The sequence below is a fragment of the Peromyscus maniculatus genome, chromosome 22 (genome assembly GCF_049852395.1).
Source record: "Peromyscus maniculatus bairdii isolate BWxNUB_F1_BW_parent chromosome 22, HU_Pman_BW_mat_3.1, whole genome shotgun sequence".
NCBI lineage: Eukaryota > Metazoa > Chordata > Mammalia > Rodentia > Cricetidae > Peromyscus > Peromyscus maniculatus.
In genome coordinates, this window is record NC_134873.1 from 48,345,378 (window position 1) to 48,417,466 (window position 72,089).

At 45.8% G+C, this 72,089-nt stretch overlaps 1 protein-coding gene and 1 long non-coding RNA gene across 3 annotated transcripts; one reads left to right on the forward strand and one right to left on the reverse strand.

Annotated features, from left to right (window-relative positions):
- Positions 1–720: 720 nt before the first annotated feature.
- Cyp1b1 (cytochrome P450 family 1 subfamily B member 1) lies at positions 721–18,629 on the reverse strand. Of its 2 annotated transcripts, none has more exons than XM_076559673.1 (3): positions 18,498–18,629; positions 6,893–7,936; positions 721–4,028 (listed from the first exon to the last, which is right to left on the reverse strand). In XM_076559673.1, the coding sequence occupies exons 2-3, from the start codon at positions 7,933–7,935 to the stop codon at positions 3,440–3,442; spliced, it is 1,632 nt and encodes a 543-aa protein (XP_076415788.1). In that variant the 5' UTR covers position 7,936; positions 18,498–18,629; the 3' UTR covers positions 721–3,439. The 2 variants fall into 2 exon arrangements, with proteins under 2 accessions (XP_076415788.1, XP_006988430.1); XM_006988368.4 differs by lacking the exon at positions 18,498–18,629 and adding an exon at positions 8,307–8,791.
- A 4,756-nt stretch (positions 18,630–23,385) lies between these two features.
- On the forward strand, positions 23,386–29,821 carry LOC143270288 (uncharacterized). The gene is made up of 4 exons (XR_013047436.1): positions 23,386–23,682; positions 25,526–25,636; positions 27,336–27,440; positions 29,589–29,821. It is a non-coding gene; the product is annotated as an uncharacterized LOC143270288 (long non-coding RNA).
- The last annotated feature ends 42,268 nt before the right edge of the window (positions 29,822–72,089 follow it).

Here is a 72,089-nt window from a genome sequence, read left to right on the forward strand (position 1 = left end):
CAAACAGGCTAAGGTATGGAATGATCCAACAAAATGATGCATATTTATTTATTTTTACGTTAGGGAGTAATGGACTGATGTGTAACAAAGTTGAGGGCAGGCACACAGCACACAGTGGGTATGTGAAGGCAGAATTAGTACACATAGGAGCTGTAAGGACCACACGCTTCAGTGTGTCAATGCCAGAGCGCATAATAATAGTAGAAATATATGACCCATGAGACTTTGCTATAACATAAAAAGAAACTTCATAGAATTATGAAAGTGAATTTTATTGTCTAGGTAATGGTGTTTTGTAATAGATAATGACCGATAAAAGTTTTTTAAAAAATTTTTAGTACATCAAAAGGTAAAGGCTACACATTAGTTAATGCTGTGTGCATAGAATCTGTCTTGGTTATGACTGTGCACTGTATCAGCTATATACACACTAAGAACATACATGATAAAGCACAAAAACACAAGAAGAGGCTAAATAGGAAGTTATCCATGGGTTATAGTCACCAGGTAACATGTACTCTTTATCATACAATCGTGTCACAGCTAAAAATATACTAATTAACATACATGGTGATGTATCTACTTGATCTAATACAGCCCTGGTGTGAAAACATTAAGAGTGTGGTAATATTTCACAGGTAAAGGCTAAGTTCTGGGGCATGAACTCTTTTGATTAATCCACAAAACATACCCGAGACATCTTTTTTTTTGTTTTGAAAAAAAAAAAAAAAAAAAAAAAGGATGTTCTGACACAATCCAAGCATTAATACCCAAATGAGGCATTTAGTAAGAAAGCACTTTTGCTGCGCTGAGCTGAACATTCTGCCTTATGTGGTGATGAGCAAATGAAGTCCTTCTGTGGGAGAAATAACATCAGGCTTTCTGATTAAGTCAGTAAATCCATCACGATAGCCTCCAGATCCGGTAATTATTGCTCATTCCTGGTTTACAGCCTCCTTCCTTTCACTGGTTTCTAAATACATTAAAGAACGCACCCCCTGCTTCTTCCTCTGCCACTGAAAGCCTCTGGTGAAAACGGTGCCCACATTCACAAAACGCACATCTGGGGCTGGTTAACTTAATGAGGGGCCCAGATTGGTACATGACGACTTTCACTATGACGGATTTCTCAGAGAAAGAGGCCACAGGAGCGCATGTCTCTGTCCCAGTCCTACTGAGGCGCATGCTTTTAAGAAGACTTAAAAAAAAAAAAAAAAAAAAAAAAAAAAAAAAAAAAAACGAAAAAACTTCAAAAACTTTGGACAGAGTTCATTTCTGTAGTTGAAATTAAGGCCTTTAAAATACTGATACAACCCGTGTTTCACATTCAAGGGGTTCTGTTGTGAAAATCTTTAAATAAAGATTAAATTTTTATAACTCAGTCTCCAACGACAAAATAGATGTAGAGGGGAGAGGTCGAGGAAGGTTCGGGCGATTCTTAAGACACCCTTAAAATTTAAGGGCTGTCACTCCAAACATCTTTTTCTCCCCAGAAATGTTCATGTTTCAAATTTTATAGTTCAATAAATTAATTTGGAGTGAATGGGAACCATTTAAACATCTTTCTTCATACTCATTCTTTGCGTCTTGCAGCTTCTGGCTGCCTCCACACAAAAGGCATCACACACTCCATCCTTTGTAATTCTGATATGAAAATTCCACAAAGCCCAGAGAAACAGAGCAAAACAGTAAGCTCTCTGAGCGCGGTGGGCTTCTTTTGTTCCGTCTAATGGCAAGGAAAACAGAAACGGGAACCCCCCACCAGGCCTGCTCCTACTTCCAGCCCTTCTCCAAGTGTTTTCAGCTTGTTTACATAGTCCAAATGCATCTATTTCCTCTTTCCCGGCTACCAAAAGGTGACTGCTCATAGTGTGCCATCCTAAATAAGAGAGCTGATTTTAGCTTCCCCCACCGTCTCACTAAACAACCTCCCAAAACAATTAAAAAAAAAAAACAACCCACAGACCTTAATACTCAACTTCAAAAACAGTAACAACAACAATAATAATGGTTAAAAAGAAATTGCCCAGTTGTAATGAGTTTCCTATCATATGTCCTAATACAAAGAATATCCAGAAAATCCATGGCCTTTTTTTCAGTATTTGTCCTCAGACAAAGGTTAGGTGTCTCCCCTTTGAAGGGATGGTGATGCTATTTCCTCTAGCTTCAACTGAAACAAAATAATCAAGATGGATTTTAAATTAATTTAAAATCGAAGCACGCCAAGAGTTTGGAACCTTAACATGTTAATGCGGTCAATTCCAAAAGGAGCATCTTTATCATAACAACTACCAGATAAGAACATATTTTGCTGGTTTAGTTTTGAGATTTGTTCCTTGCCTGAACCTTGAATGGGAAAAAAACAAATCTTTGTTACATGGTTCCCTGATGTCAAAACAGATCCATTTAGTCTAGCTCATTGCATGGATCTGGGCAAACTTCAAATGATTATATATACTGTTTGGTTTACTATATGACATAAGAAATATATCATTCAGAGTTTTGCTGATCAAATAATTAATATTCATATGATGTTTATGTATAATTATGTAACAAATTTACATGCGTTGAATACTATTTGGTGACATGAGGTTTTGATTTTTAGTTTGTGAGACTTATTACTGATACCAGTTTATTACAATCCCATATCTGAAAGCTTAAGTTGGACTAGCAAATATTTTTCTCCTCATAACTGGAATAGTTCATGTTAACAGCCAAATGACACACAACTTTAACTTGCAGAAAAAAATTTTGCTGTCTAAACAATTTACCTTTAAATTGATTGATCGCTGAAATCTACTGCAGTTATTAAGTTACCTATTCATTTCTTTTTGAGCAACTGACTTTAGGGTCCATCCTAAAGTGGGAGGCACATCTGCAGGCAGAACGAAAACCTTACCCAGGGCTACCTCAAAGGAGTTAGATTACTTTCCTAAGTAGGTTGTTTCTAGGTGGAGAATTTCTGGTCTTTACAATTTTACACTGAAATTACTTGTCTTCAAATCTTGAGTATATCCTAAACCTTTGCTTAGTGTGGTTTCTGAAGGGGTAAATTTCTGCACATAGAAGTTCCATCTCAAATCGACCTGCAAAGGCAGAATTACTGAAATACTTTGTTGGGTAGTTGTGCACATCTATTGATATGTGTGCATATGTTTAATTGGGGCGGGGGGAGTTCCCTTAGGAAGTTTTTGCTGACAGGATCCAAATTCCTTGGGCCCTTTTACTCTGATTCAAAAATACATCCAGTAACGATGGCATGGGCCCTGGAGGAGCCATGGTAAACATGCTTCACCTTCAGACCACTTGGTTTCTGCTCACTTCAGAGAGATGATGGCCAAAGTGGAACTGGAAAAAACAAACAAACAAAAAAAAACCCTGTGTTTTCCTCCCCAGTTAATGAGGCGGGTGTTGTAACATTTCGGCTACCTCTGGCTTCTCACTGACCAGCCTCCTCAGTTTGCAGCTTTTGAACAGCACTATCAAGGAGCTCCATGGACTCTCTGAGAGACACGTGGATTTTAAACGACTTGGGCTTAATGGTCAGGCCGTAACTGAAACTCATGTTTGAGGGCTCGTTTGGATTAGCCTTGAAATCGCACTGATGAGCGAGGATGGAGATAAAAAGAAACAGGAGCATCTTAGAGAGCTCTTCCCCGATGCACCGCCGTTTGCCCACGGAAAAAATCATCACACTGCTGGCTAGCTCCTTATTGATGAAGCCATCCTTGTCCAGGAATCGGGCTGGCTCAAAGTCCTCTGGGTTAAGCCACTTGGCTGGGTCGTGGTTCACAGACCATTGGTTGACAAAAACCACCGTGTTCTTGGGGATGTAGTAGCCTAGGACCACGGCGTTGGCCGTGGTGGCGTGAGGAATGGTAACAGGCAGAAAGCTGGAAAATCGCATCGATTCATAAAGGAAAGCCATGACGTATGGCAGGTTGGGCTGGTCATCCATGCAGGGCAGACGGTCCCTCCCCACAACCTGGTCCAACTCAGCCTGCACCCGAGCCTGTACATCAGGGTATCTATTTGGATTTCAGCAAGAAAGGGGAAGATTGAGAGAGAGGGCAGAGGAAGGAAGAGGGAGAGGGAGAGAGAGAGAAAAAACAAAATTAGTTCACCCTCCACCTCACAGCACACAGCAATTCTACTTTAATTCCACAAACTATCTAGGTCTGTGACTGAATTACAATTTCTGAAAGAAAAAAAAAAAACAGGTTACCAATTTCTCTCACTCAATATTACAAGTTAGACAATTTTATTTTTCTGTAATAAGCCTCTTATAGCCTAGGATTAATTTCCCATTGTGAGAAAATAAAACTCTTAAGTTTTTAATAGTCTAAAAATGCACATTAGTGGCCAAACCTACTTATGTACCGGGCACAGTGCCTAGGCCCACAAGACATTTTAGACACCCAGGAAAATATTTGTCTATCCTGTAAAGCCTTCAGACCTAAACAAATGGACTTCTAAGTAGAAGTTCTCATAACACGTTTTTAATATTGATTTTATACCAGTGTGGTCATAAAATATACTTTCAATGTGTTCATAAAGCAGTCTACAACGGCCCAAGGACCCCAGGCCCACAAAAGCTCAAACACTGCCCTGAACATGGATTATTTTCCTTTCCTCATATCATTAGACAATTCACTGTTATTATTTTATAAAGTATTACTGGTCTCCTGATAGATAAAGCTACGCATTTCCTAAATTTAAAAGGCAGAGTCCCAGTTTGTCAGATGGGGGTACAAATTTTACTTCTGCGCTCTTGCTGATAGAAACTGGGATAATTCTTTTGGAAGAAAAAAATCTTAGTGCACAGCAAACTTTACAAAGGCAATCATTCCTCAGTCCTTCATTTCTTAAACTTAAATTATTTATCTCTAAAAGCCTATTTTCAGAAAATAGCTTAACAGGTATAATGATACACAATTAGAATAATACTTAAAACTTATGATGCAGTTAAAAACCAACAATTACTGTTAAAGCTGAAAACTGATTTTATATGTGTATAATATTAGGACAAGATATTATGTAGCCATCAAAATTACTAAAAATACAGGTTTAATACAGAAAAATAAAATTGTCTAACTTGTAATATTGAGTGAGAGAGATTGGTAACCTCTGTGGTTAAGGGCATCAGCTGCTCTTGCAGAGCGCCTGGGAACAATTTCCAGCGCCCATAAGGCAGCTGAGTGGAGTTTGTAACTCCAGTCCCAAGGGATCCACCCCCTTCTGACCTCTGCAGGCACTAGGTGTGCACCTGGTACACAGACATCCACTCAGGCAAAACTGCCATATACTCAAAAATAAATGAACAAAAAAAATACTTTTCAAAAGAGAAAAAGCATGCTAACATCAATGTTAAACGTTGAGGAAGTTTAAATAGAAGGCTCAAAAAGGGTGGAGGGTGGAGGAGAATAATTACAGCCTTGAAAATAAGCTAAGCCTTTAAATGGTGAAATCCCGGCTGCTGTTAAAATCACTTAACAGAACTTCCAACGTTTTCCACGAAGGGCCAAATAGCAAGCATTTCTGACCTCCCTGCAACAGTTACTAGTTCGCCCTATGAAGACACTATGTAGCAGTGGACCGACCAGGTGTGCCCCTAAAATTTATGCTCTAAACAGGCATCATAATTTACCCACTCTGACTATACTGTCTCTTTGTGAAAAAGAAAAAATGTCATCTTTGTTTAATTGATAATGACCCCGAAATTATTTTATTTCTTTGGAACACATGGAAAGCCGCTTACACAGCTCAATAATTTTTTTTATTCCAAAGGGTACAAGCTCATCTTCGTATGTGAAAGACCTGGTGATCCCACTCCAAGGCGGCCTTTTTCCTAACCTTGAGTTGAATTCCCTTTATTCTCTGCCTCCGCTGCCCCCCCACCCAATAGTCCCAATATGTTTCCACGCTTTGACTTTAATATTGAAGTTATTTTAAATAGACTTTAAAAATGTGAAAGTAGTTGTGCAAGAAATATGAATTGTGTGAATCCAAATAGAAATCGATTCTGCATGCCAAATTCAAAGGGGGAGCACATATTCAGTATCCCTTACGTGCTAAGAAACGGCATAGGGTTTCCAGATAAAATACAAGCTAAATCTGAATTTCAGGTAAACATTAGGTGACCGTCAAATTCTCATAAAGGATTCATTTGCTTAGACCACCTGACAGCGGGGTGTGGGGGGGATGCTGCTTAATCCTTGCACGCAGCCTTGAAGTTCTGTAGAGGTCTGTGCCCTGGCCTACAGATTAGGATGGCCCTGGCACCTCCTTGATAACTTAGATTCCTCTCTAGATCCTGATCACAGCCACAGAAGTGGCTTTCTTTGCTCCTACTTTCTTTGCCTCGGGGTGAATCTTATTCTCAGGTTGTCCTCTGGGGACCTGCCTCCTCAGGCTTCCTTTGCCTGGTAACAAAGCCCTGCCCTGCAGCTGGATGTTAAGACCCGGGCTGGACAGCCTCCGAGGTGCCAGCTGCGCGCGCCCTGTTTAGTTAACATTCTACTGCACCACCTTGAACCTTGGAGCTGGTCCAATTCTGCTTCTTTTGAGCCACGGAAGGATCAAGGATGATCTCGCATGGCAAAAAATCTTGTTTTTGCGGGGGAGGGCTATTCCCAAATTTGTTCCCAGCCACGAGAGGAGTAGGGAGGGGCAGAGACAACTTCAGAGATGCTGGCAACCGTAGGGGGTGGGGAGCGCGTCTAGGCCTGTCCTAGTGGTCCCAGGGTTATCCTCCCTGAGATCTCAGTTTTAAGGAAAGGAGGTGGGGCCGGGCGAAACCTCAAACCCTGAGCCTAGCTAGTGACCTTTTAGCCACACGCCCTTTTTCAAAGGAGGAAAGAAAGGATCGACCCATCCCTCCTGGAGACTTTACCTGGTAAAGAGGATGAGCAGCCACAGCAGCGCGGTGGAAAGGGTGTCCTGGCTGGCTCCGAAGATGTCCGTAATAGTGCCGGGGACGTTCTCCAAATCCAGCCCGAAGGGACCATCGCGAGAGCCACCGGCCGCCTTCTTTTCGGCGGAGAGGATGAAGGCGTCCATCATGTCTCGGGGAGCAGCCCCGGGCACCAGGCTTTCGCGGTGCTTGAAAAACTTGTCCAGGACGAAGTTGGTGAAGCTGCGGTTGACCTGCTCGAACTCGCGGAAGGCGGTGCGCACCGGGTTAGGGAAGAGCTGCAGCCAGGGCAGCACGTCCACCAGGCTGCCTGCGCCCACCGTGCGCCCGAACTCTTCGTTGTGGCTGAGCAGCTCTAGGAACTCGGCATCGTCGTGGTTGTACCGGCAGCCGAAGCACACGGCGCTCATGACATTGGCCACGGCCACGATGATCGGCTGCGTCGGATCCAGGACGGCGCCGCCCGAGCAGCGTCGCACCAGGACCGCCACCAACTCTCGGGCCTCGCACAGCGCGTGGCCCTCCAGGAGGCGGCGGCTGCGCGGGTGGCGCGTGGAGAAGGCGCGCATCGTGCCATAGGCCGCGCGTCGCTGCGCCTTCCAGCGCTCCGAGTAGTGGCCAAACGCCACGCTGCGGCCACCAGACACCACGCGGAAAGAGGGAAAGGGCGGCCGGTCCGCGAACACGCTGCCCTGTTGCACCAGGGCTTGGTGGATGGCACTCTCGCCGTTCAGCACCACGACGGGACAGCTGCCCAGGCGGATCTGGAAAACGTCCCCATAGCGCCTCGCAAGGCGAGCAAAGTACAGGTGTGACGCTCGGCCCACAGACGCCGCATTTCCGATCAGTGGCCAAGGGAAAGGACCCGGGGGCGAGGACCACGGTTTCCGCCGCCACTGTCGCAGCAGCCACTGTCCCAAGTGCACGGCGGCCAGGACGGAGAGGAGTAGCAGAAGTGTGGTCTGCTGAGTAGACAGCGGGCTCAGCGGCTGCGGGCTGTCTGCGCTAAGGCTGGTGGCCATGCTGGGGATACAAAAGCAAAATGTGACACACTCAGGTGCGCAAATAAAAAAAAAGAGTGAGTCCCCCGCGTCCCAGCCCCAGCATGGGACCACAGAGCCTTGTTGAATAGAGAGGAGGCGGTGCCTAGCTCAGGTCAGGGGTGGCTTTCTGCACAAGGTGCTTAAGACGACCCTTCCACACCCAACCCAGCCTCCAGCAGAGACAACCCGCTTCAGAATCCCCAGGGGCTTAACGGTTCCCGGAATTCCGACATAATGCCGGTGGCAGACACAAAGGCAGGTTTCTTTTAAAGTAGCTACCACCCCACCACTGAATTGCAAGAACCGGTCTGAAGAGGCCACGGGGAAGGTGGCTCCGCGGACAGACTGACCTGCGACGAAGCGTGGTTTTTCCAGCGGTGCAGAGCCACCGGCTCTGGGAAAACGCCCCGGAGCCTCTGCCCAGAGCAAGACTTCAACCTGAGAGTCCCCCGAGACCTGGAGGCCCGCCCTAGACACCTGATGCCCACTGCTTTAGCACCCACTCTTGGCTCAGTCAGAACCTAAACTTGGATTGGGCTGGAGGAGAGGGAGGGGGGAAAAAGTGTCTCAAGTTTGCTCAGCTCCACTGCACCTGGGGCTCCGCAAAGTCGGGCCTTTCTCACGGAGTTGTTGGAGTTGCGGGTTGAGATGGGTGGGGGCGGGGAGTTGATAAAGTGGAATCAAATCCCAGGCCGTGGACGGCTTTCAAGCTGGCGTCGCAGAGGTGTCTGCGACGCACCCCAGAGGCGACACGCGCCATCCCTCTACCCGGGGGGTTTTAAGGACTGGGTAGAGGCTGGAGGGAACGGGACCTCGAGGGGGTGGGGCGTGAGGGGCGGGGCTCGAAAGTCTGGGGCTCGCGTCCGTCCGCGCTCACGGTGACCCAGGGTGGTCCAATGGGAAGTCCGCGCCGCGCGCTCGGACGGTCCTGGAACAGCAGCTGGCCGTTTTGTCGGGAGCCGCCTCGTAAAGCTTTCCTTTGGCGATAACGGCTTCTTATCATCAGCCATCCCCGAGTCAAGACCCCACGCTTTCCCCAGAACCGAGTTTGGGACGGAATTTCCCACGCCTCTGCGCGCTGGAGCAGAGAGCACCCAAGAGCTCGCCCCCCCCTCCTCCAGGTGACTCGAGCTTGGTGCTTAGCTCGTGATCCTTAGGCACCCAGCCAGAAAAGGAAACTTGTCATTTTAGGAACAGGGGTAGCTTGGGTTGCTTACGGTTTTGTCTTGCCTTGATTTTTATCTTAAGGTTTTGCAAACCCTTTGGCCCTACAGCGTGGCTCTTTGTGTGCACAGGTCCTCTTTCCACCTCTGCTGGCGAGATCAGGAACCCCTGAAAGCTGCTGCCCTACCGCCCCAGGCGTGGACCATCCTTCGGCACACAAAGCTCAGCAGGCCTGGAGACTTCCCAGGTTGGAAAGATAGGGGACGCGCCACCTGCTGGACACGCGAGACAGCTCTGATCGCACCCAGGCTGTAATGCAAGTTTGGGCGCCGCCGGGGGCAGTCCTGGAGCGCGAGACCTAAGAGGGGGCGGTGGTGAGTGGGAGGAGGAGGCAGCTCTGCATGCCTGGAACGATCGGGTTGAAAAGTTTCTGCTGTCGCCTCCCCCTTGCGTGCGGAGCTGTGCCTTGCGTGCGCGACTTCTGGGAAGTCGGCTCCAGTCATCTCCCTGGGCGCTGCTCTCGGCCGCCCCTCCCGCGCTTCTCACGGCACCTGACACGCCGAGGCGGCGGCCAAGGGCGGGGTGCCTGCCGCCACCACCCTCGGCGACGCACGCACAGCTGCGCCCCCAGGGCCTGCCCCGGGGATGCTGGATCGCAGCCGGCTTCTCGACCTTCGCTCGCGCAGCCTGGTTCCCAAACGAGGGCTGCTGGCCATGGGGGACGCTTCCTCCTAAAGGAAAGCCTCGGGTGTCTCACGGCCCTGAAAGCAGCTGCTCCTGTTCCTACCAGTTAATGCATAGACGCGTACTTTCAAAACACCTGTGAGAATAAGGTTTGAGCCAGGCGAGCCGAGGAAGAAGTAGAATGCTTCTCTTTAATCAAGTAGGAACTGTAGCTCCGGGCCATTGGTGTGGCCTCCAGACAACCCACTCCCAACGTTGTGTTATTGTCTCATTTACAAAAAAACAGATTCAGGGAGATTACGGACTTAAACAAGTCACACAGTTCTTTAGAGGTGGAGACAGGATTTGAACTCACAAAGTCCCACTCCAAATCCCTCATACAGGTTTATACCGAGTAAAAGCATACTTAATATGTGTATACATATATACATATATATATATATATATATATTCCGATAAAAGCAAGCCAGAGGGTGGTGCCTGGCACCCACAAGGTGCAAAGAGAGAACCAATTTACACAAGTAATCCTCCAACCTCCCACTTGTTCCAGAGCACACAAACATTTACATTTATTTACATAATAAATGTAAAAGCTTTTAATCAGCTGGAAAGATTTGACGCTTTTTGTCCATGATGGAGTGTTTATAAAACTCACAAAGAAACACTATATTCACCATGTTTAAATTGGCCACGTATGAGGGGGGGCGGTAGAAGGTGCGTCACAGCTGATATTGGAATAACTGATTGCATTATAAAGAACCTTAATGAAGGGGTCTGAAATGAAAGTGTCTAACATCTTTCAATAAAATGCCTGGCCCGCTAAGAAAAAACGCCTTTTTATAAGTGTTTTCAGTAACTTTTGCTATGCTTTCTGAATGAGATTTTATATACACCATGGTCGAGTACTCAGAGCAGAGATGAAGTTGGCCCTGGGCCAGGGGTGGGGGAGGGGGTGGGGGGGGTGGGGGAGACCACATTAGTTTAATAATAAGCATTGATTTCTCAGAGCTGTACTAGTCCAACATGTCTGTCTTTCTCATATAACAAAATGCTTGAGACGGGCCCATTTTAAAGGAAAGCGGGTTTATTTGGGATCACAGTTCAAGAGGCAGGAAAGCCCTCCAAGAGCCGTATGCCAGCTCCCGGGAAGAGGGAGAAGGGAGGGGCAGCCATGGCCACAGTCCCTTAGAGCAGAACGGGTCCAGGAGAGGCCCGAATACGCCATGGTCTTTGCTCCCAGTATCTAGAAACTCCCACTAGTCACCACCGCTACACTGAGAACCATGCAAACCATAATAAGCTCTTCCAAAGGAGGTTTGCGGCAACCCTGTAGTATTCAGCTTTAGCGGGCCCCTGGCTAGTGATGGTCTGGGACCAGCCCTAGTCTCCCACCGCACTCATTTAGGAGATGAGAATCAGCAACCGGCTGATGCACAGCCCTAGCCCATCTCGAAGCTTCTCTGCCAGAAATAGAGAAGAAGGTGGAAGCTGCCTCCAGACCAAGCCAGCTTCTGTTTTCAAGTATAGAGCAAGGCTAAGACCTCCTGTTTAACAAATGCCGTGTGGCTTTTAGTTCATCACGGGCATGCCTGCCTACCACAGCAAATGTCATCCTTGGGCTCGGCTCCTCAAAAAGTAGAGGAACCAGTTGGACGGATGCTGTCAGGGAGATAGGCTCTTATCAAAGCAGACAAACCAATGTGGCTGGCCACAGGGCACCCTCTTCAGGGCTCGGGCTCTTCTGAGCTTTTTTAGTACAAATGTCACTGAGGGGGCTGACTTAGTCCTCAATTAAAACTTCAACGTAAATAGATAGATAGATAGATAGATAGATAGATAGATAGATAGATAGATAGATAGATAGATAGATAGATGATAGATCCAAAGCACTGATATGTATCCCTGATCCATCTCAAAATGGGGTTCTGTTCTCTCTTAACTAATCATCATGTTGGGGCTTTGGGATTACCATCAAATTTCTCAACCAAGCTGCAGATCTTGGCCTAGGAATCTCCTCTCAGTCCACAGAGTCGGGGCACAGATTTCAACCTCCAAAATCTCAAACTTGACTTTTTCTTTCTCTCTTTCTTTTTTGTTCCTGCAACTAACTTTCAAAAAGAAAGTTAGTTAAGCTAGAGAATGGATTAACGTGGAGGTTTAAAATGCCTTATAGTGTATTGACTCCAAGACACAGCTAAAGTTACGCAAGGCAAAAAAAAAAAAAAAAAAAAAAAAAAAAAAAATGCACCAGCTCAGAGGATGGTTATGACATCTCCCAGCATGGAATGACCCAGCCAAGTGGCTCTTCCTCGCTGGCTGCCTCTACTCCTCCTGACCTTTGTGCTTCTAATTCCTTCACATTCTTAAACTGGCCACAGGCAGCCTTCCACTGAAAACCCTGGAAGAAGGAAAACATCTCTTTCAAGGTCCTAGAAGGACTCTGATAGGCCAGGTTGGCGTTGGGTTTCACGCCACACTGAAGAGTTCGTTTTGTAATTAGAAAAAGAAAGACGGGCAAAACACCAGGAAGCTAAGGAGCCACCACAATCCACTCCGTGCTTCCTGACTTATGCACAGTATCCTGACCATGTTGGGGACTCCATCTTGCCCCACCCACTCAAGGTTCCCAGGCCTCATAGATGCCTCAGATGGTGCAGCAGGCCTGTAGCGCTCTTTACCAACAACGCCACCCCAACTCTGTTTCTCTTCCTCCTTTTCTCCTGGTGTCCTTCCTTCAGGGCCTTTTTCTTCCCCTTTGTTCTTTCATTCTCACTTTCCCTTTCTCTGGGTCCATTTCCAGCTTCCACATCTCCTTCCCTCTGAGACGACCTTTTTCCTATCTCCGCTCCCTTGCCGCTATACTATCTGTATTTCTATCTCCTTCTCTTCCTCCCTCCCTTGCTCCTTTCCTTCCCTCCCTCCCTTCCTTCCTTCCCTCCTTCCTTCCTTTTCTCTTTCTTTTCTTTCTTCCTCCCCCCCCCCATTTGAAGGGTGGCAGCCAGGGCCTTATACAGGCCATACAAGTGTTCCATCACTGAGCTACATCCTGGCCTCTCTGTCCACCCCACCCCCACGCACACCTACTCCCTACACACATACTTCCTAACTTCCTTTGAACTCCCTTTTTCTTTCTCACAGAAGAGTAAAGAGCAGACACGGAGGGGCCAGAGAAGGAGGAGCAAAGGAAATAATAACAGAAGGAGTAAGGAGATAGAGCAACTAAGCAAAAGGAAAAGGAGAAAATATCAGATCCCAGGGCTAAAGATGAAACTTTGCGATCTTTTGATCTGGTGTTCCAGCCACTACACTAGAACATCTGGACACAGCAGGGATGCCATGGGAAAGGCAAGGGCGCCGTGGCCTGTATCTGCTTTTGCACATCTGTCCTCTGGGGTCCTGCCACAGCCTGGTCCGGTGCTGAAATGTGCCTTTCTGACAGCAGAGCTGGGGAATAAAAGCCCTGTTCCCTGGATCCTTTGACCTTGCATGAAACTCTTTAGACAGACGGAAGATATTGTTTTTCATTTTCCTTTTCTAAAGTTAAATGCTTACTAGGTTACTAAGAAAATACAGGTTTTGACAAAGTCCCCATTTAAACAAAACAAAACAAAACAAAACACAGGACATACACTTTGGCTCTGGGAAAGCTAACAGCAGATCCAGGCTCTAGGTCCAGACTTTTAATTTTTGTTCCATTAGCCTCTTCATTATTAGTATTATATCTGCCCCCCCAAGTTTTCTTTTTTTTTCCACAAGGAGATAAAAATTCAAGTTTGAAAAAAAGAAAAAGAAAAGAAAAAAAAGTTGTACTCATGCCCAAGGTTTGAAAAAATAATTGGTAGTTAAATAACCTAAGTGGCTGTTTTTCCTGCATAATCCCAAAGGGAACGTAAGAGCTGGATAATTATATGTTAGCATTTTTTGGCCTTGACCTCAATGGAATTCACCCCTTCTGCTATTAAAGAAGCTACAGCCTTTTCTTTTGCTGAATTTCTTTGGTTAGAAAGTTCTGGATACTAGGAGGCTCTTTTCAATAGCAAGGAAGTTCCAGAACGAACTTCGTTATCTTATAATAAACCTTGAGCTACCTTTTGACATCCAACTGAGTGAACACACCTTTCAAGTGGCATGCCTGAGGACGGCCTCTGAACCAGTCTCTGGTCACCTGGTCTCTTAGTCATCATTTGAATAACCTGTTTAAGCCTTACATCCAGTGTCTCTGCCTCCTGAACAGTATAAAATTTCAATACCCCTGACAAAGCATATGCCTGGAACTGAGCATCTCCCAGATCTGTTGTCTTGTCTAGACCAGAGAGGCATAGGCACTTTCTATCACACATGGTGTTTCTTTTTTGCTGACTGTTCGCCTCCTACTTAAAATATTTACACTTCACTAAGACTGTGATCAAGGAGCGGCCTCATCTTGTGAACCTGGACCGGATAGCTGGTGTAGGCTTTAATTGCCCATTTTTCAATTAATGGATTTTTTTTTCAATGTAAACTTCACATTTATCCTTCCCCAACGCATCTTACAACTTGAGGATAATTTTCTAGCCCTGGAGGCCATGTTGATACTCTTGGGTTTTGTTTTTGTTTTTGTTTTGTTTGTTTTTCAAGTGTGTGCTGTTTTTTATTTGTTCTTTGAGAATGTCATATATGGGTATAATGTATTTTTATCATCTACAACCCTCAACTCCATTCCTCCAACTCTTCCCAGACTCCCTTATATTCCCTTCCCAATTCTCTCTCTCTCTCTCTCTCTCTCTCTCTCTCTCTCTCTCTCTCTCTCTCTCTCCTTTCCTCCCTCCCTCTCTCTTCTCTCTCTCTCAATAACCCAGTGAGCTCAACTTGTGTGCCTGGGTGTGCATGATTATGGGACCATCCACAGGAGAATGGGTGACTTCCTAGGGGTCACGCCCCTGAAGAAAACTGTTCATCCTAAAGCAGCCATGAGCTACCCAAAAACTGCCCAGCTAGGGCTTGGGCATCAAGACTCACGCCACCTACTGCCTCAGCCAGCTCGTGCAATGCAGCGTGAAGCAAGGAGCTGGACCATTCGCCTGCTCTCAGGTCTTCAGAGCCAGGTCACCCACACTCACACCACCAGGACCGGTTCTACGGTTTTGCCCAGGTGGGGTGCAGGGCCGGCTCTCCTGTGTGCTGCAGCTGGTGAGGGGCAGGGCCAGTTCTCTCACTCTTGTGACCCAGGAGCCAGCTGACTCTCGCCTGCCTCAGAAGCAAGAAGCAAGGGTCCAAGCAGGGAGGACATCTTCCCTCGCCCATGCCACCACACAGCAGACTTGGGGGTGGGGGTCAGCTCTCCTGCTCTCACGCCCTCTGGGCTGCCTCACCTGCATCCCCGACACCAGGGGCAGCTCTAGTGTGCTGCCCAGACAGGAAGAAGAGGCTGCTTTCTCATGTGCTGCAGCTGGTGAGGGTCAGGACTAGCTCTCTCATTCTTGTGACCCTAGGGCCAGGCAGTGCTGGAGAGCTCACCCCGGGTGGTAATGATGAGGGAAAGATGGCAGCCAGCTACCACCCAGGCCCAGAACCAGGGCTATGAGTTGGCCCACTCCGTCTATGAACTGTTGGAGCAGGTGAAGGCGATGAACCTACAGATCTGAAACAGCAGGATCTCCATGACACAGGATAATTACAGGATATCTCACAGGAGTCCCAGTGAGAGTCCATTATGGGTGGTGTAGCAGAAGCCAGAGGTCTCGAGCCAGACCAATGACTCATGGCAATGGACATTTGCAAGTCAAGATGTGTGGACTAAAGGATAAGCTGTGTGACTCAGTGGGCCCCACGACAGCTTCCAGTACAAGATTCCTTTCTCTCTCTTTTTTGTTTTTGTTTCTGTTTTGGTTTTTCTTGTTTGCTTGTTTTGTTTCTTTGTTTGGTTTGGTTTGTGGTGTTCCTTTTCAATTTGTTTTTGTTGGGGGGGCAGTTGCAAGGGCAGAGGGCTGATTTGAGGGGACAGGGAGAGAAGTGAGATCGGAATGCATGGTGTTAATTCCACAAAGAATCCATAAAGTTAAAAAAAAAAGGAAGAGTCGCCACCCACACCCATGCTGGCCTGATAACTGGCTTCGTCTTGTGCAGGTCTTGTACAGGCAACTGTGGTTGCTGTAGTTTCCTAAGTGCCGCGGCCTCTGTTATATCCAGAGGATGTTGTTTTTACAGCAGCCTTTCCAGAGCTGTGGTTCCTACAGTCTCCCTACCTCCTCTTCTCTGGTGTTCCCTGAGCCTTGGAAGAAGCAGGTATGATACAGGCATTTAGGGCTGAGCACTCCACAGACACCTATTCTCTGCACTTGGACCAGTTATAAGACTGTATTAACTACAACCTACTGCAAAACGAAGCTTCCCTGATGAGGGCTGAGAGGCTGTATTGAGCCATGGTTATTAAGACAGCTATTTAGAAACAAGTTTGTTACTATGTCTAGAAAAACCATGTTTATACTTTTGTTAACCCTGAAGAATGGACACTAGATCAGGACAGTAAAAGCGTATGAAGAGCCTGTCTGTGGCCAGGTGACTATGGCCCTCTCTTGATTTCTTCAAGACAATGATCTTTGGGCCATGGTTTGTACTGTATTCTACACTTACATTATTCTATGATCACAGTATTATGCACATTTTATTATTTTCTGTTTTGACCAGATATACCAGATAAAGTTTTTAAATTATGTATATATGCATGTGTGTCAAAAGAGGGCATTGGATCACCGGGAACTGGAGATACAGTTGGTTGTGAGCTGTCCCTCCAGCCCCAGAAACACATTCTTAAAACATGCATGCACAGTACATAAATAGACTCTTGCTGCAAAAGTCAACCAATAGATGACACACAGAAAAACTGGAAAGATGCACTCCCATTCCATCTCGGACCCCAGATGGAGAAACCCTACTTATGTGCATATATTTGATATGAATGAGATCTTATTCGAATTATTACTCTTTGGTGATCTTTTCCAGCCCAACAATGTTGGCCTCGAAGGAAGATGCAGATCTGCTGCTTTTGGATGATTCTGGAGAATGTTTCTGACATAATTTATTTAGCTGCAAGTAATGACTTGGGTGATCATGTGTGCTGTCCTTGACTCTAATATCATTGACTCCGCATCAGTGATCTGGCTTTTGCTTCTGCTTCTGTAGGTATCTGTAAGTGTTGGAGTCTACCCAGACATATAGGATAACTTCACCCCCTTGCCACTTGAAAGGGCTTGCTAGTTTGTATCCCCCAAGGAGCCTTGATTTTTGTACCAGGTAGCACGTGGTCATTGTACCCGCTGCTCCTCTTACAGAAAGGACACTGTTACTTTAACTTAGCTTCGCAAATGGGGAACACAAAGTTAAAAATATCACCTTCTTTCAAACTAGTCTTGATTTTAAAGGACCTGTGTGTGCATACTCAGAACATCTGTTCTTCCTGACAAATGAGGGGAACCCCAGGTTAAAGACATGGAAACATTAGAAGGGGGGATTCCAAATCTCCTCATCCCAAAGGAGGCTTCACAGAGTCTGGGGAGAGAAACAGCAGCATCCCACACCCAGACCTGCTCTGAAATGATAACAGTTCTTTACATTCCCCCTCCCTCCACCACCAGCTCAGGCCCAGATGCCTTCCAAGCTCATCCAGTCCTTTACAGGAGATTAAAAGCCATGTGTCCCACACACCGGTCATCAGGAGCTTGGCACCCGTGGGTCTAAGTCTGGAGTCTCTTATTTATATAAACAGTAACTTAAGGTCCATTAGACATTCCTGAGCCTGAATTTGCTCAGTTTAAAAAACAAAAAAAAACATAGTATCCCCATGGTCATGGGGAGTAAATGAGAAAATCAATTAGTATAGTTCATGGCAAAATGAACCCTCAAAAATCAGCCAGTAGTGGTAGTGGTATCAGTATTATGTGTACCTACTCTGACTGAGTTTATTTTTGAGCTGCAAATCTTGGTCTTGAAGGAGTGCTTGGGTCTCCGTCACAGGAATGAGCACCTAGTCTGTCAGCTCTGTGTGACAACTACTAGGCCAGCAACCCCTCACCCCCCTGCCGGCTCCTGCCAGCCCCTGCCAGCCCCGAGCCGGAACCCTGAGTTTCTGCATATCTTTCGTAGATAATGCGCTGAGTGCCAGCCAGACTGCCAGGGTCTGAATGCCGCTCTTTCGTGTAGCGCTGAGAGGCTTCTCTGCTTTCTCATTTCATTCCTCCAGGCCCAGTTTAGACGTCAGTAAAATGGCAGTGACAACAGGAACTGGTTCCAGGAGCTGTGTGAGGACTAATGAGCGAGCACGCGCCAAGCTTGTAGACCGGTGCCCGTCCCATGGCGGCCACTCAGACGGCACCAGTTCTGGCTGTCCTGTGGGAGGCCATTTGCTGCCGCCTTTAAAAGGCGCTCTCACCCAGCCCTCTACTCTTGGCAGACAGGCTAAGGGGCAGTGGCCAACCTGTGATTTCCTCCAACTCCAGCTGGTGGCTCTGCGGCACTTCTTCCTCACCCCATTTTACCTCACCCAGGCTTGCCTAGGCGGGAATGCTAACTTGCAAAGGCTGTGTGCTCCCCCAGAAGCTCCTGGAGGGGCCATGCTGGCTCCCTCCTTCTGAGGCTCTTGTCCAGGCTTTCTGCTGGCTTTTATGGGCGTGTTTTGCAGCCCTAGGGGTGAAACAAGACTCCAGGAGAGTACTCACCAATCCCTGGCAGCCGAGATGGGGAAGCCAGGCTGGGTGAAAATTCAAGGGTGTGCTGTGGGCCCTCCTGGGGATGGACACCAAGGGAGCAGTACTGTGGTGCTTTCTAGAAGGTTCATCTGCTTTCTTCTCTTCCAGCCCTGGGAAGAAATGCACATGGCTTCAGATGTGGGATGCATGACCCATATGGCAGTCACATTGTGATGTTGTCACAGGCGCCTGCAGCAGAAGCCAGGGCATGGAGATCTTCAGCTCTCCCTCCTAAATGCCAGGGAAGAAAGTGTCCAGAAGCCTTCCCGGTCCAAACTGGGAAAATTACATGCAACAGTCTGTACTTTGGCACTGACTAACCTCCAATTTTCTTTTTTTCCCCTTGTGCTGAGTCAGACCCTGGTGGGTCATTATGTTTTGAGAATTTAAATGCAGGAAGAGGGATGGGCTTGTTAGCATCCAAGATTTGACAACCTGGCACTGTGGCCTGCTTGGAGATGGGTGCAGCATCCAGCCAGCAGCCATGCCCTTTGGACTCTCACTGTCCTGTTTCAGGGATGCCTCATGCAGTTAGGATGTGCCTGTGCCTGGAGTCCTCTGGGTACCAGCCACATCCCAGTGAAATCTCTGGGGTATGAACTACCACAAGGCTATGTAAGGGACTCCACACTGGCAGAGGACCTATTTCTGTACTGTTTTACTGTTGAGCTATATGGCCACCTGGGTTTCCTTCAGCAGATCAAAAAGGTCAAAATCAAATTACGTATATCATTTAATAAGGGATGCACACACCAACATTTTGAGTTCTACATACAGGCCACTATGCCCAAGTATAAAGTTTTTCCTCTGGTGTCATAAGACAGGATCTATAGCTTGTGTTCCTCTATTTATTCTCTTAGCATCCCCTAAAGCAACAAAACTAGTTGGAGACAGAGAAAGGAAAGGGACTAGTCTCCCACTCCACCCCCCCTAAGTGATAGGTGTTGTATTCCATGCCTTAAATCTTAAATCATATTTCTCCTAACCACCCTCAAGAGATTGATATATTAGCCTATTTCATTCATGAAAGGGTTCTTTGTCAAAAGCCATATGGGTTGCAAATGAAGGTGGCCGTCGGTCCTCTTTGTATTGATATAACAAATTATACAAAGCGGGGGAAACTTATAAAGTAAAGAGGTTTATTTGACTCATAGTTCTGGAGGCTGTGTGATCCTAAGAGCATGGTGAAGCACCCTGGCAAAGATCCTCTTGTGGTGATATATTGTGTCCCCCAATATATTGTGCATCCTAATAAACTTATCTGGGGTCAGAGAACAGAACAGCCACTAGATAGACATAGAGGCCAGAAAATGGTGGCACTCACACCTTTAATCCTATCACTTGGGAGGCAGAGATCCATCCAGATCTCTGTGAGTTCAAAGCCACACTGGAAACAGCCAGGCACGGTGACTCACGGCTTTATTTTATTTATTTATTTATTTATTTATTTATTTATTTATTTATTTATTTATTTCAGTTTTTCAAGACAGGGTTTCTCTGTGTAACCCTGGCTGTCCTGGAACTCACTTGGTAGCCCAGGCTGGCCTCCAACTCACAGAGATCTGCCTGCCTCTGCCTCCCGAGTGCTGGGATTAAAGGCGTGTGTCACTGCCGCCCGGCTACTCATGCCTTTAATCCCAGGAAGTGATGGCAGAAAGCAGAAAGGTATATAAGGCATGAAGACCAGGAACTAGAACTGGTTAAGCTTTTAGGCTTTTAGCAGCACTTCAGCTGAGATTCATTCTGGATGAGGACTCAGAGGCTTACAGTCTGAGGAAACAGATCAGCTGAGGAACTGGTGAGATGAGGTTAGCTGTGGCTTGTTCTGCTTCTCTGATCTTCCAGCATTCACCCCAATACCTGGCCCTGGACTTGATTTTATTAATAAGACCATTTAAGATTCATGCTACATCCTCTGACTTCACCACAACATGGTAGAGAAGCAGAAAAGGAATTAGCTACATGCAGAAGGGCTGGCTGGGAGCAACTTCGAGCTATAAATCCACTCTCATGAGACTTGGTTCACTTCTTCGGAGTAACGTTAATCTGTCCCTGAAAATGGAGCTACTATGACCTAACTATATTTCCCTAAGCCCCACCCTTTAGAGGTCCCACCACACTAACACCACCACCCTGGGAAACAAGCTTTGAGAGAGTGAACTTTCAAGAGATAATTCACGGCCATACCATAGCATCAGATGAGATTTGAACTCAGGTCTGTGTGGAGGCCCAAATTACTCAAGGTCTGAGAATCTGAGCTTGCTTTACCCAGCAGCGTTGCATAAGGGGATGGTTTGACCATGGGCGTGGTTACCAGGTGTTTGGAAGGGTCTGCACTTGGCTGTATCTAGCAAGGGTGGGGTCTTTTGCCTCGACCCTTGGCATTATTATAAAAAGCCCTTTTGAATAAAGTTCTGGGCCGAAGGGTATTGACCCAGGTCCTCCCAAAGCTATCCTGTGTTTTTTTTTTTCTTCTCAGCTAGGCCTATCATTCTGCCTGATATTTTCTTACCCCTCTCTCAAGAGTACCCAGGGTATGTCTGCAGACTCCAAAGGCTGCCGTTACCAAACCAGTAAGCAAGCAATCATTGACTTACTGTCCATCCCCAAGACTTGACAAGCCTCTCCCTTCCAGCCTCACACCATGTATATATAGGCTTCTTTCATACTATTATAAGTCTGTTAAGGATGTAGGCCATACAAGTGCCCTTGATAGCTGGGTGAGGTAACTCCCTACAGGAGCCTAAGATACCAACAGGCAGCCATCTCTCACAGATGTGAGTCAAACTCTCCCCCACCTCTCCTGGTGTGGGGGGTATCCTTAGTCCTTTGCTGGTACAACTTAATGTCTGTAATTTATAGACAAAGCTTGAGCAAGCGTTACAAAGCTTCCTTTAAAACAGTGGCTAGAAGATGAGAGAGTTGGTATGAAACTAAAATGCAGGCTTCGTAATTAGATCTGCTACACTCAAACCCATTATATTGACATCATCATAAAATTCACACTCTTCCAGTCCCCAGAGATGACCGTTTGAATCGGGAGGAGATGAGCAAAACCATGACTTCATGGGCCACAGTGCCAAAAGCTTAGCTCAATATTTCTCTAACAGTTTTCTTTCACGACCTCTTCATACTCTGAAAAATTACTGTAGAGCCCAAGGAACTAAAGTTTATCTTGAGTTGTATCTATCAATATTTACAGTTTTAGAAATGAAGGCTGAAAAATTCGGAAATGTTTACTCATTAATCCATTAAAAACAATCAAGACAGTGCATGGTAATACAAATCTTTTCAGGAAACAATTATATTTTCCAAAACCAAAATATTTAGTCAGAGGGACATTGCTTCGTGTTTTTACAAATCTCTTTAATTTCCAATTTAACAGAAAACAGCTGGGTTCTCCTGTTTCTGCATCCAGTCTATTATGATGTCAAACATCATGGCGAACTTGGGGGTAAAAGTGAAAAAGGCAAAAGATTATCATAGTTCCAACCTGATGGGTCCCTCAAAAGGGTCTCAGAGACATGGGGGGTGGGGGGCGGTCCTGGACCACACTTTGGAGACCACTGTCTCAAAGAGTGTGATTTTCCTGTGATATAGAACATTGACTGGGACAATGGTAGGTCTCAAAAGGAGTGATGTTCCAACTCCTGATGTCATGAGACAAGCCCCTAAGACAAGTGCAGGTTCATTCAGGTGCCACCTTAACCCCACTGGACTGGTGCAGAGGAGTCCCAGCAGGGGTCTGGCCAGAAAGATGTCACCTTCCCATGGCAACCACCCATCTGAATGATGGACTCTAAGCCCAGGAAAAGGATAGAGATTTAGTCCCCAAATCCAAGTTGCTCTGAGCCCTGGGATACCTGAGTCAGGTGGGCTGGGGAAACTTAGCTCTGGAGAAGAAGGCAGTACTCTCAGAGTGGGCCAAGAGGCAACCAGCCAAAGCCTAAAATTACAGTGGCACCTTGGATGGCAGTTATGCCCAATAATACCAAGGGTGACAATAAGAATATATCACTAATAATATATTAAGCACTACCACGAATGGAGCACTTTGAGGCAGGCGGTGCGCCAAGCACTTGATGTAAATCTTTTATTATTAATCCCTCACGATCGCCTCCTGGAGATAGCTATTAGCCTAATCCCCTTTTATAGCCAGACAGACCAAGGCAGGAAAATGTGAAGTTATCCATCAAAATCACAAGTCTCCATTGTGGTTGACCTGGAATTTGGCTCCGGATCTACCAGGTTCCAAGAACCCGCTTGCTGCTCAACCACGCTAAGTGGGGAAACTGCTGACCGTGGGAACGTCACCCGTGGAGGACCAGACCGCATGTCTCCTGTTGAGAGAGAAGGCTGTTGTCACAGCTGGAGCAGTATTACTGCTCCCTGTGGGAGGGACCGTGAAGGCAGAGTGGATGGACCCTGTTCCTAGTGTAGGCAGCGTTCTAGAGGGCTCAAAGACGAACAGTTCCAGGGACACCGTCAAGACTTAGGGGAGGCAGGGAAGTGGGGAGCTGAGGCAACCACAGCCTTCGGGGCATGGTCCCCCAAGGTTCAGGCGTCCTCTTGCACCCTTCTCAGTCCACCTACACCTGTGTATAGCAGTAAGGACCAAGTCAACTTGACATTGCTCCCACCAGCTGAAGTTCGGCACCCCTGCCTCCTCCCCCGACCCCCATAAAAACCATGCCCCATCAAAGAAGCTCTGACCCGGGGGTCCTTAGCAACCCTGCTGCCCAGCAGGCTGTCTGGCACAAGTCCCACTCTCGCATCCCACCCCTTCTGACCTCAGCCTCTCCGAGGTGCAGGAATGTCCCCCGTCAACAAGCTCTATCGCCCCCACTCCGTGGAAAAAAAAGGGGGAGGGGGAAACTGCGCGAATTCCATTCCAAGGCATCCTCCCTTCTCCGGAACCAGAGGCTCCAAGGAGTTCAGCTTTGCACGCGTGCGCGCTTGCGCTGTTGAATTTGCGTGCAGAGAAGCACAAAAGACCTAACCGGATATACCTGTTCTTTCCCAATGACCTGAGAGCCCGAAGTTTATGTTAAGCCTTGGGTTATGGCAGCGCTTGCACGCAAGGCTCCGCAGCTCCCTCCCACAGGCGATTCGGAGGAGGAGGTGGTGGTGTGGAGGACAGCGGAGCCGCTCTGAGGTGACAGCACATAATTTAAATCCCCCTAAGCTTTCCAAGCATGCAGACTGTTCCTTTTCTTTCTTTCTTTCTTTTTTTTTTTTCCTGTCAGCATATCACCTAAGTGATTTGTTCCACTCAGGCAAGAAATATCTGATGGGAACCATATTGCTCGTAAGCCCCGGAGTGAAGCTTAGCCGGTGTGTGGCTAGACAGATGTCAGCTGAGGCGCAACAGACCCCCCCCCCCCAGACCCTGTACTTCTGAGCCAGGTCGTGACTAAGGGGTTCGAGGATTGGAGGCTTTAAACACAGTACTCACGTGTCTGTCTCATACCTCATCTCTCATAACTGGCTTTATTTTTACTGAGAAAGTCTGCAGAACAACGTTGGCTATGCAACCCCAATGACCCGGGTTCGAGCCCAACCTGAGAGGGTGTCACACCTCCAACCACTGTCCACTGTCCTCTGAGATATAGGACTTGGTGGTGGTTACAGGTGAGCAGTTAGACACACTTCAGTGGTGAGGATCTTACTTAAGCGGTCAGGTGCAGGACCCACCCCAGGACTGCTTTGCCTCGAACGAGCTGCTTCAGCTTTGAGGCAAGGAACTTCTCTCTGCACCTCAGTGAGCTCATCTGTAAAATGGGCGAGCTGGTCCTCACCTACAATACTGTCATTTGCAGTTTTGCAAATAACAATCGCATTATTATGGCCATTATTATTACTAGTATTTCCGAGGACCTCTGCAGCTGGAGTTTTCCTGGTCCTGCCCTGCTACCGAGGCCCCGTGATCCCGCAACCACTCAGACCTAAGTAAACACACAGAGGCTTATATTAATTAAAACTGCTGGGCCATTAGCTCAGGCTTACTACTGACTAGATCTTACACTTAAACTCAGCCCATTTCTGTTCATCTGTATGTTGCCACGTGTTCCATGGCTTTGCCTGTGTGCTGTTACATGCTGCTCCCTGGATGGTGGGCTGGTGTCTCCTGACTCAGCCTTCCTGTTCCCAGTTCCCAGAATTCTCCTTGTCTGCTGATTCCACCTATACTTCCTGCCTGGCTACTGGCCAATCCGCGTTTTACTTATCAACCAATCAGAGCAACATATTTTCACAGCATACAGAAAGACATTTCCATCAGACCTCACCATCCATGCAATTCCTTTAAGATTCTTAGTTTAAAGTGTTTGCTCTGATGAAGCGAAGCAAGGAAAACTATAATACTCTGATTTAGTAAGAGCGTCCTAAGCCCTCCTCACCCCCTTCCACTTATCTCACGGTCTCTGTATCCACAATACTGTCGAGGGGCTCCACAGCCTGCCTGAGGCTGTACTTCCACTCAAAAACCTCCTGCCCTGGCCCTCCCCTCCTCCATGTAGAACCATTTCAACACCGGGGCTGCTTTGGCCTGCACTTCCGCTGATTTCGTTCCGTCTCACATGATTCCAGTGCATATCCTCAGGTCTGGAGCCTTGGGGACTTAGTCTTCCATGTGGCCTCCTCCATCTTTCTTTCTCCACCACCCGCTGTACACTCATGGGGGTGAATTAACTGCTGAACCCTGCGGATTTCCTCACAGTAGAGAGAGAATGCGCCACAGGGTTGGGGTAGAAGTTTACCAGTAGGGTAGAGAGCGCTAGCTCCACTCTCTAAGGACGCTCTTTCAGCATGGCCAGTGGGAATGGTTAGACCACAATAGCTAACTTTGATCACTTCTTCAGGAAAGATTGAACTGATCACCTTGGTAAACGTGTGACCACTGAAAGAAGTGTCCAGACAATTAGAGTATGTCCTTGGAAGACCATTTCATTTTCTTAAAGAAATATGAACTTTCTTACCAATAAATGTTTACTTAACAGGAGTCTGTGGTTGTCCATGTGGCCAAGAGAACGGGGACTGTACATTTCGCTTCTCCCAGGCTCACGAGGCACAGCGGGGACTCGAAGTTGCTTATTGGGAGGGAGAACCCTGTAAGTAAACTGAGGATTCAAAGTGTGTGGTATCTTTTGGGGTGAGCATTATAAAACAAAAATAAACGGTTACAGCGCATCTTCAGAAAGTGAGAAGGAAGGGAGGTTAGCGAAGGCAGAGGGGTTAAATAAACTTTGGAGACAGGAAGTGGGTAAAACACATCACCACCCATGCAGGGGGGCGGGGAGCTGTATAGTGCAGCGCAGTGAGGGGGTGTGACATCTCAGGTCCCCTCATGGCAACCGCAATTCAGGCTTAAAGGGAGAGCAAGGCTCGGCTCTGGCATATGGTCCTGCTTGTGTTTCTTGAGGCATTTCAGCAATGTTAATGAACGTGGCCAAGCTGGCTTTAGTGGGCAAGAGTTCTGCCCTCTCAAGGCAGTGTGTGCACGCTTTCCACCGGTCCTGGCGGTGGCCAGCTTCCCGCTGCTATTCTTACCCTCCCCACTCACTCCCTTGCCCGGGGACGGACCAGAGCAGAGAGATGTCAACGCCAGAACCCCAGAGTTTGGGAGAGTCCGAGACACGTGACCAGCGAGGAAGGTGCATGGCTTTCCTTCCGGGTCTGAAAGGGAGATTGGTGCTGAGGCGTTATTTTAGGGGATGGGGGAGGGTGGGGGGAGGCCCCGCCCCCATGCCTGGAAGGTTTCTAATGATTTGATCTTAGAAGCCCCCACAACAGTTTCTACCATGACTCTGACAGGCTGTGAGTAAGTGTCCCTTCATCTATCTGCATTAGGTAAATGTCTGTCTTACCAGTGCTGGGGGGAATTAGCTTCGCTGGCAGAATTTCACAAGTGCCTGTGGTAATGGAAGGCTGCCAAGGTGTATCTAGGTAACTCAGGAGACGTGATACCTCCAGATCTGTGGGGTTCTAAGAGATAGATAGTTTCTGATCTCCCATAGAGATCTTGAACCGATATAAAGAGGAGGAGGGAACATTTATCTCAGAGAGTCACAGCTACACAAAACACCTTATCGAGGGCCCTGACTACTGAAACATTGAGCCTTGAAAAATCACGAACGAAGATTCCCAGAGTCTGCAGGGGAGCGAGTCAAATAGCATGAGACCCTACAGATCAAGTCCCTGCGGCCTGCTTGCGTGCAAAAATTCTACCACCAGCGGCTCCCTCCGAGAAACTTGGGAACTTGGAAAGGGAATGGCCCTCTTTCTATATATTCAGTCAAGTGTATGCTGGCTGAAAGCAGTTCCAGACCAGCTCACACACCACCCATCTTAGTTTTATTTGAAAGTAAGCTTAGAGGTGTTAGGTCTAAAATACGGGACAAACAGCTAACTGAGGTGTCCATCAATGTATCAAAGCGGATGCTGGCGGCCAGGTTATTCCAGCATCCCCAGTCTACCGGTTACAGGGTCCTCCCGGCTGGCATACCCGGCCCCCACCCTGAACTCTGCAGCCCAGATATTGGGGTGGGCTTCCCTTCCCCCAGCTCCTCTGGCCCCTATGTAACTCAGCCACTCTCTTGGCCAGTTTCTTGGCCCATGCACCTCCTGTCCCCTCTCCCTTCTCCCTTCCCCCTCCTCCCCCTGGCTTGGCTCAGGGTCATGTCCACTCTGGACTCTTCCAGACGTCCCTGCCTCTAATTATGTTCTCCCTTTAATCTACAATAAACCCTCCCCTCCAGTATACCTAGGAGCAGTCATGTCCTTCTTTATATTTCTCTTTTCGTTCAACAGGGACATCCAAGTGTACAGAGACCAATCTCAGAAGCACAAAAAATTCCCTAACCCATCACATCATGTATGGTACAGACACTGGACCAGCCACGACAATAATGTCAGGTAATGTCTTGGCTCTAATGGAATTAGTCATATGTTCATTTATGGTGGGGGGAATATATTAGGTTTCAACCATTTATTAGCTGCAGATTGTGAAGGAAAACCAGCCTGGTGTGTTGACCCTGTGAAAGCAGTTACAGTTTCTAATTTCCACGCGCCCTCTGTGGCATGTGATACGTTTCAGAAACTCACTTAAAATTGAGAAAATAAGCTGTTCCTTAAGCAACACAAAACAGCTCATTTATGAATCTAAGAAGATTAAAGAATATGATTTTACTGTGTTTGTTTAGAACCTGTGCCAACTTTTTTTTCTCCCAGAAGCACAAATCTGATTTTTCTTTTCTCAAAAGGAAAGAAGAAAGAAATGAAGAAAGAAAGAAAGAAAGAAAGAAAGAAAGAAAGAAAGAAAGAAAGAAAGAAAGAAAGAAAGGCCTTTAACAGAACCAAATATTTTTTTAAAAAGAGTGTTTTACAACGAGATTGTAACACTCAGAAATCTTGACAAGTAATTCACCTTTGTTTTGAGAGTGGGATTTTTGCACTGTTATATATGTGCCTTTGGGATTGATTTTATTTTTTATGGTTACATCATTGGGTTATTAGAGTTCTGTATGATTTAATATAAAAAATGAGACCATTCTCCAACTAGTTGTTTATAATCTCATATGATTTAATTTCCACAAGAAGTCTTTTAAAAATGAAATTTCAACCATGTTGCTTGGAACTTTGCAATGAGTTCCCACCGGGTTTGTAAGAAAATCCAACCATTTACTTACTTGGGCCCACATCACCCGGACCTGGGCCACCCTTCACTGTGAACTGCTCTCCAGCCAGCCTCGTAGCCCCTAACAGCACCTTAAATATCACAGCGCTTTCTCACCTCAACTGAGCTTGCTGTTGTCTCGTCTAGAACATCCCTCCCTGGTCTTTTCACCCTTACTTAGCCTTCATCACGTATTTCCTGTATTTTTTCTAAAGAGGTGTCCCACATCCACCCCATTGCTGCCTGTCCCACCACCCTCTTATGACCTGGCACCCATTGCCATATTCTCCTCTTCTTTCTTGGTTGGTTTATGTCTGTGAGTTTGGATCTGTTACAAGCATGTCTCCCAAAGGATTGTGTTGGTAGCCTAGGCCTCTGTGTGGCAGAATTTAAAAGTAGTGGGATTGTTAAAAGAGAGAGCCCTGTGTGGGTTCCTTAGATCACTGGGGCATTGCCCGCTGGAAGAATTAATGTCATTCTTGTGGGACTCTTGCTCACTCTCTTAAGAGTGGGTCATTACCGAGAAGAGAGATTGGTCTGTCCTCACAGTCTGGCCTTCTGTCTACCATGAGATTTCTTCTACACATGATCCTGGGCATTGTAATGTCACTCACCAGTGGGCCTCCATGAAAGCTGAGCAGAAGCAATGGACCCCCTCTCCCTCCACCCCTAAATTATCAGTGGGCTCTCTTTGCCAACTTTGTATTGATTTTATGTGTCAACTACCAACTAACTATAAATCCATGCATCATAGGAAAAATGCAGTTCAAGACAGGTATCAATCAATGTCATCCATGTAGACTCTGCCATGGTAAAGTCAGAGAAAATAGGTGGTGTGTGTGTGTGTGTGTGTGTGTGTGTGTGTGTGTGTGTGTGTGTTATGTATATGTGTCTGGTGTGGTGTACGTGTTTGCGTGTATATGTGTGTGTTGATCTGAAGGTAGACAGATAAAGTTGATGTTCTCTATAGTGTCTAATTTTCTGTTGTTAAAGTTTGAAATCAAAACTTCAGCTGGGCATGTGAAAAGAGGAAAGGCTATTGGAGAATCAATTCAAAATGAAAAGGTTTAAAAGGATTATTGTAAATATTAAGAAAGAAAGTGCATAGATGTGTGTGATGAGAGTAGCTGTTTCCACTTAAGCTGTACATCACGCATTTAAGGTGAATCGGCTATAATGGGGCATTTCCCCCAATGCTTGAGATGGAAAAGAAGATGATTACCTCTTTTCTGGAAGGTGGTGTCTTTGACTCAGTCTCCTTATCTGGGAATTTACCCTATAGAGAACTGGCCATGCTTAAGATATATAAAACAAAGATATTCAATAAAGTATTTATAATTGATAATAACTAGTGGTAACTTGGGGGTCCATAACATTTTTTTTTTCAGAAAGGCTTAACCAAAGTGGGAGGACCTACCCTGAATGTGGGAGGCACCAGTGATGGACCGAGGCCTCAGACTGAATAAAAAGAGGGAAGTGAGCTGAGCGGCCATGCCCATCGCCGCATCCTGACTGTGGACGCCTTGTGATTGGCTGCCCCACAGCCCTGGCACCAGGGCGTCCCTTCTGTGGTGGACAATATCCTCAAACTGTAACCAAATAAACCCTTCCTTCTTTAAGGTGATTTTGTCAGATCCTTTGTGAGAAAAGCAGCTAAATATAGCACCGAAATGTTCAGCCACAAGAGCAGTACATTCAGAGATAGCAATAAGATGGGATAGTTTGTAGCTGTGAAAGATGCTCCATGTTTATTGGTATGGATAGACAAGTGTAATGATGAGGCATTGAGCCAACGAGAATGCGGCAGCTTTCAAGCTGTGCAGAGAGTAAAACCCACATGTTCCCATCACTACTTTTATGCCTGCATTTTAGCATAAAGAAAGATAAGGTGTCCCCCCAAATGTCAAAGTGGGAATCTCTCATTCTCTTCTCCTGGATTGGTTGAGATGCTCCGCACTAGGCAAGTTAAAGATAGTATGTGGAAGGAGGGGAATATCCACCCATGTGGTGCTCTCTCCTTCATTTGATTTCCCACCTTATTCATTGACTCCATTAGCTCAGTGTTCCGGGGTTTCTGAAAGCTCAGCCACGAGGCTCGTACAGGGACAGGGATGCTGAGCGTTCACCAGCAACCGAGCTGAAAGACAATCTACCTATCTGGTCCATGAAGGGGTGGCGGGCTTGGGGTGGCATTGACGGTCTTATTTTCTGGGCAGTGATGACAAGGCAGTGGCTGATAAGGGTGATTTCCTCTCCTGTGAGCCGAAGCAAACACTTGTGGAGTTCCTGGCGCATGGCAGCACTATGCAGGGTGATCTACATTTAGGAGAATCTTGCCTAATCGCTACAATCACTCTGCGCTCATCAAATTGTTAGCGTCATGTTAGGAAGAAGGGAAAGGGGAGGTGCAGTGGAAAAGAATCATTACGGGACTTGTGTTGAAAGGGCCAAGCAGATGCCATAACAGGCTGCTCAGTCTTCTCTCAGAGATCAGGCCACAATTTCAGTTTCCTGAGACTGGAGCAGCAGTTTCTGGGAGGGCCATGAACAAAAGACATAGTCCTTGCAGTAGCTCCCTTTCTGCATGTACTCTGACTGCTCAAGGTTCAGCCAGTTGTTTACTGTCTGGGACCCCTCACCAACTTAGAGCTACGTGCGTGGGTCAATGTGAACGTGTGAGGGCAGCCAGTCCCCACGGCAGCTAAAAGACAAAGCCTGGGACTTGTCCAGGCCTGCCCCCAAAATGATAACTGTAACCCCCAACCAGTAAATTCAAAGGTTACACACCCTCACCCAATCATATGATGCCAAGGCTTGTACCACCCTGCTTGTGGTTTTTCCCTTTAAACCCCCTCACCCTGAGAGCTCAGGGCCATCCTCCTTCACCTGGCTAGCCATTGTGTTGGACACGGACCAAGCCTGGGCTTTTAATAAACACCTGTGTGTTTTGCATTTGAGACAGACTTTCCCGAACATTATTCGTCTTCCCCACATAGCTCTGCTTGTAATGAGTGGCCGGATGTGACATCGGGTCAGGCCTCTAGATGAGAACTCCATCAACACAGCTAGAGAGAGAATCATTTTTACTAATAACTTCAAGCTAATCTAGAAGGAAATGTGTTCATCTGACGGTCCGGCTGGATATATGGGAATGGAGGGAAATGTTTGCTGTGCATTCTTAACTAAAATAGGGGAAGAGAACACCCATAATGCAAATAAAACTACGTATCGAGTAGGATTCCAATACTGCAAAATAAAGAACTCTCTATCTGCCAGGTACAAAATGGTAAATGTTTCTCTTGGTGATGGGAAGGTTTTCTTCTTTGTACTTTTATGATTTTCCCTAAACAACAATATATTTCTACTGTGAGCTGAGAAGTCAAACATGAGAAATTTTTGTATTGGATGAGTGGTTCCACGTCGTGTCTATTTCTCCACAAATATCCATTCATATCCTGATATGATAATACACGCCATATGTATGTATGTACATGTATGCTGTACTCATATGCATAAGGTGCTCACATGTATGTATGCAATGTTCTGGAGTTCTGGGGTACACCTTCCATTCCTACCAGGGTCCTCTTTGCCTCTTGTGAACTCTCCAATCCTCTACACGCTCAGACCACTCTTCTGGAAAGATGAACCCCGAGTACTGCAACCCCAGCCTTCTTGTGAGGGTTTCTGGAAGGTGCCATTCCCAAGCTCAGCTTGGGTAGCATCACCATGGACCCTGCCTTTGAGCTCCATGGCCACTTTCTGGGAAGCCAGCCATGCTTTGCCGACCTGCAGCCTTCCTCATATGCCCTCTAACAGTGATGTTTAAAAAGTGTTGCCTACATTATTCGAATGTAAAGAAGAATCCCCAAGGGAGTGAAACCCTAGAACCGACCAGCTCCAAGGACCCTATGAGACATACTGCTGGGCAGGCACCCTCAGACTCGATGGAGGGACCATAGGACTCCCTACCTGGGACTTCAGCTTTAGGGTTACAGCAAAGGTTTTCTCCTGACATTAGCTACATTCTTCCCTTCCTTTTCTTATGCGTTTTCTGAAAGACAGTTTAAACAGGACAGTGTGTCGGACTTCAGCATACAGTTTGTGTTCTCCCATGCCCTTTTCCTTTTGCATCTGGTAGGTCTTCTCTCTCATTCTAGTACTTTCTTTGTAAAAAAGTCTGCATATCCTTAGCCACCAAGGCAGTGTCTCTGGGGGCCCAACTCTGATCATCACCACATACCTGTAAATAATTAATAAGCTGTGTTTGGTTAATGAGCAACATCCCGCTCCGATATTAATAACAGATTTTAAAATCTAGATACAGCTGGTGACAATTAATGACACCAGGTTGTCTCAGGGTTTCAAAGCATTAGCTTAGAGAGGGAGACTGAATGCTGCCAGATGGGACCAAGCTTAAAAAAAATAACAAAAAAAAATATAGAGTGTAAGGGGTCTTAGGATATGCAAGTTCATACACATGCACACACAGTGGGATGTCCTTGTCTCATACAAATGTCAACGCTGTCATCACCTCCCAAGACCCTGTGACTCCTCCTCATTGCTATGATCCTCTTCAGCTATTCATTTCCCGAGAGCAAGCATATTTTTCAAATCAAAACTTGGGGCTCAATGGTTGGCCATGGGCCAGAAATGAAGGATGCCATGGAAGAGTTGGGAGAAACTGGATGGTTTCTCAACAGCGAGGTATCAGCAGCAATTCCACATTTGTTCAACCACATTGAATGGCTTCCCTAGGTTCCGAGCAGAGGGTGGACTTTGCTCAGCGGGCCTCATGGTTCTCCATTCAAGTTCTTCCTGACATCATACACCTCTTCTGATGTCTCACACCTTCCTTTCCTCCCAGTAACGGTTAAAGTTCTTACTGTGAGGTCCTCCAGCCTTTGCCTGCTTTCTCCAGACCCCACTGGATGGGGCAGTTCAGCAGGGAGCCTTTTCTGCTCTCTGCTCATAGAGGACCTTCTTCAGATCAGTTCTAACTTCCCTCTTCCATCCCTCCGACTGGTTCTTCCCTCCCTCAAAAACCAGCTACTTCTCACAAATCCCTTCTTCATTATAATGCTCCCCCTTTTGACAGTGGCTTTGAACTACCTTCCAGCTTTCTCCTCAGCATGGGCTCTCTTTCATAAATGATAGAGAATGACCAGAAATCTCTTTCCTTACACAGTTGCACAATGCATAGGGGGAAATTCTTGCCTGCAATAGGCAGAAAGCAGTAGAGAGACAAATCGGCTAAGTCATTTCTCCTACAGAAGATGACCATACATAGGACAAGTGGGTAGGGACAGGGGGAGAAGTTCTTACCCCAGGGCCACTATCCCCTGGGCAGTCTCCATAGCTTTTCTATTTACAATTCAACCATACCTCCCACGGGAGCCCAGGATGAAATTCAATGGTACATGACAAGGCTCTGGATTCTCCAACACACACACACACACACATACACACACACACACACACACACATACACACACACATACATACACACACATACACACACACATACACACACATACATACACACACATACATACACACACATACATACACACACATACACACACTCACACACATATACACACACAGAGACACACATAGACACACACACATACATACACACACACATACATACACACACACATACACACACACATACACACACATACATACACACACATACATACACACACATACATACACACACATACACACACTCACACACATATACACACACAGACACACACAGACACACACACATACATACACACACACATACATACACACACACATACACACACACACACACACACACATACACACACACACACACACACACACACACACACACACAGCCTCAAGGAATGGCTAACGTAGTAAATTATTTTCTCTCTTGAAGACAAAAAGGAGATCCCTCTTTAGTAAAACCAGACTCAATAGGTTAGTAACCTGGATTCTTTTTCCTTTTTCAAACTCCCTTCCTCAAATGCATAGAGTCTTCTCTTCGGCCTGCTCATAAAAGGGTGCTCGTCAACAACCATTGACCGGAAGAAGTGCCTCATGGTGCTTCCCATCCTGACCCAACAGCCCTCTTCAGAGATCCGCACCAGATTCTCCTTTCACATGCTTCCCCTTCCTTCTCTTTGGAAAGAATGTGAAGTTTGACTGGCGTATTTGTCAACCATCTAATGGCCTAATTAGAGCTTCATTACATTCAGCGTGACTCGGGAAACTTTGTGGCCCTGTTTGAACCCAGTTTCTTCATCCATAAGATAGAGAAGTTGCTAAGTGATTCATGGTTTCTGTTAGTGTCTACACTTCATGAATTCCTTCTCAGAATTTATTTCTTGGTCTGTAAATAAGACTCTGATGGCATTTACATCTTAAGTATCACGTGTCATTGTGAAATGAGAAGACTTTTCTTGAATCTCCACAGAATTTATAAGAAGAGTGAGCCAGATGAAGGGTGGTGTGCAGGACTCCCACAAACATCATTTTACATGTTCTCGTGACTTGAAGTCCCTTTGGAGGTCACCTTTCTCCTGGAGTCCCTGATCTTTAAACCTGTGTTTAATATTCTTCTAGAAGTTATTCCAGAGAGAAGGCGTTCCCCAGATGCATTTAAATCCATACCTGGTCTAATTTATCCTTGTGTGGAGTTTCAAATGGAAGCATTTCCTGAGAAGCGGCCAGGATCGTGAAAAGTCACCCTACATTGAGAAGGAAAGCCAAACAAGAAATGACCGTCGTTGTGGGATTTAGTTCTTCATATTGGTTTGCAAACTTGAGCAAGCCCCATCTTATTTCACCAGCCGCATTGCCAGAAAGTGTGATGAAGTCTCTGAAAGGGCTGTGAATGAAGATTAGCCAAGACCTTCCCAGGTTTGCGTGTGCCTTTGATTTGGGGGTGACTTCCTGTCTTAGTCAGAGTTCTACTGCTGTGAAGAGCACCATGGCCAAGCTAATTTTTATAAAAGAAAGCATTTAATTGGGGGCTGATTTACAGTTTCAGAGTTTTTAGTCCATTATTGTGATGGTAGGAATATGGTGGCATGCTGGCAGACACGGTGCTGGAGAAGTAGCTGAGGGTTCTACGTCTGGATCCACAAGCAGCAGACACTGGGCCTAATTTAGGCTTTTGAAACCCCAAAGTCCACCTGCAATGACACACTTCCTCCAACAAGGCCACACCTGCTCCAACAAGACCACACCTACTCCAACAAGGCCACACCTCCCCGGTCCCTCTCAAGTAGTGCCACTCCCTAATGACCAAGCATTCAAATATATGAGCGTATGGGGGCCAATCTTATTGAAACCACCACACTTCATGATTCATTTTGATTTGAGGATGACTTCTTGACTTAGTTTCTCTAGAAACCAGGTAAAGGAATGTGAAAATAGTAACTGATCAGCAATAGGTCCTCTCTGGATGTGAGCAAGCATGACAGTTAGGTAGGAAGCCCCATCTTTGGGTTTCCCTGGGTGCAAGGACCTTAGTAACTAACATGACCCTGTGAGGACCATGGACTCCCCATGGAATTCCTCCAAACTATATTAGTTTCCATAGAGTATGGGACTTCTTGTATAAGGTGACCTGTTGTCAATCAGAATTGCTCTGATGTGACAAAATGCCTGAGATCATCAACAAATAAGAAAACCAAAGAGTTTATTTGGGCTTAATGTTTCAGCCCATGGTTGGTTGGCTCTTTTGGGTCTGTGGAGCACAGCATCATGGCAAGGAGCATGTGGTAGGAGAATTACTCACCTCATGGCAGCTGGAAATGAGGGATGGGGAAAGGGAGGAGACCAGCATCCCGATATCACCATCAAGGGCACACCTCCAGTGGTCTGACTTCTTCCATGAAGCCCCACCTGGTAAAGATTCTACCATCTCTGGTAGTGTCATAGGCTAGGGGACCAAGCCTTTGGTGTCTGGCCAGATGGCTTCCACATTCTCCTAATGTGTGACTTTGGGACTCCCTTCTTCATACCCACGTTACCACTTGGGAGTCAAAAAAGAATAGCTTCAGGCTATTGTGTGGATGGCTGTATGGACTGTGGCCAAGATCCATACAAGTGCTAGAACACTCTACATCCCGGCCAACATTTATTTGTGAGTCTACTGGAGTCCAATGTGGGCTTTGTCCATCTCACACAATTGAATGCCTCATGGGAAGACCTCCTGCAAAAACCTTATGAATGGAAATTTTGCCTTTTAGTGGTTTGAACAAAACCTTTGATCTCTGAATTTCTTTTTAGTTACCAAGTGAATGGATTTGTCACAACTGTTGGTTCGTAAAGCACAGTGCACTTGTAAGATAAATAAGACGACAAATTTTATGGACTGCGCATTTTACCACAATTAAAATTTTTAAATTAGAAATGCCTTCTAAAGATCCTATTTAAATACCAGGTTAATACTAGTGGACATTTCACTATAAGCAGTGAGGGAAGAGTTTGCATTGTTTTTACAATTCCGTCTTCTGACTAGTTCAAACTTACATATTGTTCACCTTTTGCCATGTGACAGCTTTAGCCGTCAGTCACCACTGGGCCACCGATAAAGTTGATGGTCATGCCCTTTACAAAAGTGTCTTCTGGGGTCCAACTGTGGAAGTTCAGGCTACCCAGAGAAGAGGGGAGCAAGGCCTGGTCACCCATGCTGCCGACTTTAAAACAGAAAGAACAACCAGAAATGGGGGCCAGGATTCTATGTGGCATCATTTCACACTCTTCTTCCACTTAGTACAGTTTCCAAATTTTACTGCTAAAAAATAAAATACCTTCCTAAATTTACAGGACTTGAGGTCAGAATAAATAATCCTATTATGAGGTAGAATGCTAATTTCTTAGTGATAAAAGTAGTTTTTGCTTTTTGGCTCTTCCTCCTCCTCCTCTTCTTTTTTTTTTTCCTTTAAGTTATTTATTCATGTATTTCATGTATATGAGTGTTCTGCCTCCACATATACCAGAAGGAATCAGATCCCATTACAGATGGTTGTGAGCCACCATGTGGTTGCTGGGGATTGAACTCAGGACCTCTGGAAGAACAGTCAATGCTCTTAACTGCTGAGCCATCTCTCCAGCTCTCCTTCTCCTCCTCCTCTTCCTCCTCCTCTTCCTCCTCCTTCTTCTCCTCTTCTTCTTGTCTCACTGTGTAGACTAGGCTGGCCTCAAACTAACAGTCTCTGCCACCTAGTCCTAAATGGTTTACTGGAAAACAGGGTTGAAAGGACCAGTTGTGATGTGTTCTGGAGTACACATTCTCACGGAAACAGCAGCAGACAAACTGGAGTGCCAGGTAGGTCTCCTGGAGCTGCTGCCTGGGGAGCACATGGGCTTTGTACTAAATCATGTCTCTCTGTACCTCAGTTTTTTTCACCCACAACCTGAGATCAGAATTTCTGGGCACCAAATTTTCTTCCAACTTGAGAACTCTGCTGACTCTATGGCCAAATTGCCAGGCTCAGTTTGGGCCCTTTTAGTTCAGTCAATACAAACCGAGACAGTTGACATAAGTGTTTACCCTTTTCACTTAAGTATTCCTTTGAGACTTAAAAAAATGGGAAAGAACAGGATACAAGACTTTGGGGGGAAAAATCTGTAAGAGACTCATATTACTGAGAAAGAACACAAAGAAGCGATGGCCAGAACTGAAGTTATACACCAGTGGTTCTCAATCTTCCTGATGCTGCAACCCTTTAATACAATTGCGCATGTTGTGGTGACCCCCCAACCATACAATTATTTTCATTGCTGCTTTATAACAATAATTATTCTTACTGTTATGAATCGTAATATATCTGACATGCAACCCCCAAAGGGGACATGACCCACAGTTGAGAGTCATTGCTCTAAGTGGAGTTAACTAACAGCCTAGATAAAAACTGACAATGGAGTATAATATAAGAAGCTAGAAACAAGCAAGGAAGGAAGAAGATAATGCTAATTTCTTACTTGATTATCACTATTTTCTTAGACTATCTAATGAAGAATGAATTTGGTGAGAACATTATAATCAGAACAAAGTCTGTTTAAAATTTTATAAATCCAGTGATTCCCCCTTTCAGGTATAGCTAGAGATACCTCAAAGGCCCAGGAGGAATTTCTGGAAGAGGGTCGGGGTTATGGCAGCCTCCCCATCATCTCTTCCATGCACCAGAAGAATCCTGTAACAAAAATGCCACATGGGAGAGCTCCAAGACCTCCACCTCATCTGCCTCCGGCCGTCTCCACAGTGATGAGTGAGGCTCATGGACAGAAAGCTACAGGTTCTTCCTAAAGCAACCTTTATGAGAATAAGGGTTTTTTCCTGGAGGTTCAAGTTCCTGGCACATATTCAGTACCTAATAAATATCAGCTAACTGAAAACATATTGAGCCAGGAAAAATCATTTTAAAATATTGATTAACATTAGCAAGATGACTGAGTACAAAAGGGTGCTTGTCACTAAACCTGAGTTTCGTCACTGGAAACTACATGGTAGAAGGAGAGGACCAACTCCTGCAAGTTGTCCTTTGACACTGGCAGGGTACACACACACACACACACATACACACACACACACACACAACACACACACACACACATACACACACACACATACACACACACACACATACACACACACACACACACACGGTAGATAGAGAGGAAGAAAGAAAGAAAGGAAGGAAGAAAGAAAGAAAGGAAGGAAGGAAGGAGGGAAGGAAGGAAGGAAGACAAAGAGAGAAAGAAAGGTAAGTAGATAGATAGATAGATAGATAGATAGATAGATAGATAGATAGATAGATAGATAGATAGATAGATAGACAGACAGATAGATAGATAGAGAGAGATATGGAAAGATATATGGAAAGATGGATGGATAGATGGATAGATAGATAGATAGACAGATAGACAGATAGATGGAAAGATAGATAGATAGATGGAAAAATAGAGACATAGTAACTAGTGAAATCACCCATCTATGTCTACTCCACACAAAGCCATCTCTAAACTCGGTCAGCCACAGAGTACACTATACTTTTTCGGGAACCATTCCTTGGTCACCCGACCACCCAAGTCTGCAGACTTCTCCCACATTCATCCAAGTCTCTTTGAGGACAAGCACTTTCCCCTCCACTGACCTGCTGGCCCCAGATGATACTGTGTCCCAAATAAACGGAAAGTACCCAAGAAACAGCACAACCAACCCTCCCCCGTTTTCAGCTTCAAAGCAACACTCCCCCCCACCCAACACACACACACAAAAGAAAAAAACTCCAAGTCTAAGGAAGTTAAGAACCAAATTGTTCAGGTCAGAGGTGAAAATGGGAGTGGGGGGTCCACTCGATGTGCTTTGAACAGGCGGCTGGAGGCTGCCAGGTCCTGAGCAAGAATCCTTAAAGAAAAGCACATGTAAGGACACCCCAGTGTCTGTCCTGCTTTGAAGACAAACATCCCCCCGTAATTAGAAACAGCTTTATTCACATGCCAGATGTCTGTGCTTCCCTCCCAATTATTTTCAGAGATGTCATAAAGAACCATTAGTGACAGTGTGAAATGTCCTGGCTTGTTTTTATTTTTTAATCTGTCCGTCCTTATGTTTTCAATCGGAGGAAAACACTGCAATGTGATTCCTCTTAAAGGTTTTTGTGAACTGAGGAGAAGGGGTTCATGGTAAGGATATATAGGCACCCAACTTTGATCAGCAGAAATCCTACCACACACAAAGAGCTTACAGAATTTTCACAAAATGCCTTTTAATACTCTCTCAGTCTCTGACTCCGTCTCTGTCCCTGTCTCTGTCTCTGTCTCTCTCTGTTACAGAAACACACACACACACACACACACACACACACACACACAAAGAGAGAGACAGAGACAGAGAGACAGAGAGAGAGATCACTGAGTCCTGAGCACTCCCTATGGAGAATGACTGAAAGTCCTTGGCAGCAGGAGGTCTACGGCATGAGGGCATAAGTCATATTCTCCCGAATCCTGCGTTCATCAGACCCTTGGGGAATATAGTGTTAATTTCTGGGAACCATGTTTGGAAAGGGACATTTATCAACTAAAGAAAGGCCAGAGCCTGGGGAAGCACAACCAGGATGAACCGTGGATACTTCAGGACGGGATCTGCTTCTTGACCCCAGTCTACCAACTCCCTTACCCTGAATGGATGTGTCCAAGACCATGTCTTAGGGATAACTCTTGAAGGTAGTACGGATGGTTAGCAAAGGCACACAAGACAGAGGGGGTGACAGCTCATTTTAACCACTTGAAGGATTGTCACAGAGCCCTAGTTTCTGTGGTGTGCAGAACAGAGTCAGAGCAGTTTAGGGAAAGGCACAGGGACATGGCTCCTACTCGAAACTGTTATTGTTTTGAAAAGTGCTGTGGGCGTTGGGCACATTCCCGGCACCCGATTTTAAACATTTGAGGAACAAATAAAGACAGGTGGGTATGCAGTCCAATTATTTCCCTGTTTAAGAAATCTTTATTGGACCTGATGCCGGATGATGCTGAGAGGAGGCTGGATAGGGAACTATCTTCGTTTGCTTTCTATTGTTGTGATAAAGACATGACAACCAAAAGCAACTGGGGGTGGGGGTTATTTGGCTTACATGTCCTGATCACTCTCCATCACTGAGGGAAGCCGAGGCAGGAGCCTGGAGGCAGGACCTGAGGTCGAGGCCACAGAACAGTCCTGCTTTCCAGCTTCCCCTCCACACCTTACTCATCGAGCTCCATTACACAATCCTGGACCAACCACCCAGGCACGGTGCCATACACAGTGGATTGGGTCATCCCTCCTCAGTCATCAGTCAAGAGAAAGGCCCACAGAGCTGCCTACAGGCCACGCTGATGATCGAAAAATAAAAAGTTCCCCTTGTACAACCACTGTGGAAATCAGTATGGCGGTTTCTCAGAAAATTAGGAATCGAACTACCTCAAGACCCAGCCATCCCACTCTTGGGCATATACCCAAGGAATGCTGATTCATACCATAAAGATACATGCTCAGCTATGTTCATAGCAGCACTATTTGTAATAGCCAGAACCTGGAAACAACCTAGATGCCCATCAACGGAAGAATGGATGGAAAAAATGTGGTACATATACACAATGGAGAACTACTCAGCAGAGAAAAACAATGAAAGTATGAAATTTGCAGGCAAATGGATGGAACTAGAAAAAATCATCCTGAGTGAGGTAACCCAAACCCAGAAAGACAGTCATGGTATGTACTCACTCATAAGTGGATTCTAGATATAAAATAAAGAACAATCAGATCACACACACACACAAAAAAAAAAGAAAAGAAAAGAAAAGAAAAGAAAAGAAAAGAAAAAAGTTCCCACTTCCCAAATGACCCTAGCTCATATCAGATTGGCAAAAAATTAACCAGGACAGCAAAAATAAGAGGCAAGGCTGATTCTTCCTCTTGAAAACTTGCAGTCTGTTAAGGAATGCAGACAATCATGTAGGTAATCATGCAAGGTGAGACCGGCCAGGATAGGGGAAGTGGGGACATCTCATAATGGGTCCTCACGGATCCCAGAAGACATAGATCAAGTGAACATGAGGAGAGATGGGTCTGGGGAGGTGATTTTAGCGTACATGAAATCCACACGGGAGGCAGCAGTTTCTCTCAAAGAATTACACTTGGAAAACCCTCCACAGTCTTGATGCCAGCCGTATTTTTAACTTCTAGCCCCACTTACCCCTGGCCTGATATTTTTCTCCCAGTTTCTCTTTGCAGATCAACCCTGCTTGATGGCCGAGATCCGCTTTGAAAAACAAGGCAAATGTGCTCAGAGTTACTTCAAGGGTTAGTGCCCTTCTCGTCTCTACTCCCAGCCCGTTGCCAAGGGAACGAGACCTTTAGTGGAGAGGTTCACTTGAGATAGTTTATTATTTCAGACAAGATGATGTCTACACAAGGATGGGATGCAATTTGCAATTAGGCACCCACACAACTCCAGCTTGGTGAGAATGGCCGCCCAAAAGCACCAAGATGGTAAACATGTTCTAGAATTTCAGAGTGGTGCTGGAAACACAGTCTGGTGAATACATAAATGCCATTGGACTGTACACCAGAACATGGTGAACTTCATGACATGTCAATCACATATCAATAATAAATCTTTGAACAAAGCCATGGTATGGCTGCTAAAGGAGGCTGGTTAAACTTAATGCTCTCCTTGTATTTACTGGAGCGGGGAGAATTTGTCTTCTGACACACATTTTTTTTTTCCGTCTTCAGAAATTCCTAACAACCTACAACCCTGTCAAGGCATGAAAAATATTTCATTAGTGACTCAATACACAGCCTAATAATTAATCAAATAATTGCATGCTGTCCCTGTGGTATTTATCAGAGCTAAACAGTGAAGGAACTTCCGGGAAGAACCTGAAGCTTGGCTCTGATTGTGTCATGGATCAGGACCTTGGTGACCTCAAAACCTCAACGATCTGGCAGGGGTCAGAGAACCACAAGGGGCCCATTCGCTCAGCTCTGACACCAGAGACCAAAGTCAGTGCGTCTGACATCAAGATTTCTAACTTTTGAAATGTTCAAGCCAGCCCTGGAGGACAAGCAGGCAGGAATTATTAACGAGAAATGAAGGACCAACACATTCAAGTGATTGTTTCAGATTTACACCAGGAACAAGACTGAATTTGCCTACATTTTAGTCCAGAAGCCCTGGAGTGTGGAAAAAGAAAAAAAAAAAAAAAACAATGAACCCTCCATCCTAGGAATGTACCGGTCACGTGGTGAGCTTTGAGGGAAAGGTATATATAGGATCTTAAGAGGAATGCACAAGGTACTCAAGAACAGAAGGGGTCGGTGGGACTTGAGTTCTGGTGCCAAGAGAGGGGTAAGCTGGGCAAGGTTGCAGGCTGAGGAGTTTGCATTTCCTCCAGACAAGAACGTAGGAGTTGCTGGGAAACCCTGAGTTTCTCAACTTTGGCAGTTAGTATTCAACTTGAGTTTTTACAGGAAATTGTCCAGCTCTCTGGAAATTTTGTGTGGCATAAATATGACTCTGGGATTCCATATGTTAGCTTGGCAAAAGGCAGAAATACTTTATAACCCACCCAGGCTTAGAATTGCTGACATTATTATCACGATTATTTCCCATAAACCTCTCTAATGTGAAGTTGGACTTTTTTACAAGGCGCTCCATTTTCTGATTTCACGACTTCTTACAAACAAGCAAAAAGAACGAAGGTGGATTGCGGAAAGCAATTTATTTTTCATAAAAATCAATTCAGTCTTGGCCCGCCTCGAACAGGGCTGCATCCTCAGCCAATTCACCGAGCTTCTTGGGTTCTTGGCTTCGTCGGCAGCAAATAGTGGGGTTAGGGGAGGTCGTCTTAGAGTCCAGCTCAGCCGAAGACGCAGTGAGCCTGTGCCGCATACTTGAGAGCATTCTTTTCCCTGGATGTTGGGGAGTCCCAGTGCTCCTGTCTGTACAAATGGAATCTCCTGAGTCACCTTCAATTCTCATCCTAAGAACAGAGAGCCCCAGCCACGGTCTGGCGCCACTGCCCAAAAGCTATCACCAGGGACACCTACACCCCTAGTGTAAACAGTGTGTCAACAGTGGCTATTTACACTTCCGAGGGAAAGTTACATTAGAGGGTCCCAGAGGGCCCAACCTGCTGGAAGGACAGTCTGGTTTAGTGCTGAGAGATCGGGCTCTGGTGTCAGGCAGACTTCAAGGAAATCTATACTGTAGGCTAACGACCTTGGCCAGGAGAGTGCTGAGGACCAAGTGGCCATTCAGGCAGGAAGGGCAAGCTATGTGACTGGATGTACCACGGGGAACATTGAGTGCTTATAAAAATCGTTGTGAGATGATACATGGCAAACAGGCTAGGTTTCGTAAAGGAGATACTACTCTTTCCTTTAATGTTCCTGGCAAAGTTATTTGCCAAAGGTAAGAGAGCCAGCCAATGGGTGTGTGTGTGTGTGTGTGTGTGTGTGTGTGTGTGTGTGTGTGTGTGTGTGTGTGTGTGTGAAACTACATCGACTCCAGGGAAAAAGGTGTGAACTGACGTTTGAATGCTTTGGTTGCACGCTAATGAAGGAGTACAGTGAGAGCCGGGCAAAGACGGAGGTAATGGGTGGGAACTTAAGGAACAGGAGAAGAAACGGAGACACTAAATGAGGCTGATGTTCATCCTTCCTATTGTCAACAGAAGGCCTTTCTGAGCAAAGTCTAACCATTTTATCAAGAAGGAGGAATGAATTAGCCGCCCCGTGTCCCCACTTAGATAAATGCACGGGCATTTTTATGAGCATGTGGAACTTATTGGAAAGTTAAGCATTGCACACTTGGAAACCTCGATGCGTTTTCTGGACGGGCGCATTCCAGCCGATAGGCTCTTTCTTCATAGTCTCCACGTGCCACCTGTTTTCTCACCAGCTTTTCTCTCTGCAGATACCACACCTGGTGATTTGGCACTAGTCACTAGTGGCCTCACACGACCCTGCCAGCTGCCGTGAGATGGCAGAGCTAGACATCAGAGTCCAAGGCTAGTTCGTGCAGGTCTGCCGCTGCCGAGTACTGGCGCACACAAGTGGAGCAGATGGCTAAGACATGGGCTGTCAGTCCTGATGCCTTTGGTTGGGATTTGACTCCATCGCTTCCTAGATGTGTGACACAGGGCAGTCGCTTCAAAGCTCTAGTTCCACATCTGCTAAACGAAGCTGGCGGCAGGACTCACTTCGTTGAGAGCCAAGAATTGGGACATAAAAACCTCTTAATACTTTCCGGTATTAGTGTGTTCAGCACACCCGAAATGCCTATGTTCTTTTTCTGCAAACTCTGGGCCTGGGTGCTTACGGTTGGCCCTAAGTTCAGAAATATAAGCCCATTTATTGGTGAAATTATTAAGGCCACTCCATGAAGTTAAAAGGGAGGTTTATTTAGTGGCTTAACTTACAAATGAAGGGATAGGCAGGTTGCAGGGTCTGGGGAAGACATAGTGCAGTCCGGCGGTGTTCTCTGGAGAACTCTGCTCGGTCTACCTCCAGCGTCCAGGGTCCAGGAACCAAGAGAAGCAGTGCATCTGGATTTTGGGTCTTCAGGGTCATCCCTTAGCCCTGCCTTGTAGGCGTGACAGTTACCGGAGCCTCAATGGGGGTTGGAACATCCGGATCAAAGCTGGAATGGCTACCGACTACACCTATTTAACTATAATGTAAAGCATAGAGGTGGATCTTACAGGATATACCATGACCTAAGTCCCATATCAATGTACATCCTATATCAATGTACACCCCATATCAAAGTACAATCTCACACCAAGGTAATGCCTATTTTCCAGTACAATGCCCTAAAATCCCCAAAGGGGGGGGGAGGAAGAAAACAGATTTTTGTTAAAATCAGAAACACAATAAAAAACTACCAAAGTTCTATCAGTTCAGTCATGTGAATTGGAAAATTCTATTATTTTTATTTGGTTACAATTTAAAAGAGACTATGTTATGCAAAAATGAGTAAACAAAAGCAAAGGAAAATATTGGGCTCTGCCTTTGGAAGAACCACTGCTCCCCATGTGTAGTTGAATGTAATCGGCCCCCATAAATCCCAAAGGGAGTGGCACTGTTAGGAGGTGTGGCCTTGTTGAAGTGGGTGTGGCCTTGTTGAAGCAGGTATGGCCCTGCTGGAGGAAGCATGTCACTGTGAGGGCGGGCTTTGAGTTCTCTTTTGCTCAAACTTTGCCCAGTTTGACAGACAGTCCACTTCCTGTTGCCTCCTGATCAAGATGTAGCCAGCACCACCATGTCTGCTTGAATGCTGCCATGCTCCCCGCCATGATGATAACGGACTGAACTTCTGTGACTATAAGGGAGCCACCCCAATGAAATGTTTTCCTTTATAAGAGTTGCCATGGTCATGGTGTCTCTTCACAGCAACAGAAACCTTGGCTAAGACACCACTCCACTGTGATTTTCCAAAGAGGTCTTAAAAAACAGTCATCATTTATGGTGGCCAGAAGGGAGCTGATTATGCTACAGATCTTGTCTCATTCAATTATCCCGAGAGCCCTCTTTGTAGGCATATTTTGTATCATGCCATTTTAAAGACGAGGCAACACTTCAAATCCCAGGGCGGAGCTGGCACTCACGGGCAGCAAGAATGGCTCCAGGCCTTGTACTTTCAACAGTGAACTGGGCTTCCTCTGACTCAGGTTGGCCCATCCCAAGGACCCAGCACCCCTGGCTTGGGCAAAAGAAAAAGAGACCAGAGGTATACTGAGAATAGACCTAATATCCATGGTTACAGTTTGGATTTCAAACGTTCCCTAAATGCTTATTTGCTGAAGGCATGGTCCCCAGCAGAGCCATGTTCAGATGATTAGATTAAAGGGTTCTTCCCACCTCATTAACTGATTAATCTGTTGATGGGTTCATTGTTGAGTTGACTGCTGGAAGATGACAGAAACTTAGGCTGTAGGGCTAATAGGTGTCCTTAGAAGTATGCCCTTGATGGCTCTATCATTTATCCCAGGTGTTTCTCTCCCTCCCGGCTTCTCCCTCCCTCCCCCCAATTCTCTTTGTTCCACCACATGATCCCCATCAGTGCTTTTACAACGGCCCAAAGAGATGGGACTAAATGTCCATGGACTGAAACTTCTGAAACTGTGAGCTGAGATCAATCTCTCGTCCTCTAAGTTGACTTCCACAGGTATTCTGCTCCGGCAAATCAGACGTGCTGCACACATATATATACACACCTCAGGCTGCAGCTGGAATGGAGACTCGATTCGATAACATGAATAGGGAGAGTGAAGTGTAAGTGTGGATCTCATTTCTCTTATCACCTCACCCTTCCTTCCCGGGTTGGGGAGCACTCTAGGGACTGTACTAGTGCTGTCCAAAGATGCATGCAAATTAATGGTCCTTTGCATATTCATGTCCCCCCTAAGCCGCTCAAGGTTGCGTGAAGTCAAGCGTCCTCTGGGCCAGATGGGTCTCCCATAAGCATTCCTGTAAGCCTCCCTCATATGAACCTCCCCTGCAGTCAAAAATGGAATGATTTAATCGTCGGAATCTTCTCTGTAAGATTCAAGGCGCTCCTATGCAGAGACAACCATGGTCTACCAGAGGAACCGGAGATGCGGGAAGGAGCCTGTTCATACTGTTTTCACGTTACAGGCTGAAAGGCTGAGCTATACGGAACCAAATCACGCCGCTCTGCAATTTGCAAAACCATCTGTGATGCTATAAAAATGTCTCGCCATCCTCTTGACTACATAAATCACTATTTTTATTGCCTTCTCCCCAGATAAGATGTGGCTTTAGTTCGAGAGAGCTGTTTATTGCTTGGCAAGCTATTAAATAAAAGGACCTCATTTCAACTCTCCCTTCTAGTGGGTGGTAAAAATAAAGGGAATTTTGCTCAGGAGGAAAGGAAACGGGACGGAAATGTCAGACACGGAGAAGTCTGCTCAGAGGCCTTTCGTCCGTCCGTGCAGCAAATGAATTTGTTCAAGCACAGGCTTAGGGAAAGATGTCGTAGGTTTGAATTCGGAATCACCATTATGATTATTCACTTAATGTCGCTCTTGGCTTCCAAAGCTCTTTTTTTTTTACAGTGAGTCCCTCAAACAGCCACACTACAGTGAGTCAGTATACCACGAGGGTGGCAGGAAGGACAACCCAGCAGCAGAAAGAAAGCGATAGCTAATTGCTTCGCTCGCCTCCAAATCCTTCATGCCCTCTGCGTCTCTCAGCCAGTTCTCCTCGTGTCCTGTGCCTTCCTTCTTCTCCCCGTCCATTGCCTCACTTTGAGACGGGGGACGGGGGGGAGGGGGGGTCATGGTCTTCCTGCCAACAGTTGCGACACTCTCAGCAGATGTGGCAACCGTGAAGGCCAGGCTGGGCCCCGCCAATGGCCTCCCTCGAAGGAGTGTGCACCCTACGACCAGGGGGAGCTCACTCATCTCCACAAGATCCCATCACCTTTGGTTTTGTTCATAGAGCCTTGGTTAAAGGCAAATGGAGATTGAGAGTTGGTCAGTCTTACCCGTCTATATTTTTTTTTATGGTTTCCAGCTCTGGGTCTGCACAGCAAAGTCCCCCCAATGCGAAGATTTTATGCCTAAGTAAATATACCCCAACTTGTCCAAACAGAAATTTGGGCAAGTTGACACATTGGAAACAGGACCGTCTCTTTGCAGTTTGGAATGTATGGGTAGTGTGCATGAACCGGAACTCCTAAGATTTACTCTCTCGGGAAAAGCCCCCTCCAGGCTCCCTTACTGTCCTTTGCTCAACTTCCCCCCAGCTGTTTCGTCTTAACATGGAGAAACATTTTGTTTCTAGACCAGAAACCCACACAGACTGTTGTCGGCAGCTAGAGGACGACTTTCCCATTTGTGGAGGAACATGACGAAATCCAGCTTGAGGTACTCAAGAGATGGAGTCTCTGGCAGCGGCTCTCCCATCCCTGTCTCTCAACTACCTTTGTCTCCGACGTTCTCTACCTCTTCCCTCAGTCCAGCTCCTCTGACGCACTGACTGAGGAGAGCTGGCTCCCTGCAGACCGGTGGTTCTCAACCTTCCAAATGCTGCGACCCTTTAATACAGTTCCCCATGTTGTGGTGACCCCCAACTATAAAATTACTTTTGTTCCTACTTCATAACTGTAATTTTGCTACTGTTACGGATTGTAATGTAAATATCTGATACGTAGATGGTCTTCGGCTACCCCTGTGAAAGGGTCGCTCGACCCTCAAAGACGCAGCCACCCACAGGTTGAGAACCACTGCTCTGGGCCTTCATCCCATAGCATCTCATAGGTTCAACACCCACAGGCAACTGGTAGCCTTGAGCTTTTCAGGGTTCCAACCCCAAGTCCAGATAAAGAGGCCTGATTGTTTCAAAAGGAGCCATGGGTCCACTCTTGACTTAATTATTGAAGGCCGGGGAATAGGTCGTGTAGCTGCCATTATGAGATAGCAGGCAAGATAAGGTTTTCAATGTAGGGAGTGTGGCATGGGAGAAACGACTGCTTTAATCCATCAATCCCCATGATTTGTGTTCCCATTGATTTGCCTATAGCTGGATTTCCTTTTCCCATGGTGTCATTTGCACCAAATGTAGCATCTTTGTGCGAGGGGGTGTGGGGATGGATAGTCTGTGGTCCTATCCCCTAGGAAAACTCTGACATAAAGGTATACACTTGTAGGCATCATGGAGAGAAAACGGCTGAGTTACGGACAGACAAGGACCAGACTATTGCAGGAGTCACAGCCAAGAGGACTCCTGGGGACATGGAGACCATTTAGTGAGGCCACCACTGGAGAGGAGGGTGGGAAGGACGTGGAGGAGCTGCTCTGGCTTGGTCGTGTTTTTACCTCACTCTACAATTCAGTCTTGTCATACGACTGGGGTGTGTGAGGTAGAGAGAAGCAAAACAAGTTGGATCCCAGAGCTATTTCCTGGATCTTCTTTACAGAGTCCAAATTAGAAAAATAAAAAAATGCTTCTGAGAAAAGAATGTTCTGCATTTGCAGCCAGCTACTTAATGCTGCTCGGTGTCAGCAGCCACCAGACAGAGGATAAATCAGTGGCTTTGGCTCAATGGGACTTCGGCCCACAGGTCTTATTGGCCAACTTCTCTAGGAGCTTGCCGTCGGGAAACTAGAGTTCCGTGTTTAAACACTGGCCCCGAAGGGAAGGACAGTCAAACATCACATTTGCTTTTGTGCCTCCTAAATGCTTTGGGTCAATATTGGTCCCCAGCTGCCTTTTCCCAGGAGGAAGTTGGGCATAAGCCAAGCCACCCATATGTTACTTCAGGGGAGACATGGACGACTGAAGTTAACATCAGAGAATGGGTCCCGGATGCTGTCACAGCTCCCAACCTCCAAACTGGTGTAGTAGTCTGGAGCACTGTAGCACACTAAATCCTCTTGCTTGGCGCACAGGAGCTGCAGTTATGGCCCCAGACTGAGAACTGTATATGTGGATGGGGCTGGTGGCATTCACGAGTGACGGTATTCATTTGGACACTTAGCATGCTGCTGGAACGGGAGAAAGCACATGAGATAGCGTTGGTTAGCAAAGGCCCCATTTCCAATACTGTGCTGCTTACAGATGTGTGTCATTATCTTCTCTAAAACAGAAAACAATGAAGAGCTGTCCCTTCTGCCAGACAGAAGGCTTCGGGCAGCAGAAACAGGAGCATGGCATGACAGACGAGAAACGGACCTCCCCATGCCTCTCCTTCAACCTACCTGCCCCTGGTGCTGCTCACTTGTCTCCAGGAGACCTCGGACTTCTCTGCCTCACTCCACTGGGACCTGGACTCAGCCTGCCTATCTTCCTACCTGGGACGGAGGCACATCTCTTGTTTCAGACACTTCCTCGAGGGACTCACACAAATTCAGAAGAGTAACAAGAAGTCCCTCACAGGTACTATGTTCTAATGTATGTTTAGCAAGATTATTTTTTTTTCTTGTTTTATTTTATGTGTAGGGGTGTTTTGCCTGCCTGCACGTCTATGCACCATGAATGCAGTACTCGTGGAGTCCAGAAGAGGGTGTTGGATTCCCTGGGACTGGTATTACAGATGGATGTGTGTACCTTAAAGAGTGTTGGGAATGGAACCTGGGGCCTCAGGAAGAGTAGCAGACACTCATAAGCACTGAGCCATCTCTCCAGCCCTGTTCAGTGAGGTTTCGTTGAATTTTTTGGTTATTATTATAGCTCTTAGCTAAAACATTTCTATATTATTATTTCTCTGTATCTGCCTACTTCATATTTGTGGAGGCCAGCCAACCACGAATTGAAATATTTGAGGGGAAAATTGCATCTGCACTAGATACGTAGAAACTTGTTTCTTATAATTCCTCTCTAAACAATACATCCGTTTACCCAGCATTTACATTGTATTAGAAAATGTGTGCAAACTGGAGATTATTTAAAACATATGGAAGGATGTGTCTGGGTTACATGCAAATAGCACACCATTTATGCAAGGGACTCCGACATCTGCAGATTTTCATATCCTTTGAGGGTCCTGGAACCGATCCCCATACATTGAGAGGGATTGCTCTACTCCAGGGAAGACCCTGAAACTAAGGCAGGTTTGTAAGGAGCACGTGCAGACCCCTCCTTCAATGTGTCTCCATTTACAAACAAACTGAAGAAACAGAACCCAAGCAAACACAGCAGGAGGGTACCACTAAATGCTTATGCCTTAAACATAGCGAACCCTCGTATTGTTCGGGGAGAGCTGGACCAGCTGGGAAGTTATCCTCTGAGTTCATGTTTAATCTCATCATTTATTTTTTCAAGCACTGTTTGTGCAGAACCACATGACAGCAAGGTCCTGGCCCGTCCTTCCCCTGGCTGGCTGCTGTCCTGGTGACAAGAAATGTGAGCAGCTACAGCAAGGACCTGCTAAAGCACCCAGGACGAGTATAAATCGGAAACTAGATAAGTGTTCTCAGAGCATGACTCCACTGTGCTTACGAATATTCAAGAAAAGTTAGTTCATCGGTAGACTCCAAGCCATTGCAGATGCTGGGTGGGGATGGCGTGGGCCGGCGCCATTGACGCAAAAGTTAGTGTATGCAGGAGACCTTGCCAAACTCTGGGGGCCTGTCTGGTTTGAGACACACACATTGGGGCCTCCATCAGGGCTGGGTGGAGGCCAGGGAAGGCACCGTGGCCTGGAGATGAGAGGATCGACATGGAAAAGGGTCTCAGGGCTCAGTGTGCATGCAAAGCCGGGCATCTGAAAGATGCATCCATTTGTGCGGATGGTCCTTTCTGGCTGAGAGTCTAGGGCCCTCCGAGGCATAAGGTGACGCCAGCATGGAGGAGCCAGAGGTGCCAGTCTGCCCTCGAAACTGGGCAGGACCTCAGAGGCCCAGGATCACCAAGGTTGCAAGCAGAAGAGGTGAAAACATACAAGTGCCTTAGCTGAAGGTTCAGGACCGAAGTAGTTCTGGGACTCCCTGGAGGTCCTAACAATGTGCAAACACCAAGTCCCTCTTTTGTTGTTGTTGTTGTTGTTTTGTTTGTTTGTCCTTTTCTTTGTTTTGTTTTTGTTTTGTTTTTCGAGACAGGATTTCTCTGTAGCTTTGGAGCCCTTCCTGGAACTTGCTTTGTAGACCAGGCTGGCCTCAAACTCACAGAGATCCGCCTGGCTCTACCTCCCAAGTGCTAGGATCAAAGGCATGCGCTACTACCTCCCGGCTCCAAGTCCCTCTTAAAGACCTTCTTTCCAATGCCTTCTCCTGTTCTGTTCTCTCTCAGTGTCTTTTTAAGTGTGTGTGTGTGTGTGTGTGTGTGTGTGTGTGTGTGTGTGTGTGTGTGTGTACATTTATGTGCAAGTGCAGAAACAAGCATACCACAGTGCTTTTGTGGAGGTCAGAGGGACAACCTGGGGTGTCAGTTATGGACTTCCGCCTTATTTGAGGCAAGGTCTCTTCTTGTTCACCCTTTTGTAAATTGTTAACCATGCTCGTTGGGCGGCTAGCTTCCAGCCCATTTATGATTATAGATGCTCGCTACCACCTCCAGATGTACACAGGTTCTAAGGATCTGAACTCCTTGCACAGCAAGAACTTAGCCACTGAGCCACCTTCCAAAGCCCTGTTCTGTTCTCTGTTTTCAAGCAAATGTGGGTTTCTGGGCTGACCTACCTACCTATTTAGTACCACATTTACTGTAAGAAAATGGTGATATTTTCTTTGCATAATAATGTGAAGTAGCTCAAGGAAACCAAACAATTTTTAGAGGGAAATGGATTTAGAGTATGTTTTAAAGCAGCAGTTCTCAACCTGTGGGGTGTGACCCTTTGGGGGGTCGAATGACCTTTTCACAGGGGTCACCTAAGACTATCTGCACAACAGGTATATTTACCTTCCGATTCAGAACAGTAGCAACATTATAATTATGAAGTAGCGATGAAAATAATTTTACAGTTGAGGGTCATCACAATGTGAGGAACTCTGTATTAAGGGGTCACAGCCGTAGGAAGGTTGGGGACCACTGCACTAAAGGATGCCATAGACCTGATACCCCAGAAACACGAAGACAGAATGGAACTGGGTTCTATAACAAAGGTTGGATGGCTGGTCCTTTAGCCAGGAGTCCTAAAGCTCCCCACCTCTCCTTCCCAGTGGGCAGGAAAGCACAGAGAACAAAGGGTTGTCAGGGCCGGCTTATGTTTAGATAACATGGTGCTAATATGAATACCTGGTATAAGTCCCCTAAAATTTAGTTGACAGTGAACTTGTAGGGGACTGTGAGTCAGACTGATGGATAATACCAGGAATTCGAGGAATCCCAAAGTGAACAGTGATGTGGTCTGTCATATAACTATTCATTGCAGGATGCGACTTTTTAAAAATTCTGTATAAATAATGACCCTGAGGTGGGGGAGGGGGGTCATCTTCACCCATGTATGCCTGTGTGTGTGCGCTTCGTATCTGTGGTCTGTATTGGTCTGTACGTGTGGCTGGGTGCAGCCTGGGTGCCAGTGCGTGCCTGGGTGCCTGCTGGCATCTACCCTCTCAGCAGCCTAGGTGCCAGCCAATGAAATAAATAAATAAATATGTCTTATCTGTGTGTGACTCCTCAAATCTCTTCAGCTTCCTGGCCTTATGCAATGCCCCTCTCTTCCCGGTATTGGAACTTGGACATCACAAAAAGTCCCTGATGGATTGCCCCAGATCTGGTTCACCGGAGTGTGTCGCATGTCACGGGATGGTCAGGGCCCACTCTCATTATGCTGCATCTGTTGAAGCCTGGAGTCATACTGGTGAGAACGTGCCTCAGCTGCTCTCCTTTCTGGATCTCTAGTGGGCCCTCATTTGACAGATACTGAGGAAGACAGAGGTAGGCAGGCCTCTATCTTTATTCTTCAGAGCTGATTAATCTCTCCCATGGGTTAGGAACAGGCAAATTCATCATTTCACTCGATGCTTGTGAATGCCGCAGTTGAAATGCACAGCTCCAGAATGGCTGCCACCCTGGGCTGTGAAGGAAAGTGATCAAGGGAAACAGAGGGATGCTTCCAAGGAGCAAAGATGCATGCCCTGGAGATCAAACACACTACCCGCAGCGTGGTTCTGCCCTTTACAATGGAAGTGACTGTTCATTGTTAATTTCAATGAATCTCAGTCATTGCTCATCTTTAAAAATGTCGCTGACTTCTTGGAGTTGCACAGTGCTCACTGGAATGCAGCCAGGAAGCAGCTGGACGTGAGTGTTTGTTACAAAGTAGCTGCGGTCAGGTTTCTTAGATTTCATTCCCAGGGACTGTATTCTCATCTAAAACAGATCTGCCATTAGGTCTGTCTGATTGTTGAATGAGCCAAAGGTAAATGGCTTCCCAGGAGCATTTCAATTTTCTAACCAACTCACGCTGTGTGGGACTCTAAAACTTGCATTTATATGTCTTGTTTTGTGTAAAACAAACACACACAAAAAATCATTTATTTCTTTGTGGTAGAATTTCATCTTCAAACCTCTTTTAAATGTTCTTTGTAAGCATATGGTCAAGTATATTTTCTTTGCTTTAGGAAAAAAAAAAGCAAGCAAGCATTCTTCCTTTTTGGTTTAAAAACAATTAACACTGAAGTTTGGGGGCCCAGACTTTCAGATTTGGAAGGGGCTAGAGGACAAAGGAGGCACACCATTGCAATCTGCTTTTCCCAAGGAGATTCCTGGGAAGATATGCCTAACTGGGTTATGGGTAGTGATGTTTTTCCTTATCTTTCATAATCCACAGTAGGGGTAGGGGTACTAACTTATTCTTTAGGAAGTCTCTGGACTTTTTAAACAAACCAATGTGTGGCTATGATGCCACTTACCTGTCCTGTCCTTACACACCAAACACAAACATACATTATAAGAGAATGTGTTCAGGTTCCTACCCTGCTGTGGGATGGTCTTTCTGTATGATGTAAATATGTGTTGCTATGATTGGCTATGGTTGGCCTATGGCAAGTCAGGTTGTAGCCAGGCAGGAAATCCAAGAAAGAACAAGAAGAAGAAAGGCAGAGGGATGGGAGATGCCAGTTGCCACTCAAGGAGAAGCAAGGTGCCAGCAGACCAGTAACACCATGGCCACGTGGCAACTTATAGATTAATAGAAATGGATTAAGATATAAGAGCTAGCTAGCTAGAAGCTTGAGCCATAGGCCATCCAGTTCGTAATTAATATAAGCCTCTGAGCAATTATTTTATATGTGGTTGCAGGACTGTAGGGCCGGGCAGATCTGGGTGGGACGGGGTGGAACCAGAGAAACCTTCCAGCTACATTTGGCGCCCAATGTGGGGCTCGAATTTCCACCTAAATCCTGAGAGAACTTAGTAAGAGATTCTAAAATGTTGCCAAAAACAACTTCCTATTTCATGTCTCATGTGGGCTGTGATACAGAGATGCCATGGTACAGAGACACCACAGTGTTCGGCTTGAGTGCAGCATGGCAGATTCCTGCCTCAGTACGCAGAGCTGTCTCCAAGCTGCGCAGCATGCTGCTTGGCAAATTTAGCCCTTACTCATACAGACAAAAAGTGTTTATGGGTCAGCTGTGTGCTACCTGGTGGCATCATGGACCCCAGAGTTGGCAGGGTAAGCATGACTCTCCAGGGTACCTCCACCGTGTTGGGAAGCTGAGGTGGGCGGAGTCAGCAGCCGAGGCTGCCACTTTTCACTCTACCCATGCGATTTAACAACTTAACATCTCTCCTGGTCAGAAAAGAATTATACCTGTAACTGCCTTCTCTGTTAGTCACTTTTGTTTAACCCTGTCCAAATACTAGGGAGAAGCAGCTAAGGATGGGAAAGTTTATTTGACTCACAGTTTTGCTAAGTTCAGTCCATCGCAGTCAGCTTGGTTGTTTCTGGGCCTGTGGTAGGGAAGTGTGGCGCCAGGGGCATGTAGCAGGGCGAATGTGGTGGCAGGAGCATGTGGCAGAGGCTGAAGATAGGAAGCAGAGGAAGAGTAAGGAGGAGGACAGGGACACAATTTCTCCCAAGGACCTGCCCCCAGTTACCTGTTTCCCTCAGATATCATCTGAAGCTTCAAGACCTTCCCAAAATAGACCACCATTTAGAGACAAAGCCCCAGCACATGAGCCTTTTCCTAGGGAGACGGTCTATCTCCAAACCGTAACACTATCTTTCACTGTCTACTTCCGTGTTGGGTTTTGGAGCTGGGTGCAGACACAGGCTCACCGCGCGAAGCCCTACAAGATGCCTGCAGCAAAGTCACATGTCACTGAGCATGCTCCCCTGGGTGGTGCACTCTTAGACTCCCTCTGCTCACTATCATGGAAAGTGGATGTTATGCATTATGGGGTAATAATTGGGTGTATTGAATTCAGCTCAGGAATTTGTCTTGCCAGCGTATATTTTCTTAGTAGCTACCCAATTACTAAAAAAAAAAAAAAAAAAAAAAAAAAAAAAACACCACCAAAACTAAAAGTGTCCTTTCAAAGCTGAGGGAGAAATACTTGAACAAAGGACCCTTTCTTCCCAAGGCTACCATGGGTTATCACAGCTTCACGTCTCTTCTCTCTAAATGTTGTTCCCAGACGGAGGATGTGGGGGTGGAAGTCTCTGCGGCAGAAGCAGAAAACACCAGACTGTCCTCTGGCCATGGGCCTGCCCTCCCACTCGGAAGAAGTCTCCAGGGAGGGACGCTAGTCAGCCGGAGGTCAATGGAGTGCCCTCTGTGGTCTCTCCCAGCTGCTGCTGCCCTCCTCCTCCTCCTCACAGGGCTCATCTTCCTGCTTCCAAACCACCCAGGTGTTAGGGGCTTTATTTTCCTTGAAGCTGGGGCAAGCCTCAAGATTCTGTGACCCTTGAAAAGAATGTGCTCCCAGCCTGCGGTGAACTCGTAGTTCTTGCTTACTCTTTTGGAATTCTTTCACCTCCCATCTGTGGGATGAATCACAAAAAAAAAAAAAAGAGTTCAAATGCTGAAATGAATTATTGGCTTTCCTCTCACCCCCACCCCCCGAGAACTGAGGAGCCCAGAGACAAAGGGACATCTTTAATTTAATGTGTGGGATGAATGAAAGCCCCCTGTTCCAGACAGATACGTCAGTTGGCGGTATTTCTGTGTTTTCTTTATTTTTTAAAGGAGCCGATAGTTGGCTGTGAGTTCTAATCCAGTAAGGAACAAAGGCCGCTGTGAAAGAACTGGTTGGTGTCTTCAAACGCTTTGCCCCTTACTAACTGGAAAGCTGAGGATCACTGTTGTTGTTCCACTTAAAAGCATATGAAATTCCAAACTCACCCGAGAAGCACAGAAAGAAAAAGGGCACACAAGGGGAAGGCGTTGATAAAAGCATCGAAAATCAGTCTCCTTTCACCATCAATAAAACCGACAGACTTAATGATCCTGTCTTAGGGTGTTCTGTTGCTGTGAAGAGACACCATGACCGCGACAACTCCTATAAGGAAAACATTTAGTTGAGAGGGCTCAGTCCATTATCAACCTGGAAGAAAGCAAGGCGGTGTGCAGGCAGACATGGTGCTGGAGGAGCAGCTGAGAGTCTTACATCTTGTAGGCCACAGGAAGTCGGCTGAGACACTGGACGGTATCCTGAGCATAGGAACCTCAAAGGCCACCCCCACAGTGACACAAAAGTCCATACATATGGGTACATCCATGGCCTTGCCCCACATCTTTTACCCTGGATATCCATCTTGTCCACTTTACCTATTTTATGGATAACCCTTGTGACTTCTACACCTCTCAGTTTTTAGCTCCAGACTCTTTTCTGTTTACTGGACTGAATGCCCCTGCCCCTGTTCCCCCTCCCCCTGTGCCCACTTCTATAGCAGGGATTCTCAACATGTGGGTCATGACCCCTTTGGGAGTTGAACAACCCTTTTACAAGAGTTGCATATCAGATATCCTACATATCAGATATTTATGTTATGATTCATAATTGCAGCAAAATTACAGTTATGAAGTAGCAACGAAAATAATTTTATGGTTGGGGGTCACCATAACAAGAGGAACTGTATTAAAGGGTCACAGCAATAGGAATGTTGAGAACCACTAATCTATAGTAACTGTGGATATCAACTTAATTCTGGCCATTGGACATCATTTCAGATTTGGCCTTAAAGTCACTTTCTCTTTGTTAGGCTTAGTATTTTGCATACAATCCACAGTCAGATCTTGTTCTCATAAATGTTGACCCTATTCCATCATTATTTTGCTATCTTGGATTTCCCTCTGCCAGATTAAATTGGTCTGTTAACACTGGATCCAAGCCTTCTGTAAACATCCATACAGAAATCAGCCACATTCTTTCTTAAAATGTAATGAGAATGGCTTCTGGTCTAGTCCCTAAGAGTCCTGGTTCCCTTCTGAAAACCCATGAGACTGCCCTTCACAGCTTACATTTCAACATTCTGCTCTTCCAAACTCCCACCAGAATGGCCAGTTGAGCTCTGTTTACAGAACTCTTGGGCTTCCCAAGTCTGTAACTTCCAACTCTTCCAAATTCCTCTTACACAGTCATGCTTATGGATGCAACAATATTTTCAGCATCAGTTTTCTGTATTAATTATCTTTATTTTATTACTATGGCAGAATGTCTGACTTGAAACAAGTTAAAGAGAAGAAGTTTGACTTTGAGTCACAGTTTGAGGAGATACAGTCCCATATGGTAGGGAAGACACTGTATTGGGTGTCTCTACAGCAGTCGGGAAATGTGCCAACTGCTTTCACACAGCTCAGTGGACCAAGAACCAAGAACGTAGAGTCCTGCTGGTATCCCCCAAGTCCCATGGTATGCTTTTCAAAGATATATCCCACCACGACAGATTTGGGAGTTCACATGATGGATTTCACCTGCTCATTCAGGTAATGACTCTCAGTGTAGATCATCAAAGGCAACTTCTTAACCAGGAAGTCAAACAGGTAGTTAGCTGCTTCTAATGTGCCAGGGCATGAAATAAACATTCACATTCCCAAGGGCAAGAATAAGGCCACATAAAGGAGGAATTGAACCAAAGCAAGACTGAAACCCAGCAGGGAAAACATTGAGTCTTGCAGATCAATTTCCAGCCTCTACAGCACAGGCCTGGGCTGTCTTACCACCCCGATGGGTCTTGCCCTTTGCATCCCACGTGACCACACAGTGCCTTCAGATTTCCTGGCAGACATCTTCCGTTCCTGCATCTCCATGATCTTGGCATCTCTGCCCCCACCTGGGCACTACTCTCAAGAGTTTCACATATATCCTTCTCTGGTATTTCCTGTGGAGGACCCATCCCTGTTATACACTGCTTGGTCTCACAGGCTTTCTCTAAAATCTTGGTGGAAGCCTCCAGGACCCTGTAACTCATATTCCGCATGTCCACAAACAGTTACGGTGTGGATGATGCAAGTTCTGCTGTCAGCTCAAGAAGTAGCCAGGCCTCCTTGGACCATGAAGCTGTAGCAGTTTTTTAGTGCCTGAGCACAGGGAAATAATTCCCTTGGTGGCTCTTCTTTAGTGGGATGTTGGAAACTCTCTCCTTTCAAAGAAAAATCTTGTAAATGAGGTTTCAGTTTTACATCACACAGCCTGCGATGGATGGGATCTTGCCAGTTCCTAAACACCCTCGAGGCACCTTTTCTGTCTTCCCACTGCAAATACTTGGCACCAGTCTCTAACAACTAAGGCCTCTTTGTCATCAGCTTCAAAAACAAGCGTCCTTTCTGACAAGGAGTTGTTGCTGTTGTTCGATCCTTCCATTTTACTTTCTGATCCCAGTTCTCACTGTAAACCTGGCTAAAAGCGGTCGGTAATAACCATGCCCCGGCTTGAACACTGTGCTATCTTGGAATTTCCTCCATCAGTTTCACTAGTCCGTTACTTTTAAATTATGTTTCACTCAAATTCTCATCCTAGAGATGGAACCCAGACAAATTATTTGCAGAACATCGCATGCGTATTCTGTCTAATTCCCAATAGCATTCCTATTCCCATCTAAAACTACACGAGTCTGTCTCTCACTGTCTGAACAATCTGGTCTTTTCAAGTTCTACCAGAATTCACCTACTAAGTTCTGCTTGCAGGATTGTTCTAGGACTTTTCTGGCCTGCATTGTCAAACACTTCCAAATTTCTCCTGCAAGCCCGTTCCAAAAGGCCTATGACCCACAGAATCAGGTTTTAGTCATAGCAGGAACCCCACTTCTCTGGTACTGATTTTATGTAGTGTTACTTTTGCATTTCTGTGGCAAAATCATCTTCAAAAAGAAAAGGCTTATTTTGTCTCAAGGTTTAGGGAGTCCAGTCTATTGATGTAGAGACCGCATGGTAGAGCTACTCAGTTTGTGGCAGCAGAAGAATTTAGAAGACACTGTTCATGTCACAGCAGACTAGTAAATAAAACATGAATCAGAGCCGGGCGGTGGTGGCGCACGCCTTTAATCCCAGCACTCGGGAGGCAGAGCCAGGCGGATCTCTGTGAGTTCGAGGCCAGCCTGGGCTACCAAGTGAGTCCCAGGAAAGGCGCAAAGCTACACAGAGAAACCCTGTCTCGAAAAACCAAAAAAAAAAAAAACATGAATCAGGATCCAGGTACTGGTATAACCTTCGAAGATTTGGAAGACCTACCGCGAGTAATCTATTCTGTCTACTGGGCCCCACTTCCCCAAGTTTGCAGAATCTTCTAAAACACTTTCACCAGTTATGGGCTAGTCATTCAAAACATGAGTGGGGGGGAGGCATTTTAGATCCAAACTATAATATCTTTCTTAGAATTCTGAATGACAAAAGAAATCTCCCTTAATTTGTGTCCCAGATACAAAAAAAAAAAAAAAAAATCCCAACAATGACCAAGAACCAATGCCAGGTGGCTTTGATATGGAGTTTTGTTCAGCTAGCTCAACTGCATTGGGAATTTCCCAGAAAATATTTTCCCAAGAAATTTTGTCTTTCCACAGATGTCTTCCAGTACAATGAATCTTTTTTTTTTTTTAATTGATGGATGAGGGGTGATGTCACAGTGCTACATTCAGGATGCTTTTCCTGAAAGTTAATCGCACAGTCTTACAACCTTTTGGACTGAAATTCAGAAGAGAACAGCAACAGGTCGTTTGTCGTATTTCATGACCACAGAAAACAATGGCCAAGGTCAAGGTCTGCCATGACTTAACACAAGGCTTTTCCTCTTAAAGCTCCTGCTACCACACAGAGGATGAAGCCTCCCACACATAAACCTTTAGGGGACACCCAAATCAACCATAGTATAGGTTTGTATAGTTTGACTGCCCACCTATTACTTAGCTTGCCACCTTTCCTATTCACTATAAATCCCATTCTTCAAGTGGTTTTTCTATGCGTATTCACTATAATTTCCTGAGATGAATGTCTATGAGTGCTGAGAGTTAGGTAGAAGGAGGTATGGTTCAATGCAGTTACTCTGGGGGCACAAGTGAGACCTATTAAGGAAGGATGCCTTTTAGCAGTTTGGTCCCCAGGAATCAAGTACAACTAGATGCAGAGACCTTAGTGGTTGTAGCCATTGGTTTATCTTGGAAGGGGGAAGTAAGCCAAGTGGTGCCTCTAGTAGAACATGCATGCCCTGTGTTCCTTCATCTCAAGATACAGATTGGCAATGCCAGTGGCTTTACAGCTATGTTATGGTCACTAACAGAGAAACCATCACAGCATTGCTCAAGTTGCAGCATGGGGAACATGTCTGGCTGTCATTTTTAATGTAACAGGTGGAGGACAAAAGAGTGTCAAGTGGATAAAATACTATGTAGGAAATATTTAAAAATCTCTTTCCCTTCCATCAACATGTAGTAACCTCCATAAGATGTTTCAGAACATGTAGAAACCATGATTGACTGATCAGACAAGCACATGAGAGTGACCTAGCCATTCTAACCAGCACAGACCTGAGCATGTCCTCTCAAAAGTTGTTAAAGCAAGATGTGATGAAAAGCTTTCTTGGAAAATATCTCCAAGCTCCTGGTAGCCCTGATTTCTGAGCCCTCCTCTTTCCATCCTTACGCATGTCCTGAGAACTCTCTGCCTCTCCTTCAGATCCCAGACCACACATGCTTTCTCCCCTGACAGGGCCTTGTCTTGACTGGCCTGGTTGTTGAGTACCTTGGGAACTGTCACATGGCCAAAGCGAATGTTCATCAAATCAGAAGGAACATCAACCAGCTCTAATTGTTAATCCTGCCTTTTCGTTCATACCCAAGAAGAATTTCTCAAGAAAGTTTTGTTTTCTCCTTCTCTGGGAATTCTTTTAACTTGAAGTTTTCAATTTCATAAAAATATTTAATAATTATCAAACATTTGTTGATTTCTTGTCTACAAAGCACCATACGAAGTTTTATAAAGCATGTTAAGAAATTAATAGACGTTTACTTACAGTCAATACAACTAGCCGAAATGCTTAGTGTCTCAGATACCAAATCCTGGAGGACAGGACAGAAAACCTACTCTACTGATGGAGAGAAACAAACAAACAAACAAACAAGCAAACAAACAAACAGTTTACTATGGTAGCACTGTCTTGAACACTACAACTCTCTGAGCAATCCTAATATTCCTCATTACTGTTAGGATATTTGTATTTCTATGAAACTTGGGCCTTGTTCCATTTATAACCAGATAAGGCATTGAGTGGTAAGGTATTTAACCAAAATCCAGAGCCAATCACTGGCAAAAGTAAGGCTCCAACCCAGAAATAAATGCCTTCACAGTCATGTGTTTCTCCTACACACACTTGACACTGCTTCCCTTAGACTGAGGGGCAGGATGAATCATGTCATCCTTCCACCATATGTCCTTGCCCTAAATCTTATTATGTTTTTAATGCGATCTTACATGGAAAAAAAAAAACTTTCTGCCAATGTAATAAAGTTAACTTTCTTGAAATGAGCTCATCCTTAGGCGTGGGGAGGGGCTAAATCCATTAACTAGCATCTTTATAAAAGAAGGGGAAACAGATCTGGAATCTCAGAATGGAAAGCTATGTGAAGACAAAGAGCTATGTAACCCTAGGCCAAAAGTACATAGAGTTTCCAGAACCTACCAGAAGCTAGGAGGTAGGCATGCTCTGAATTCTACCTCAGAACCTCCAAAGTGAACTCGCCATGCCAGCACCTTGATTTTGGACTTCAGGCCTTCCCAACTCTGAGGGAATAAATTTTTGTTGTTTTAAAGCCACGAAGTTGTAGGAGTTTTATTGCAACTGATCCAAGGAGCTCATGCAGACTGCCAGAACATTCCCTACAGAGAGATGTCAGGGGAGAGAGGCATACATAGGAGATTTTAGAATGTGCCATCTGAAGCGGAATGAAAACAGTGTCTCCCAAGAGAGGGAGTGGCCCTGTCTGCAGCCTTATGGACAAGTCCTGGACTCCTGCATCTGACTTGGTCCTAAATGGCTCGTCTACTACAACGTGGTTGGCCTCAGAGCTGCTAATATCTATTCAGTTTCCTCCATTTCATGGTTATTGATTGACAATGGTGGCAGCCATTCCCTGGGCAAGTATGAGCTCTGCAGGTACTAATTCTAGGATGCTTATTCTCTAATATGTGAGAATAGCAGTTATACCTTTGTGAAAACACTTAAGATATAAGCTTTCCACAAGTGATATTCTCATCATTGGAGATGATTACCACTGGTCAAAAGTAACTTTCTCAGTGGCTATTGGTGGATCTCAAACTTTTCCCATTAGTTTAGTTTTCATGGTCAGTCTTTAAGTAAAATATCTTGCTCTCAGAATGAAGCCATCATTGGCCATTGGGTGATTTATTGAAAAATGAGAGAAAGGAGAAAATTTCACAGCCTAGGCAAGATGGAAGAAGAGATAGTTGAGAGTCTTGGGTGCTTAGCAATAGCAAGAACTTGAGGAATGGACTCAAGCAAAGCTAATGAAGAATATGAATAAACCATGCTTATATTTAATCTCTTTTTGTTTTGGTTTTTCAAGCTCCGGTGTGGCTATTTATTGAATCCCATTTAGAACTTAGTAAGGACAGCATGCCCTGTTTGTGGATGCCAATGGTTCAGGGCGAATGGTGTCACCACTCAGAGCAGAAGGCAAACTTAGCCAGTCAGGGTATACCTCGTGTCTGAGTGGAAATAAAGAAAGACAATGGCCCCATGTCCTTCACCTGCTGGATGGTGTCATCAAGAGGGCAGCCAAAACGTTAGTGCTGAGACCTCCATGAGATGTCCGATGAAAGGAAGCCATGGCCACCAGAGCAGATACACGAGCACCTAGAAACCTGACTACCAAAAGATCCATGCATGCATTGGTCACGTATTTACCAAAGAAAGAAAACTGTGCCACTTTGTAGCGAACAGGGCCCAGCCACATAGACCTTTGCCTTTCTTGGGGGAAGAATGCATCTGGTTTTGGGGGGAAAACACCAGGAGTTTGAGCAAAAGATTGGCAAAATGTTTTGGTTTGTGTGCCAAGATGTTACAGGGCCCCTACCCGGAAGAAAAGTACCCAATGCCTTCTTCATGAAACCTCTTTGAGTTTGGGGAGCACAAATCGCCATAGATAGTGAAACTCAGACTTAGGGCAGAGAGCTAAACGAAAAGGAATTAAGAATAATTCTAAATTCTGTTGTTGTTGCTTCGGCACAACCCAGTTTTTCCATGGGGCATCTTGGTCTGGTCTCCACCCACCCCAACTTCCCCACATGGAGCATAGATGGTCGGCAGGAGGGAGTCCAGATGGAAAAAACCACCAGAGGAGTTATTCATCACCCCAGCCAAGAAGAATAAGGCTTGCTTAACTCAGTCCCCTTAGCATTGTACATTCTGTCCATTTTTCATCATTTGTGGATAAATATTGCCTTTCAGCCTAAGGAAACCCAAGCTAACTGCGAAATTTTCCAGTTCACATTTTCAGCTATGGACATAACTTTGGGAAAGCGGTTTCCACCCTTTCAGCTCAGATTTAAAAAAAACAACAACAACAACAAAAAAAAAAAAAAAACAATGTATTAAGAAAATGGAGCCAAGTGAGGCAGAGTTCAGGACTGGAGAGAAAAACACTGACATGAAAGATTCAGCAGTAGTAGCTGGGCACCGGACCTAGAGAGTGGGAAAGAAAAGCGCAGATGGATGAGACTGATGGGTATCAGCCAGCGGGGCCAACCTAGCTCCATTGCAAAGGGGGCAGTGGAAAACTAATTATAATGAATTCTCTGAAAACACACGAGAACTGGAGGCCATGCTTAGGTTATTCGAAGAGGCACTTCTAATTCTGCAAGGGCTTTGAGAGTGATCCTTGCAAAGGAAGCCACAGAATCTCCTCCGCCAAGCCAAGCTCATGGAGTTCGCTTGAAGCCCGTCTGAGCCTCCTGGAAACGCGTTTGCAGACACAGACCGGCGTCTTCGCTTTCCGGTTTAGTTAAGGGGTGAATCTGTGTTTGTTTGCTTCTCTCGTTGCCCTCTGTTCCCTCCCTGCCGATTCCTTGGCACAGACCAAGCCCGACTCTTGAATTCACTCCAAGGAAGAGTTGGAGGAATCGAGACAAAGATGCGGGCCAAACCCGGGAGGGTCTTAGGGACTGGCAGAAGCTGACAAAAGGGAGTTGGAGTTAGGAGTGTCTCCTGCATGGCTGTTGATGACCATATTCTGGAGGGGAGTCCAAAAAAACAAAGCTTTCAGTAGGGCTGAAAATAAGGAAGAGCCATTTCTAATAGAGCTACAGGGGCCAGAGGCTACTCAATGCTTTTCAATGCGACCCCGTTTCATTAGTAACAAAGCACGTCAAATACAACTAGGCTTTTTTTTTTTTTTTTTTTTTTTTTAAAGATGGAACTCTCTTCTTTTTCCCAGCATGCCATTTCATCACTTCTAGAAAAGCCTCCTTGCTAGATGTCTATGAAGCAGGTATTCTCCTAAGCTTTTGGAGAGGCACGGCCTTCTGGCCTGTGGGTTTCTGGGAATAATCTGGGATGGTTCCTTGTGTCCATGATGGCCAACTTTCTTTCGCTGGAATTTCATCTGCAGCTCAGCAGTGGGTGCAGTTTTAGGAGCAGCCGCCAAGGACAGCTGTCTGGTCTGGTTTCCTTTGTGTTGCTATGATAAAACATCAACCCAAAGCAACTCAGAAGGGAAAGGGTTTATTTTATCTTACGTACGTGTCACAGTCCACCACGGTGGAAAGTCAAGGCAGGAACCTGAAGGAAACCCTGCTTTGCTGTTCCATACAAAATTACTTCTAATCAGAGAACTCACTCACAGCCAAGAAAGTACAGCTGAAACCATGGAGTCATGCCATTTGATGGTTCATGCACAGGCTCGCTCTCAGCTATCCTAGGAACAGCTGCCCAGGGAATGGAGCCACCCACAGTGAGCAGAGCCCTCCTACATCAATTAATAACAATCATGACAATTAGCAGTGTTGTATGATTGAAACTACATCTGAGTTGTTTTCTAGAGCGTCTGTGTTTAGAGACTTTCCCGAGGAGAGCAATATGCTTTTACTGGCTCTAAGGCCACCCATTGTAAACTGAGGTAAGCCACCTTGGGAGGTTCACAGCTGGAAGGTAAGCCACCTTGGGAAGTTTACAGCTGGAAGGAACCAAAGATTACAGGAACACCCAGCTCACCTTTTTATACTGAAACGTCTGGGTGTATCAGGAAACAGCCTCATCTGGTGCCAGCCTCCCGAATGTTTGGCACACTTCGTTCTTCAGGTATGGACTCAGATTCCACTTCTGGTCCCTTCAAGCCTCACCCCTGCTTGGCTTTGAAGCCACAGTCTGCTTCACAGACTAGTCTTTAATCATCCCACTGTGGGATGAATAATTACAAACAGTTCAACTAAAGCCACCCAGACACTCTGTTCCTTTTTGTTTAAGCAGTTTTGCGTTGTAAGAAAGACTGTCAAAGACTGTCGTCCCTTTCCCCCATCCTAGGCACCGTCCTTAAAAAGCAGACAGACCCAGCATGAAAAACAGAACGCCGGAGACCTAAAATGGATGCAGATCTCTTGGGTCCCAATGAGACGGGGGGAGAGAGAGAAGAAGAGGAGGAGGAGGAGGAGGAGGAGGAGGAGGAGGAGGAGGAGGGAAAGGAGGAGGAAGAGGAGGAGGAGGAAAAGAAGGAGGAAGAGGAGGAGGAAGAGGAGGAGGAGGAAGAGGAGGAGGAGGAGGAAGAGGAGGAGGAAGAAGAAGCATTACACTGAGATGAGATGGATCATGGGAACTTTGGACTCAGCAGCAGAGCACTGAATAAGCATGTTGCCACCAAATGCTAGAGAAAAATTTCAGTGAAAACCAGATTTTCTTTTCTTTAATTTTTTTTCCCATTTTTTATCCCCTTCCTAACTTTTAAGTTCCTTGCTGCCAGAGACCTTCTCCAACTGTACCTAGCCTATCTGATTCTGTCACAAAATTCGGTGTTCCACCCCTCACCTCTATGTCCCAGGCAGTTTCTATTCTCAGAATACTGATGTCAATCCACTAAGGTTTTTTTTTTTTCATTCTTAATTTATTCTTGGGAAATTTCATACATGGATGTAGTATATCTTGATCCTAGTCACCTCCACCTTCCCCCTCCAATTCCTCTTAGTTCGCTCAACATATCTTCCTCCTAATAGCATGTCCTTCCTTCCTTCCTTCCTTCCTTTTCTTTCTTTCTCTTTCTCTCTTATCTTTATTTCATTTCTTTCCTTTCTTCTTTTTAAATCATCCATGGAATCCAGTTAATGGTGCCTATGCACACATGGGTATGAGGTTGACCACTGGGGGACACCCCTCAGGAAAAGTGACTTTCTCCACCCCAGCAGTCATTGGCTCTACAGATCGTCCCACTGAGGCTGTTATACACTAGTTAATGTCATGTGAATGATGTGCATGTCAACGTCAGTTATATCAGATCAATCCAAAATAACCTCTAGTGAGTAGGAATATAGCTGAGCGGCAGAGTATTGACCGAGTATAAAGGAGGCCCTGTGTTCAATCCCCAGCAACACACACACACACACACACACACACACACACACACACACACACACCTCTAAATGATCTAAAGAGGAAAAAGATATTTTTGCATTATTTTCTTGTGAGCTGCTTCTTAATCATTATTACATGGAATAAATGTAATCAACTGAAAACTCATCCATTGTCATTTCCCCACCAAACTCTGCATCAGAAAACCCTCACTTACAGAGGTGTGGGCTATCCAAGCACAGAACCCTTTCCATCCTGGAACGAAGAGGGTCTCTGCTATCACCCCCTCTTTCATATTAGAGTGGTTCCCAGCACAAAACACGTGCGAGCTAAATCCACCCGGGGTGAAGGACTAAAGCTCTCCTGATGCTTCACGGCGTGGTCCAACCTAACACTGTCTAGTCCAGTAACCTGGGTGAAGAGCCCTACAAAGTCAGATGTTTGAGAACAAAAGCAGAAAGAGGCAGTTCGTCTGGTTCTTGGGTTTTCCTAGGGCCAGCCCTGCATGTCAAAATACTGCCTCCCCTCAGTTCACTGGGCTTCTTTGAGCTCTCCTGGACGCCAACAGTTCTCAGTTATCAGTCCCGCTTCCATCGGGGCAGCCATTTCAGGCTAAGGAAGACTGACTTTAGAGTGCACCTACTTAAGTATTGCCTGGTTGCCTAGCCTTATGCAAGGGCCAGTGTGGATATAACACTTGATCTCCGAGTTAAGCGAACTTGAAAGAAACCTGTTGCATTACTTATTATTATTACTTATCAACATGGGCCGATTTCAAAGTCTCGGAGATGTTTTTCTTCCTACCTACCTCTCATACCTGCATGCCAAGCTGGCAATCACTAGCTATCCACCTGTGGTTCTCATTAAGCATTCATCTCTCTCTCAGCTTCCACTTGGCTGTGATTGTGTGACCAGTGACAACTGATGACCAGTTGATTCCTTGGCTTTCCCTGGGTTTCCCAGTATAGTTTGGACCTGTGAGGATCTGGTGGAAATTCAAAGGCATGCCGTCTTACATAGGACAGCCACTAGCAGCAAAACACCACAAGAATGTGTGTTACACTGCCAGGCTCATCTCTAAAACCCCAAAGGAGACTGATTCAGGACTAGGGGTTAAGTGATGAGGCTATAAATACCCCCTTTGAGAGACAAAACCAAAAGAGAAATATAGATAACTGGAAGGTAAGTTTTAATGTGTTTTATTTTCCTAAATTCTGGACTTTCCTTCACGTCTTAGGGCTATTGGTTTTGGTGGCTGCCTAGCATTAAAGTCTAGGTTTGAATACTCAGATCTCCCTATAACCAGTGTCTCTCACTAGATATGCAATGAATGTTTAGTGCAAGGTATTTCTTTCTTCTGGGTTGAGAGTTGGTTATACGTATCATAATATATAACAGGACATCTGCTATTTCTCCAGAATGTCTTAGCAGCAGACATTCCTTGGTGTTTCTAAACTCTCCACCGAGAGGGCGGGACTTCCTCCTTTCCCTGCCCCTTCAATCACTTTTCAGTAGACACCATTAGGTGAAAACATTGCAAGCCACCGATTCTCAGCTTTGTCTTCATTCTCTGGTGAACTTGTTAAGATCCTGATGCTTGGGGCTGAAGAGACAGCTCAATGGTTAGGAGTTTATACCGCTATTCCTCGAGACCTGCGTTTAATTGCTGGACCCATACTGGGAAGCTCACAACGACCTATAATTCTGGCTCCAAGGGAATCTAACAACCTCTTCTGCACGCATGTGCTCATAGTCACACAAAGACACACACACATACATAGATGCATAATTAAAAGTAAAATATATATTTAAAATAATTTGATGCATATATCACTGAAACCAGAACCTCCTGAAGTTAGTTCAAGCACTGATATTTCTTAAGGTGTCTGGTTTACGTCACGATGAAGACAGACTTCAGAACCACAGATTCAGAACACTTTCCTGGCATCTACATCATCCACACTTGCTTCCTATCTCTCTTCCAAACACATGGCTCGAGTTTGAGCTTGTAGAATGGAAACTCGAGTGATACCAGTGAAGAATAAAGGGCAGGATTCAACCTGGTTGCCTTGGCCCCCTGATTTCCATCCATCGCTCCATCCCGTGGGAGTAGCTAAATAGGAACGGAGAAAATTCTAGAAGTATTGCTAGATCTTTCCAAGAGGGAGATTCCTGGAATGGGACCAAGCTTTATCTTGATTCTTTCCTGGGGCTTCTAAATATCATTTTGGTACAACCTTAGCTTTAATTCTCCTCCAGCTTTTCACTTATGTGGCGTGCATGGGTCAAAGCAGCCACAGAAAGCTGGAAACCATTCATTTCTAATTAGCAGATGCCTCAGTGACTGGGATGATGTGTCAGGAGCTGGGCCAAAACAGTGCTGGGATGTCAGTTACTGTCAACAGTCCCGAAACTTGTTTGCAGAACAATAATGACTGCACCGATGTCACCACGGCAGTAAAAGACTCATAAAAGACTTTTGTCCCGGGCCTATTAGACGCCATTTGGCACTGTCTCCCAGATTTGCTTTTGGATGGACTACAAAGTCAAATGTGCCCCCTCCTGACCTGTAAGAAGTGATTAGGGCATGAGGGTTCTGCCATTAGGGAAGGATTAAGGCTTTAAACCAGAAGTGGGTTTGTTATAAAAGGCCAAGTTCACGTTCTTTGTCCTCTACCCTCTGCCATGGAGTGGCACATCAAATGCCAGTCCCTCAGTAGTGGACTTCCCAGCCTCCGTAGCCATGAGAAAAAAAATCATACCGATACACGAATGTTAAGTCTGACCTCAATCACTAAAGGAGGAAAAGTATGAAAGCTTTGAGGCCAAACTGATTCCCCTTTGACTGTTTCAACCATACTTTATTCATGTCCAAGCAGGGCTTCCCTGTGTCCATCAACCCGGCCCACTCCAGCCCAGTCTTGCTATTGCTACCTTAAAATTCGGACCACTCTTCCTCCTGTGCTAGGCTAGGTCCTGGTGTTCAGTATGAGGGGCATATGGCTTCCAGTCTCAGGCTCTTTCAGAATACACACATGAGCATCTCTACAAAGGATGCCCTTTGCATCGAGCTGGTGGACGGTGCCGTCAAACAGGGCGTCACCAGTTCATATATTGTCTTTCTCTATCGATGCCTGCCCGCCATGTTCTCAGTTACAGCCAGCTCTGATTATGGGGCTGTTTCATAAGTCTGAACCCACAAATGCTTTCCTTTCAGGGGTGTCTCTTCTCTTTATGTAAGCTTGTGTCCACAAACAGATGTAGGGATGGAGAAAGAAGAAGAGTACAGTTGTTGGCATCTGCGTCCTAAATAAAACGTTCTCTCACTAGATGCTTGCCTTAAAACTTACCTGCAAACTCCACAAGGACCAATGAAGCAGTTCTTCCCAGAATTTCAGACATCTTTCATCTCAAAGAGTCTCTTAGAACTTACAAGTGCATCTTCCTAGAGACCAAGCCTCCAAAACACATGCATTTGGGGGAGAGTAAGACCCAACTATGAGCTGGACCCGATGACTCACACCTGTAATCCTAGCATAAAGGAGGCTGAAGTACGAGGATTACTGTGAGACTGAAGCCAGCCTGGGGGACAGAGTGAAATTTTATCTCTGTGATGATATTATTTGTGCTCTAACAAATAAAGCTTGCCTGGGGATCAGAGGACAAAGCCAGCCACTATATTAAACATAGAGGTCAGGCAGTGGTAGCACACGGCTTTAATCCTAGCATTTGGGAGGCAGAGATTCATCCGGATCTCTGTGAGTCCAAGGACAACCTGGAAACAGAGCCAGGCATGGTGGCACACGCCTTTAATCCCAGTACTAGTTAGCCATAGAGGTCTGGAGGTCTGTACAGACAGACAGGAAGTGACAGAGCTGAGCAGAAAGTAGAAGTGATGTAGCTGGGCAGAGAGGCTAAGATGGCAGGGCATAGAAAGGTA

Bases quoted from the DNA above. Each gene is read 5' to 3' on its own strand.
- Cyp1b1 (XM_076559673.1), bottom strand. From the start codon at position 7,935: ATGGCCACCAGCCTTAGCGCAGACAGCCCGCAGCCGCTGAGCCCGCTG. The intron at 4,029-6,892 runs GTAAAGTCTCCA...AAATCCAAATAG, and splicing joins CTGCTCATCCTCTTTACCAG to ATACCCTGATGTACAGGCTC.